This window comes from Saccostrea cucullata, unplaced genomic scaffold (genome assembly GCF_032062105.1).
Source record: "Saccostrea cucullata isolate Sc308-1 unplaced genomic scaffold, CSIRO_AGI_Scuc_v1 ctg10702, whole genome shotgun sequence".
In the NCBI taxonomy this organism is placed as follows: Eukaryota; Metazoa; Mollusca; class Bivalvia; order Ostreida; family Ostreidae; genus Saccostrea; species Saccostrea cuccullata.
In genome coordinates this window covers 1-67,500 of record NW_026939999.1, presented here as the reverse complement: position 1 = coordinate 67,500, position 67,500 = coordinate 1, and the positions used below count along the sequence as shown (strand labels likewise).

Sequence of the window (67,500 nt, the reverse complement as noted above, 5' to 3'; positions counted from 1 at the left end):
ACCCTATCTCTTCTTACATGAAAAAGCCAGGAAAACGTCGGATTTTTCGGAATAATAGAAATCAAATTTTAGTTGTATAATAAGGAGAACAAAAAAAGTACAATTTTTTTTTTAATCCTTGCTATTTTTTTTTAACATTGATTCAGAAGTGATCTTTTCTTTATTCCAAAATAAACAAAATAAGAAATTTTAATTTTACAGTGTAGCTGGTGTCTTGAAAGACCATTTTCAAGTAACCGTAAGTCCTGGAAGAAATACATTCCTGTGCTATCAGTGCACAAACCTTCTATCATCTCTCCTTGAGAAGAAGCAGGCCTACGCAGAGGCGGAGGAAAAGCTGAGGAAGGTGAGGGTGCCAGGGACGTACATAAGTAGAAAGATCTCTACCCCTGTGTCAGCTAAGAAAGTCGTTAAGAGACAGAGGGTGTCTCCAAAGATGGTGTCTCCAAAGAAGGTGCTTTTTTCACCACAGAAGATTCCCCATAAATCTTCTGCAGAGACGGTAATTTTAATTGATTTTAAAAGAAAAAAAAATGCATGAAAATGACAGATACAAAATTGAGAGCAACTGGTAAAGCAGACTAAATGTACTTGAGCCATGAAATTCTACCTCTTCATCTGTATATATATATATATATATATATATATATATATATGTATAAACATGTGTACATGATATTGGAAAAAGGTCCTAGACATAAGAAAGATCATATAGTTGACTTCGTAATAAATATCACTTCAAATTTTTTTCTTCTTTTGTTTTGCTCACAAACAGATTTCAGTAACAGTTAATAACACCCCTACTGGAAGAGTAGTGGTTTCTTTGTCAATAGGAAAATACAGGAGTGGATTCAGAAGTTTATTCAAGCATAGTAAAGCTGCGAGAAAGGCTGCATTTTCTCTGTTGTGTGACACGCCACGGTACGGAATGAGGTGATGACCTGTTCAAAGAAGCTGTGTAGATCCCAGCCTATTTCATTACAGGTAAACTTTAACTAGTGATTTCAAAATATCAATGTTAACTAACAATTATTCTTGACATTTTTAGCTCTACTGGTCAGAAACCATAAGAGCTTATGGGATAGTAATGCGTCAGTCGTTCGTCCGTCTGTCTGTCCCGTCTGTAAACAATTTTTTCAAAACGCTACTCCTACAGTACAGTTTTGGTCTGTTTTCAATATAACTTAGCACACAAGTAGACTACACTAAGATACATAATTCTGTGTTTCAGTTTTTGATTTGGATGAACGGTGTTGCCGTTGTTACTGAAAATAGAAATTTTTGTGAAAATCATTCAAAATGCTACTCCTCCTACAGCTTTGGTCAAATTTCAATATAACTTGACACACAAGTAGACTACACTAAGATACATAACTCTGTGTATCGGTTTTTGATTTGGATGAACGGTGTTGCCGTTGTTACTATAAATAGAATATTTTGTGAAAATCATTCAAAATGCTACTCCTCCTACAGTTTTGGTCTGATTTCAATATAACTTGGCACACAAGTAGACTACACAAAGATATATAATTCTATTATCGGTTTTTGATTTCGATGAAGGGTGTTGCCGTTACTAAAAATAGAAATTTTTGTGAAAATCATTCAAAATGCTACTCCTCCTACAGTTTAAATCTGATTTCAATATAACTTGGCACACAAGTAGACTACACCAAGATACATAATTCTATATATCGGTTTTTGTTTTCGATGAACGGTGTTGCCATAGTTACTAAAAATAGAATTTTAGTTACTAAAAATAGAATTTTAAAAAAATACTTTCAAAATGCTACTCCACCTACAGTTTTGGTCTAATTTTATTATAACTTGGCACACAAGTAGACTACACCAAGATACATAATTCTCAAAGAACGGTGTTGCCGTTGTTACTAAAAATAGAAATTTCTGTGATAAACATTCAAAATGCTACTCCTCCTACAGTTTTGGTCTGATTTCAATATAACTTGGTACACAAGTAGACTACACTATGATACATAATTCTATTATCGGTTTTTGATTTCGATGAAGGGTGTTGCCGTTACTAAAAATAGAAATTTTTGTGAAAATCATTCAAAATGCTACTCCTCCTACAGTTTAAATCTGATTTCAATATAACTTGGCACACAAGTAGACTACACTAAGATACATAATTCTGTGTATCGGTTTTTGTCATTATTCTATTTATTGCTTTTGTAAAGTTTTATATCCCAACTGCTACTTTTCTCTTTCTTTATTATAAGTACAAACCAGTAGAGCTTCAGTCTCGACAGAGACTTCTGGTTTATTTCCATATTTGTATTGATTATAGAACATTTGTTTGTGGTTTTTTTTCTTGCATACACACCCCTGCTAATGTGTTCGGAACCTTTTATTTTTCGGTGTTCTGCAAATTATAATACCCGATGAGTTCAGAGCAGCTCTGGCAGTAGGCTCTGGCGAGAGTTAGCGAGACTACAGTGAGATAGGGTAAATTATTCACGGAAATGTGGCTAGGAAGTGACTAACACGTGGAGACATGGTAAACAGAAAAGTTATGTTGCGTTTTAGATTTCACCACCCTATAATATCATTCTCTAGAAATGAACTTCAATTGATCTCTCTTGAATTCATTAAAATTTAATTTATAAGTATTCTCTATGATACAATTATCTGCTGTAATGAAATAAAAAATTTCTTTTTGGACAAATATTTTGCATGGAAACCGGGACTATATTTTGTGGCGTCAGATTAGCAAAGGATGCACCAATGTGACTTTAGCTGACAAATCAGCTGAATGAGAACTGCATTGTAGGTTACTACGAATAATCCAGGAATTTTACGGTTTATAAATTCCTTTATTCTACTATCGGTGAATACAATTGTCAGGTGGATTCCCTGGCCAGCACACGTGATCACGAGTGCAGTCATGTAAAAATTTTGTCCATTTAAATGCATACGAGAAGCTGCTCATCTTCCGTACCCTTGAAGTGCTGGTGTTCTGAACTTGACACTAACTAGTATACATTTTACTAATATTTCTTTTTCTAGTTTACAACAAATTAAAATATCTTTCATAGTTTCGAATGTTTGCATTTTGTTCATACGAACATTTTTTCTTATTTTGCACTCCATTGACATGATCATACAATATTCAATCAACAATAAAAATTATTGGTCAGTTGCTAGTGGTAAGATCCTCTGTGCGCATTGATAGCAATAGCCATATAAGGAAAAAAAAGTTTTGTCAGTGTAGATGATATTATAAATTTTTACCAGCGTATCGGTCGCTAGCGAGCTGTAATTTTTGCAGTAAAATACGGTTAGATATTTTAATTGTTACCGTATTTAACCCCCCCCCCCCCCTTTTAGCCACCCATTTCTGTTGAAAATCATGAAAGTCTTTCAGGAAGGTCTGGAAACACATTTTTCACAGGACATGTTTTCAAAAGAAACAAACTGTAACAATTCCCTGTTTACTGCCAATTTTATTTATAAAACCGGTTCTACCTTATCGCCTTCGAATAGGTAAAGCTAACCCACGTGTCTTGAATTTAAATCACAATAACATTAGTAGGGGTGTACAGATAATATGGGGATTTTTTTTCTGTTTTCTAAAGAGTACTGATACTTTTTGGGTAAAGTAAATATTATAATAATTTTTTACATTACTTTTATGATATTTTCTCTCAGAATGTGATGGGATTTTCTTGGGAGCAATATATGGATCAAATGAAAAGCATGTGCCCATCTCTGGTGGATATTGTCATCTCATCCCTAACTAGAAAGCGGTATCATAGCAGTGTGTCGAAAAAGCGAGGATCCACAACTGTATCCCTTGTCCCACTCGCAGGCACCATATTGAGCTTGATAATGCATAATAGAACAGGCAGAGGTGCTGTGATTCAGAAAATGAATTCGCCGTTCATGTGGCTGAGTGGTTGTAAGAGGAAGGTAGGCGGTGTCTAAGTACACATAATTTTTTTTATTGTCCCCCCTTTATGTAGGAAATTTGGAATTTTAATGTTCATCTACCTGTACGTCCATATGTCTGCGGGTTAGACTTGTGTTTCTAGACAATATGTATAAAAGACCTAAAGTTTTTTCACTAGAAAGTTGTATCATTACTCCTTATGGCTTAAAAAAATAGACTCCTACTGATATTTATAACTGTGTAGGTTTCTATTGTACAAATGTTTTTATTAAAGAAAGATAGTCTCAGTATTAATTTGAACTTGAGCTAAAATGACTCTCTCAGGCTGAATATTAAGCATGGCTCAAAGTCTGTATATGTATATCATTAGCTGTTTTTTTTTTTTTAAGAAACTACCTTTTTTTGCAGGTATTTGATGCATTTAGCAAATTTGGATGGTGTCTTGGAATTTCAGCCACACGCAATTCCATTGATACCTTCAGACAGAAGTATGACAACAAGGTCCTTGACTGGAGGAACAGGATCACTGCTTTACAGATAGGTGTGTAATATTGTCAATCTACAATTTAACTGGCATCTTGCCAAGAATAAGGAATATCAAGTAATTATGATAATATTTTGATGAAAAAAACATATCTTAATAAAGATGTTTTATTATGCAGATCAGCAAGTTCCAGCTGTAGGTGTTAATCAACCTGTTGGTACACCTGAGATTGATGCACCACAGGAAATTGAGGATGATTGGGAGGATGAGGAGGAGGATATAGAGATGGACTTGTCAGATGTAGATTCCCTTTCATCTGACAGTTATACTGACACGTCTGAAAGCACAGAATCAAGGTCCAATTCGTGTATGGCAGAATCACTTAGCAATAGTGATGAGAGCACAGGTGTAAAAAAAAAAAAGACGTTAAAAGAAACTATAGCCTGAGACTTGAATCTGTAAAGAAATTTATTTGTATAAATTTTTTCATGTCTTTGCAATATAGCTTGCTTCTTATATGGTTTTCATATAACATGTTTCTTATCCTGACAAATTTGTTTTCACTTCAGATTCCAGTTTTATGATGCCCAATCCAAATGTCACGAAGTCATTTTTCGTTGACATAACTTTTGATAACGTTAACCAGAAGGTTGGAGTGAGACACCATGTAAGGGGAAAACAGAATAAAATGTTTAACATGGTTCAGGCTTTTGCAACTAGGGACAGAATACCAGTTTATGAACTCAGTAACAAGACTCCTACAGCTGATGACATCATGAATATTCCAGACACAGCCTATCTCCGTAGCGATAGTGATGAGAAGGACATGAAGTTAGAGCTTTCATACATGGTGGCCAAAATTCTAGCTTCTCACATGGAATGTTTTGCTGAATTTAAAGAGTCTAGTCAGTGGAAAATCCAACATCCTTACATGAAAGAATCAAGTGTCAAAAGTGAAATTGTAAGTTTTACCTAATATAATTTATACAGAAAGGTGTGTTCACTACCGTACATTAGCAGAACAATGACAATGACAAAATTAAAAAAAAAAAAAGATCTTTTGAATTTGATATTTTAGGTTCCATTGGGGATTCTCCAGTTTGATGAGACCAAGACAGCTGAAATGATTCAGATACTTGACAATTATAGATAATATGCTCCACAAGATAAAAATGGGAGACCTTTACCATTTGTCCTGTACTGTGATGGATTTAGCTGTGAGCGGGCTGATGGAGCTCAAAGAGCCCGCATTAATGGAGGGGATCAATGGGCCAGATTAGAGATGTTTGAACCTGCCATTCAAGAATGGCACAGGAGATTAATGTTCATGCAGGTAAATCCAGTAAATTTTATGAATCATTTATGTTTGATCTTTTATTTTGAGAAATTTATTTTTAAAACATCAGTATTTAATGAAGACATACATATATAAAATCTCAAAAATATTGTATTTTAGGTGTAAGATTTCAGTAATTGAGTTCCATTTACACTGATCAGGATTTCTCATATTTTAGGAAACATATGACGAATTGTTTAAGTTTTAGAGCCATCGTGAGAAGGGAACATTGTACAACATCAAACAGTACTTTGACCATAAAGGAGTGTCAGGAAACATCATGGAGTGTTTTAATAAAGCGGCTGAGCTCCTCCACTTTGCTACCAAAGGTTTTACAGTAGTAGCAGCTATGGACCTCCTGGGTGTTGACTCAGTTGATGCGATCCCGGAAGCACTACCAAGCAGTGCTAGTGAACGGCAAGATTTCCTGTTGTCTTTGGCAGCTGACATTGTAAACATGGTTTATGAGAAACCGAACACGAAGGAGAAACTTGCCAGTGAACCAAGTCAAGAGGGCTTCCAATACTGCTCCTGTAAAACAGACATTGGAGGGGTGATGCTATTTTGTTCCTACACCAAGTGTAGAAATGGGCAATGGTTCCACATTTACTGTCTTGGCATGTCTGAAGAAGATGTCCCTGAAGGTGAGTTATTTCATCCTTTTAAGTTCAGTAACCCTATGTACTTATATATACATGCTTATTTAGTAGGGTCATTGTCAACATATACACTCTCTTACGATGACAGATCAAGTATTTTATGATTCATATTTACTAAAATTTGTACATTTGTGCTTGTTGTGTTGTTTTAAAAGTATGTAATGTTGGTAGATACAAGTATAGGTACTGATTTACATTGTACATTATGCACAGGAGACTGGTTTTGTTCTGAGGACTGTAGGAGATTGAAGAATTCAAGAAAGAACAAGAGTTCTGTTTCAGACAGATTCAGAGATCTGAAGAAGGAATACGCTCACAGACTTCTCTAGAGAGGACTGAATGATCTTGCAAGGGCTGATGCTGTATCAGAAAACGATGGTCTGAGGATGATCCGGCATTGGAAGTTTGATTTAATGGAATTCTATGAGAAACACCATCCGAAATATTTTGTATATGCCCATCGTCTTCTGTCCAATGTTGCGGGTGCTGTTTCTGAGAGGCTTCGACACCAGTTGATCTGGAACCGAACAGTCAATATCAGAGGTGGCAACAACAACATTCCCAAGGACTTGTATAATGAGTTCCTCAATATAGAGTACAAAGAAAATAGCAGAGATGCTGGGGGTCAACTTACCGATGCCACAATTGCAAGACATAGTCAAATGCTTGGAATAGGTATCAAACTTTATCTTTTAACAGAAAATTGAATAAATCACTGTATTTTTTTTTTATACATGTAACTGTTTTTGCAGCATTGTTAATTTACATGCACAGTATTATAACGAAAAAATAGACAACTGGGAATGAATGTTATTTATTATTACAGGAAAAGTTCTCTCAAAAATGTATCAGGATGCAATAGTCTGCTCATCTGTTCACTCCTACACCAGGAGGAGCTCAAGCCCTGATGACTCGGGAGACGTTCTAAAGTTGGTAGAGTTGCTGGCACCTATCTCTCTTTTTAAGGAGGAAAAAGGAAGATCATTCAAAGGTTTTGAATCCTTTCCAGCAACTTTTTCTGTTTCTCATCCCAAGGGTATGAGGGACAGAATCCAAAGACTAAGAAAGAAAATGGCTAACAACAGACGACTGCACATGATGCACTATTGAAGTAAGAGATAGTATACGATAATTCATTTTTCTAAAAGAACATTTAAAGAGTAGGCATTACTGAAATTACTTTATTACAGAAGAAGAAATTTTGTCAGAAAATTTTGTTTTGTTACTTTACTGGGGCATGAACATTTCCTCGAACAATTTGTGCAACATTTGCACAAGTTACAACAACACATACCAATACTTTTACAAGAAGTACATATGTTTTGTTTGCATCACTGATTGTATGACTATCAATGTTCTCTAACTTGAAGGGTTCCAGGCAGTGTGTCCGGTAACATCCCTGAGTGGTGGTTAACTCCCTGATATATTGCCCTGCCTCGCAGGAACATTTTCTGTGGTTGCTTTTCCGGCACTTCTGGCAGGGTAAAGAGATGCTTCTTGGAAAAGCATAACAGATGGCAAGACTATCTCTGCCATCACGCCCACATCTACCTATTTCCTGCCACATCTGCATCATGGACGGTGGCAGATCCCACAACACACACAAGGCAATGTCTGGAATGTCCATGCCCATTCCGCAGGCGACTGTTGCAATCAATACCCTGACAGTACCACCTGGCCTGCAAAAGGATTCTATTATCCTCCCTTTAGACTCTACATCAGTGCTGGCATGAAACATTTCTACCAGTCGGTTTTCTAAACAAACATGCCCACTGTATGCGTTCTTGCACAGAGCAGAATGCAGCCATATGTATATTCCCTCGCAAGCTGATATAGAGTTAACATAGATTATTATTTTCTTGCAAACTTTACCATATTTTCCAACTGCATCTTGTACCCACTGAAGCTCTTCTTCATAATTTTCAGTAGAGATGCAAATGTCAATCAATATGTTGGGTCTGGAATAAGTTTATTAAAAAAAATAAGACCATGACTGATGCACGAGTATTCTCAGTTGTTTTTGTTTAAAACCATGTACTGTAGAATCACCAATTTTTGTAGGGGTTTAAGGACATTGGCAACGTTTCTGACTTTCGTATAGAATTTTTCAAGATTTTTTGAACAGGTTTAATGGTACCAAACATGTTTAATTCAGGTCCTTTTTACCCATCAAGCCAGCCTTCCTTTATAGATTTTGTCAAATCTATGTTTTTACAATTTTCAATGCATTTCATATGTAAAATGTTGATAAAATGGGCCTATATAATTTTTAACCATACGTTTTCTCCAAAACCCATTTATTTCATAAGGTTTATACATAAAATACATTGTTGAAACCTAACTTCCGATGACATGCATTTAATTTGGCTGAAAATGCAAATATTGAAACAAAACACAGAAATACCAGCACTGTTCATTAATTCTGAGTTACTTCCCTTAACATCTAATCAATATTCATAATGATCAAGAGACTGGTTGTTTGTTTCTATTCTATTATTTACTTTATTGGAAACAAACTGTCATAAAGCATTTTTGCAAGGATTTTTAGTAAGTTTTAATGGTGTCTCGTTCACATAACCTATAGAATCGTTCTCATCTGGTCTCTCTAGCTATCACCACTTTCAGCATAATTATTTCACAACTTTGCACTTCCCAACATTCATGTACCTATTCTTAATGACGACCTGTTGACTGTCTGCCCCCTCCGCACAATGTAAACAAACCCATCGCTGCTTTTCTTTTATTACTGTAGAGTTGAATATATCCGATAAAAAAACACACATGCTTTTGTTTACCTCTCAGTCTGTAACAAATGCTTTATTTGTTTTCAGCGCCTAGAGAATTCCTTACGGGAGATCACTCTCAATGACTTTTGATAAGTGAAAAAACCTATGATTGAACCTTTTTTCTCCGGAAACTCTGCGTTGCCAATGACCTTAATTTTCGTTGTTTTCAAGGTATGATACCCAGGAATTTATGTCCACCACATAAAGCAATTTTTCACAGATAATATCACTGAACAATTCTTCAACCACTTAATCAAATTCACACGAACCAAAATATTTTCCTCAAACCACGAAAATTTGATCCCTTGAAAATATGTGAATTTACAGTTATGTAGGTACATGTGTATATCTCATATCTTGTGTGTGATGAAAATGTATGTATCATGTCTTAGCAAAATGTATGTGTGATGAAATTATACCTGTCAGGTAAAGTAGCAATTACTACAGTGTTACTGGAAAGCCCAAGTACATTGCCAATGTCTTTCTTTATTTCTTTTGTGACTGTTGCAGATAAAGCCAGAACTGGAGCCTCAATAATGCTCTGAAGTAAACCAATCTTGCAACAGTCCTCTCTGAAGTCCAATCCCCTGAATTTTAAATTTACTATGTTCATCTAAATGTCTTTGAAATTTATTGCAGTAGTTTTAAAGTACAATAATAAACTAAACAGATGCTACTATGAATCTCATTGCAATATGATAACAAGTTTGGCTTTCCAGAAAGCCTGAAATGTCATCTCTTTGGTATCAATAATGTCATAATGTCAATAAGAAATAAAACAGAAAGAGAAATATTTTAATGCAATGAATATATAGATTATTACACCTGAAGTTCCCAAATGACTTATTCAGCAAACTCCACAGTAAAGTACGCAGTTTCTTTTAGCCGCAGTACATATATGGAAAGCATGGACGTCTGCCAGAGCACCCAAGGCGATTTTTGGTGAAATTTCATTCTAGCGGTCTTTGTGCTTCTGGGTGTTTACAATTTACTTAAATTCAAATACTTTCCTTGAACTATATTTTCTTAACACAATACGGAATTATCAACAATAATTATCCTTCATTTAAAAGCAGCTAATCATTAAAGTTTGACAGGAATTAATTTAATAAATCCAATTACAGACTAAAAAAATAACATAAAATTAGCGTTGACCACTCTTCATACATTTTTTTGCAGAATCTAATTGTAAGCTTGTTCTTTTGTGCGAGAACCAGTTTTCCCTCTTCCCGTCAACAAATCTATATATAGAAATCACGTCATTGTCAATTCTCTTTGTGGCTTACCCATTTAATAAGGCATAGTATTGAGGATCAATACATACATGTATACGACACACCGAAACTATAGATATTTATGAGCATCGTACTTCTTTTCTAAATTTTCCTTGGCTTTCAAATAGGCCTAAACCGAAAGTAGATAGCACACTCCTAAGCTAGTTCTTCTAAAAGAAAACCAGTTTACAGGCTACTTGGAACTCTGTAAAACATCGAGGACTCCCGAAAGATTAATGGAGGCTTACGCTAGGACTTCACTTCCGGCATACAATCTTAATATGTCATCTCCCGAGGGAGATGACAAATAGGTTGAAGTAGATTTTTTTTATTAAGCTCTTCTAAGCTTAAGGCTCAAGTTAGCTTTCTAATGGAAATTTGTCTGCTGCTTCCCAGTTAATATCAGACACTAGCTCACGAGTATCACACAATGTTTCAAGTAATTTACTTTTTATTTATTTATTTTTTTTACAGTTTTGGATGGTGTTTAGATGTGGTATTTACCATTCAGATATGCAGTGGGCTTCATCATAAGCAACCATGCCGATATTTTGTCTCACATCCAAAATAATGGATCGCCACTGCTTGGACAAAACAGCCTCTGGGGTGGCCAGAACCACTACACTTTTACCTTCTTTAATCTCTATATGTGATAAAATTGTGCCTTAAAGTATGGTTTTAATATTTGGGATTTATTAACTCACTTGCGATTGAAAACCATGATTATTTATTGTATAGAGAGCTTATACATGTATTAATATGATTATACCAAGAATAGATCATTTGCATTTGAAATTTTAGTTTTGTTTCTTAATTGTAGAAAGAATTGATGAATGTCTGGCTGAGTCTATAATATTCATATACATACATATTTAAGTATAAATTAATCATGTGAATATTCATGAATAGAGGCAATAATTTGATTCTGAAGGGGGATGGGGATGCGGATTATAAAGAAAAAAACAAACAAACAGCTCTTGGTTCTTGGAAATATTCTGACCATAGGGCATAGGCACCAGAAGCAAATTGAGAGTGTGTTGGGGTGGGGTGGTGTTTAAGCCCCCCCCCCCCAACCTTGGGAACAGCCCCCATTTTCAATGTAACATTACTTACTGCAAAAAAGTGGGGGGGGGGGGGTGCTTTCCCTTATACTGGATCATCAAATATTAAAAATTTTTGGTAAAGTCTTGAACTAATCCAGTGCAAATTGAACTAGCCGACAACCACCCCCCCCACTCCTTCTCAGAATCAAATTGAAGCGCCACTTATAATGATCAATTATAAGATTTAGATAGACTGGTGAATAACTGGAGTGAATAAATGTAAAAATAGAAAGATGGAGATCGGTTGGTCATATTCTCTCTCTCTGTTTATTGAATTTATTTACGTTACCTCATTTAAAATGAGAGGTGGCAAGATATATGTCAAACTTTTCCCAAAACCTGTGGGAAATATAGCAAACGTGTCCTTCAACTCCAAAATACTTGATATTACTTTCATCTGATCTTCCCGAATACCAAAATTGTAACCTTTATCTCGCAAAATTTTATCTGCTGCTGTAGCAGCCATGACGTCTTATCTATTTTTAAATCTGCTTGGGGGAACACCATGTAGTCTCGCGAGATTTCAAAATGCACGAAATCAAAACAAATCTCGACAGTCCGATAAAAATTGTTCTACAAACTGTTTATTTGATGAACAGGTTTATAAAAGTGAAATAAGTGAGTACAAGAATAACTGTGTTATTGATTTATTATAAGTTAAACAGACAACTTGACTGTCAAGCATTTAAAACCGAGCCGATAACGCCGCCTCCAGTTGGAGGCGGCGATTTTCCAGTTTTCGTAATGGAGCCGGTTCTGACGTTTTCCTGGCATGTAAAATATAAAAATCGTAAAAAAGCCAGGAAAACGTCAGATTTTTCGGACTACTCCCCAGCATGGGAGATAAGAAAGCAAATCGTCATGATATCCGGATAATATTAAACATGAATAATGACGTGGTAAAAGTGCAAAGTGATTTAAAATTGAAAAGTTCAAACAGTTAAAAAATGTTTAGAATATACTTTAGCTGCTGAATTGACGACGGATTTATATCCCGATCATGACAACGAGCACACGGTGGGTGTGACCGGTCGGCAGGGGATGATCCCTGCTCCATGGCACCTGATCCCACCTCTGATGTTTTGGAGCTATGTTTGCTCTGTTCCTATTTTGTATTGTTTTATGGACTTTTGATGTTGAATTCTGTTCGTTACAGAGTGTATCTCCATATGTTTCATGGAGAGTCTGGAAGCTATAGGATATGCTTTTCATTATGCGTCATATGTATTAAATGATAAGCAATATCAACCAGTTGATAAAAGGACGCCTGAAAACAGGATCTTTGCTCAGTTCCACACTTACTACACCCAGGAAATGTAGCACTACATCATTTCAGAATTGAGGAAGGAAAATTACAAAATCCGACTGATTCTGACGACTTTAGCTTTTGGGTTTAGGTTTAGATACACCAAGTATCTCCAGTGTACATATAGTACATTGTCGACCATCCACCGCATTGGAAAAGTATCTATAGGAATTGAGTAGAGCCGAAAGGAATGGGAAACAAGCACAAGCCCTTATCTACAACAATGGTGACATTGCTGCAAACAGAAAAGGAATGTCCTAAGTGATGGTAGAATACTGCAAGAATAGAGATGGTTGCTTGCGTCTAGCCATTGTGAAACACGTCGGGTTTGATAGTGTCGTGTTCGCTGGGTCGCCCTTGGACTGTTGCGGCAACTGTGCAAGCTGGAATGACAATTTGTTATAGCAGGATAAAGCTTTGTCAAAATTTTGATGATTTGCTTAAAGAAAACTTACAAGACATAACATTGAAGCGGATCTAAAGAGTGTGATGACCAGTGTTTTCTACAAAGGTTACAATGTCTAAGTCCTTGGAAGAAGCTTTAAGCAGAACAAAACATTGAAAATATTCTCCAACATTTGGAAGAAACCTTTCACCTTTGACTCAGGAATATTTCTAGCAAGTTCTGAAAACAGCTTACAGACTCTTCAGAGATCTCCCTGGTGATGAATCAGATGAAGAAGAGTCAGACAAAGAGTAAGGGGTATCTAGTTTACATTACAGGTATACAATTGTAATATAATTTAAAAACATCATACCATTTAAATAGGACCTCTTTCATAACATTTATAGGAGAAATAAGAATTTCACTGTGGTGACTTACAGCTAAAGTTATAAAACATATATCAACTTTAAACCAGAAGTCTCTGTCGAGACTGTAGCTCTACTGGTTTTTATACTTAAAACAAAGGAAGAGAAAAGTAGCAGTTGGGACTTGAAACTTTAAAACAGCAATAAATAGAAAAATGATCCTTGCCGCTCATCAAAATAAACTCCGATCATAGAATTATGTATCTTAGTATAGTCTACTTGTGTGCCAAGTTATATTGAAATCAGAGCAAAACTGTAGCAAAACTGTAGGGGGAGTAGCATTTTCAATTGAAAGAATTTCACAAAAATTTCTATTTTTAGTAACCACGGCAACACCGTTCATCGAAATCAAAAATTGATGCACAGAATTATGTGTGTATCTTAGTGTAGTCTACTTGTGTACAAGTTATATTGAAATCGAACTAAAACTGTAGCATTTTGAAAGCATTTCACAAAAATTTCTATTTTAGTAGCCATGGCAACACCGTTATCGAAATTCAAAACCGATGCATAGAATTGTGTATTTTAGTGTAGTCTACTTGTGTGCCAACTTATATGGAAGTCGGACCAAAACTGTAGGAGGAGTAGCATTTTGAAAAATTGTTTACAGACAGACAGACGGACGGACGCATTACTATCGCATAAGCTCTTCTGGTCTCTGACCAGTAGTTAAAAGTATGCGAGAACATGCAATTCAAAAAAGCTTTTAAAACCTTGGAAGATAGCGACTTCATATTTGGTATGCATACTCCACTAATTTAGATCTTGCAAACGGCATCAAAGTCAATGACTTTGTGACCTTGACTGTGACTTACATGCTAAAATAGCTTTTTCGAACTTTGTTGTGGCCGGATGAATATTCTTTCTCATACACATCTTGTTTTAGGTTTGAATATCCTTTTATTCATTACTTTGCGCTATCACATAATGGCATCTTCCTGGACTGGGATGCAAAACATTCGGAAAGGTGCTTGGCAGGGACAACCTTCATGTTTTATTCCATGTACTACACATCCAAAGACAACAAAGCTGCAGATTTGTAGACTTTATTGTTTTCTATAATATATGTCTTTGACCATAACGCTACAGATCCCGTAATGCAAAAAATGTGTAATTTACGGCGCAAGATATTTTGCGCATTCTTAGAGATAGGAGAAATTCTCTACTTTCCGGCCTTATGGTCAAAGATTAAAAAATAAAACCATTAGCTACTGTTCTGCAGCAAAAGATAGAATAGTACCTGCCATCTCTTTTCGTAGGGCATAATTTCTCGATTTACGGAATGTCAGCACTGTAATGGGGACTGCTGAAAACGCTACCTTGTGACGAAGAGCGACAACTCTGAAAAACTTGTGAAATGGAATCGTGTACAAAGGAAAATATCAATTCGGATTAACTTCTGTCTCATTCGTTTCTATCTTTTATTGGGTCAACGATTGGGATGGAATCTTTTGTTTACAAAACGAAGAACAGTTGATAGTCCCTTTCGAGTATAAAACTTCAAGAAATCAATGTTCATGTAAAAAATGTGGCGAGAGATCTTACGAGGTCTTTATCAAGCATATTTATAATTATCTACCATTTTTAATTCCTTTCTCATTTTTCTTGATGTGAAAAATAAATTTTCAGCGTCTGAGATACGTATAATACTAAATAAGGTGTTTTTTTAAAACTGAAAATCACATTAAGACAGAATTCAGAGATAAAAACAGAACATCATTCCCAAATGACAAAATGCATTTATGAATTTTTCTTAGATTTATGCCCTCTACAGATACGTATCATTTTAATTAATTTTAATTTGATATCAATCACTGTTTGTAATTTCACGTTTTCCATAGTATTTTGAAAATGAAAAAAATTACCAGGCTCCAGGATCATGAAACAGACTTAGGCTTAAGGCAAATTTTCGATCGCCTGTAAAATGTTTTTGAATTATTTATTTTATCTCAAAATTTGCAAAACACAGCACCTTTGTGAATTAATATAGAAACTTTATTTTAATTTTGATCCGCTTGACTTCCAATTTCAATTCAATTTCCGGGATTTTCTTCTGTCATAGTCAGCAACACCCGTGTATCTGTTGTATAGTGAAAGGGGTTATAATACGTAAGGGTGTCTGTTTGGATAAATTCTGTCACCTAGCAAAACGCAAACATCAGGGAACGGTAGTTCAGCTCTACCCATTTCCGGAAGATGGGCAGATTGTTTGGCATCGTTGAGGTGACCTTGGAATCCACATTCGATAAATCGAATAGAACCACTATAATCTATTATTAATAATTATCTGAGCATGGATTTCATGGTACCGACAAGGATTGGGGACGATTCAGGGTATTGATTATGAATGACAAGGTTCGTTTTTTTTCGATTCGGTTCGATTAAACCTAAAATAACCTTAACAAGTCTAAATATTCCTCATCATAAATGAAAAACAATAATCCCTACGTTGAACTCCTTTACTTAAAGATAACAAATATAAAATTCATAAAAAAAATAAAATATTCTATAAAGTGTTTGTGCAATAAAAAAAGAATTGGCACAATTATTATAAAATATTTACATTTCCAATGTCTTTGTCCGAGATAAAATTACCAATTGTAAATGTAATTTATTTCCTCATGAATGTCTTGGCGCGGTTCCAAAAAAAAAAAAACCACGTGCAGGGCGGGACAACACCTAGAGAGAAGCAGGCTTGGAGCCCGTGGATTGGCGGAATCAAAGCATGTAAATATAAGGAATAACTGTCAGATTTTTCGAATTCATGAAGATGATCAATGGATTGGCTTGTGTGATAATTTTATGCATAAACGCCTTCGGCGTTTATGCAAATTATCACACAAGCCAATCCATTGATCACTTCATGAATTCGAAAAATAAGACAGTTATTCCTTAAATGTATGGAAATCATGAAAATAAATGTCAAAGTGACTGCGTCTGCTGAACACATCTGGGACTAGATAACAGGTTACACAACAGTTCAACAGCTATGGACACTTATGGTTCTTTTTTAAGAAGATCAGTTTATCCTCTTGCTCCACTGAAAGGCAGGGTCTCTGGGCAGTCACCTGCAGTTGAAAAGATTCGCTCACTGGCAACTGAAGTTGTCGGTACACACAGGCAGAGATGCCAACCCTTACGATTTTTGCGCAATTTTACGAAATTACCATCCTAAAATACGCCTTACGATTTCTCTCGATATTCTTCCGATTTCGGTTTTTCTCGATCAAAGTTTAATACCGGCTGTCTACAGTTTCTAAAATTATTGCAAGCGCTCTCGAGCGCTAGCAAATACATGTACGTTAGTCCAAATTCCTTGAAAAAGCATGCTCGGCTTTACGGTCGTGCATTCTGGGAAAACTGTGAAAACTACTATAGACAGACGGCACGATAACAATTTCGGTGTATCATGTAGCATTAAATAACCATGCTTATTTATTGGAAGCTAACACTTAAAAGATAAGTATATATTTGTAATACTTCAAATTTTCCGGGGTTTATTTCCGATGGAAAAGCCCGGGTCATTATCTGATTGTTCTAAACAAATCAGATAAGAAATATGCCTTGTATACTGTTGATGTCAATTGTTGCGATGGAAACAAAACTTCCCACTGACTGAATATGACGTCACAATAGAGAGGTGTGAATATTCAAGATTACGACACTTTTTGTGATCAAGCAGCCACGGGGAGAAGAGAGCTTTATGCGGACTCCAGGCCACACCGCCATAAAAATTTCTCAACTCAAGTCTTGAGAATTTCTCATCTAAAAATATTCTTAAATTCGCTGCCATAAAACGATTTGAGACTATTCTCTGCAGAGTAAATCTCAAGACTTGAGTTGAGAAATTTCTCATGAACTTTTTCTCACGCGATGTTTTCGCAGATTGTTTTCGCTGATTGAAGCGGCCTAGAGGAGCTTTTTTTTTTGTCAAAAGGTAAGAAACCACATTGGTTGCATGTAAATAACCCCTATCGTCATAAATCGTCTGTTTTTTAAGATCAATTTTGGAGGGGATTAAACGTCAAGAGAAACGCTCACAAAACTGTGGGGATGACGAGGAAGTTTATACCTTAATCGAAGAAGTGAAATCGAGATCAGATGCTTTGTAGTCTGGTCCTGATTTTTAAAAAGAAGGCTAGAAAATAACTTCTAACGGCAAATAATTATTATTTGGTACAGCATAGGTTTTTAACCTATTTCGAGTATGCTGAGTCCGAAAAAGTATGCTGGTCTTCATGAAAATGGCGTTAAATAGGTCAAAATGGCGATTCAAAATGGCGGACATCCAATTTTTCTAATTTTCTCTAAATTTCGTTCAAAAAGGGGAAATAATGTGTGAATATCTCACTTAGTGTAATGCAACTATAAAAATGATAATAGAATGCTAACATTATTACTTTAACTCAGAAAATTTAGTCTTTCCTACATTAATTCGAATTTTCTCTGTCTTTTGCTTGTATATTCTGCTTTGTTCAGGATTTTACATTTGCAAATATCCATATACTGCAGATTTGTATTTTTCCTATGCATATCACTATTCTACAACTGAATGATGGTGCAGTTGTAAGTTATAAGTCAAAAATGGCGATTCAAAATGGCGGATATTCATTTTTTCAAATTATTTCTTAATGTTTAAATAGGAGAAAGGATTTGTGAATATCTTACTGAGCGTAGTACAACTATGAAAATGACAACAGAGCACTGATATTATCACTTTAATTAGGAAAAATTGATCATTTTAATTTGAAATGTGTTAATTAGCTAAAAATGGCGATTCAAAATGACGAACACTCGAATTTCGTAAAATATTCCCACTGCTTAAGTTGAGTTGTTTTGCACAAAATATATTTATTACAGTTTGTTTTTTTTAAATTAAAGAAATAATGAATTAATGTTCTGTTAAAGTTGGAGGAAACTGTTGTTAATGACATGATTTTTATGACACGGTCTTAATTACTTTTTTTTTTTTAATTAAGATAAACTTTTGACAAATTTTTTCCTCTGCATTTCACTATTCTACAACTGAATGATGGTCTAGCTGTAACTTACCATTCAAATTTATTTTTGGATAAATCTCCGCAATGGCCCATTCACAAGTTTGCAGAAAACAACCAAGCAGATCCATCCCATCGGTTTGGTCTTAGTAAAGTGAGGCTACCACTACTTATGCCGTATCTTAATACTGCCTGGCATTGTGCTCGCTTTGCATGGATATATAAAAAGAATGGGAAGCGTAATTTCTAAATAATTTTTTATGCACGTAAGCGGACACTGTGTATTTGTTACGCAGCTTAAAGACGAGGTTTTCTTTTGGGATTGGTTAATTTTCGCTCTTCTCAATCTTCTATTGACATGTACTACAATGAGTGAACTATATTCAATATATATTATTTTCTGAAGCTATGGAAAAGACAGATTTATCACCGAAACAATTTAAAAGGAATAATTGCAGGCCTTAGAAAGGTTCCATTTGCATTCTACAGGTGTCTATCTCTAGAAAGAATAAGCAATGGCACATCGATATATGTTATGCTAGTATGATAGCTAGAGGTGCAAGAGAGTACTCAGAAACAGTATTAGAGCACTGCTTGGAGAACTAAAGACTAATTCTTCACTCATCGAAGAATGACTTAACCAATATCATCACATTCCAGTCCATCTTCAACCATCCAATCATCCCTTCCCCTCCCTCCCTTCCACACACAGCGAGCAGTAACAATGTCTTTCATAATGGTTGATGGGAGGAGACAGGGTAGGCTATTGTTTTTTTCCAAGATAAAGCAAAATTAATAGGCAGAGGAATTTCTCTTGGTGTTCTTTTCTTCTGAGTTTAGCCGATTATATTGATAAGTTCATTTTATCAACAACAACAAAATACTGGCAAAGTTTTATTTAATCTGGAAATAGTTAAAACAAACTAGACTTAAGAGTTTCCAAATGTTTTCCTCATATTTGACCGTGTTCCAAACCCCTTTCCACCTCAAAGCACTCCTGAATCGCTGTCATTATCAATTCGCACTTTCACTTCAACATCCCACATCACACCATCGAACATAACCGATTTCATCGAACCCTTTGTATTAGTTTTTGAAATTAGCACTTGTAAGAGCTAAGTAATACCCCCAACATCTTCTATTAAAGCTTTAAATGCTATATGTTTCAGTCTGTCTTCGGAATTTTTGTCTTGTCAACACTCAAGGTACTACACCTTTATGTTCAAATGTTAAATGTTTATTCTCTGTGTGAATATCTCACTGAGATTTAAATTCTGATTTTAAAGACATTTCTATTTCGTGTCCATATAGATTTGTTGTCTTTTTTGGTAGAAAGGTCATTCTATTAGCAAGAAAATTCTCAAACTTTATCATCTGGAATCACATTGTGTGCATATTTTGATGAGAAAATGTGAATGGTTTTGCAATTTAAGAGCACCTGCAGATTCCTCGTGATTTCTATCACGTACAAGCTTTCGTACCAATAGGCCTAAACCATTAATTCTTGACTTCGATCTAGTCAACACTTCTTTTGACAACTCCCGTGGGGATCCGGGTTAGAATAGGTCCTCAGTACCCCCTTGCTTGTCGTAAAAGGCGACTAAATGGGGCGGTCCTTCGGATGAGACCATATAAACCGAGGCCCCGTGTCACAGCAGATAAAGATCCCTCCCAGCTCAAAGGCCGTAAGTGCCGAGCATAGGCCTAAATTTGCAGCCCTTCACCGGCAATGGTGACGTCTCCATATCAGTGAAATATTCTGGAGAGGGACGTTAAACAGTATACAATCAATCAATCAATCTTTTGACAACAAAATTTTCTTGAACACTCCAAGAACTTTACAAGGCAACTTGAGCCACACTTCTTTGTTAGGATAGTGAAAGGTTGTATCAAGAATCGAAGGGGTGTGTGAACAAATTTTCCTCTTTCCGATTTTGTATATTTTAAAATTTAAATACAATGTTCAATACATGATTATCTGTTGACAACATGAAATATTTGAGAATACAGTTGAATGTTTTGATGGAGAATAACAAAATGCAAATGCAGGGACACAGAGTCAGAGCTGCACAATCAAGAACATTTATAGTTTATATATATTATACTGGTTATATTATATTATACTGGTATAAACCTTTATGCTCGGGGAATACTGCTCTTGGGATAGCTTGATTGGTATATTGTCCTCTAAACATCAATTATTGTAACTATGATGTTATTAACTTTTTACATGAAGAAGCAAGGTGAGACATGTAATAGGTAAAATGTCTTCGAAACTGTGGTCAAAAGTTTATCTTAGTACTAGAAGTAAAAACAAAGTCCCGTGTCATAAAAATCATAAGTCATTAAAAACAATTTCATCCAACTTTAATGGAACATTTGAACATTATCTTATTAATTTAAAAAAGCAGTAATAAATTTATTTTGTGCAAAACGACTAAGAATTAAGCAGTGTGAGTATTTTACGAAATTTGAGTGTTCGTCATTTTGAATCGCCATTTTTAGCTAATTAACACATTTCAAATTTAAATGATCAATGTTTCCGAATTAAAGTGATAATATTAGTGCTCTATTGTCATTTTCATAGTTGTACTACGCTCAGTAAGATATTCACAAATCCTTTCTCCTATTTAAACATTAAGAAATAATTTGAAAAAATGAATATCCGCCATTTTGAATCGCCAATTTTGACTTATAACTTACAGCTGCACCACCATTCAATTGTAGAATAGTGATATGCAAAGGAAAAAATACAAATCTGCAGTATATGGATATTTGCAAATGTAAAATCCTGAATAAAGCAGAATATAGAAGCAAAAGACAAATAAATCAGAGGAAATTCGAATTAAATGTGGAAACGACTAAATTTTCTTGAGTCAAAGTAAAAATGTTAGCATTCTATTATCATTTTTATTGTTGCAATACACTCAGTGAGATATTCACTCATTTATTTCCCCTTTGAACATTAAGAGAAAATTAGAAAATTGGACTTTGAATCGCCATTTTGACCTATTTAACGCCAATTTCATGAAAGCCAGCATATTTTTTTCGGATTCAGCATACTCGAAATAGGTGGAAAAAACTATGCTGGATCAAATAATAATTATTTGCCGTTAGAAGTATTTTTTTTCTATAAATCTGACCAGACTATTGTTTGGGTTGATGAGAGGGAGCGGGGCTAAAAGAAGACTTCGTGAAAAGGAATGGCAAATGATTGCTGATAAACTCAATTCGTTAGTACAGACTTAATATTATGCTTTTTTGAAATTCAGTTGTAACATTATATTCAAAGAGATATCATTTTGGAAGTACAGTTAAGTGCATGTTGCCTGTATCTATCGCAACATCGCTCATGTTTTTGTAGATAGCCTAAACAATGCTACGTACCTGCTATTCTGCGAAACCCTTCCATGACTTTTGCGGCCCTTTCTCCTGCTGGAAAGTTTATCAAATTTCTGAATATCTGGACAATTGCCCCTGCCACGTCTTTAACAATGCGCCCAACGGATGACTCGGAGATGTTGAGGCTGTCCCCCACACGTCTTAAATGTGCCCCCGTGGTAATAAAACGAAGAAATACGAGCACTTGCAATAGAGGGGGATTGCTTGGTTCCTCTGTGTTTCTCTGCTCAGTGTGTTACTCAAGGCGTTCGTGATGAAAATGATGGATGCAGGCCGAAATCTATACCGTTGATAGACCTCATCTTCTTCAAGACTTTCTAGAGGATTAAGTCTGTATCGAAATACCCGTGGGCGAGGCAGAATGAAGCGTCTTCTATTTCTACGCAGAACTCTATGTGCAGTAGCCATATTGTTCCTTGAGAATATTCTTAAGTAACCTTTTTGTGTACTCAAATAAATGACAATAATATGAATAAAACTAAATTTGAGATTTTTTTTTATTACTCAAATGTTTTATGGCGGTGGCTGAGTCTTAGAATTGGGGAGTTGAGAAAATTCTCAGACTTGAGAATGTTTTATGGCGGTGGGACCTGGCCGTGGCTTGAGACGATGAAGGAATATATGATCATGTTTTTCATTGTCACTGATGTATGTCATGGTCTTGAATCGAGGATCAAGAAAGGAACTTTCCAGAAGAAACTGGAGTGTCTCTGACTATTTGTACCTTAAATTAATTAATGTACAAGTATAATAATTTTTAAGTTTAAAAAGTTTTTAATTAGTATTTAAACAGTTTTATATTTGTGATTTTTAAAAAAATAGTGTTACTTTGTAAGTAAGGTTAATATCTATTTATGTAATATTTACCTTGGTTCCAAGTTGCAAGTAATTGCTGCTCTGACAGAATTAATCAAACAACTGTCATCATCCTTTACTTTTAGTTGCCTCAACAACATTTCTTTCAGTGGATGGATGAGTGACGTTGTACGAGACTTCTCATTACAGAGCAGAGTTGTTACAGTTTTGATGGGTTCGAAGATTCTAAGAACACAAACAGCAATAGCAATTAGAACTAGAAAGTCTGCTGTTGCAAGTAATAGCGTATGTCGCCCCGAACTGGACAAGACTTTCATTTTTTGTATCACTAAGACAATACTCATTAGCTAAGCTTGGATAACCATCTCTTCGTATCAGTCCTTTATTTTAAAAATCAAAGTTCAAGAATTTTCACTTTCCCCTGGTTTCTATGACAATAATCGATAGTTTGAAAATTTAAAATGCGAATCGCACAACTATAGTTACTTATCACTAGAATAAAAAAAAAGCTTCAAGACGAATGCTCAAGGCACCAGAGAGAACACTCGCAGACAAAGTTCGTCGCTTTTTGCAGGTTTCCATGGCAATGGTAGCCATTTTGAAACTGAATGACCACACAACACAACTACAACTGGTGGTCGTCCTTTGAGGAAAGTTTCAGGAAGATTGTCCCAGCCATCTCTGAGAAACAGCCTGGATAACAAAAACATGCGTACAAACGCAATATGTCGCCCGACTTCGTTCGCGGGCGACATAATAATTTGCACCCTTTTTGAATGAACAAGCTAATTTAGAGAACTTGTGTCCCCCGCTTAGGGAAAATGTAAACCATGCGCAGTTCGGGGGAGGGGAGGGGGTGGGGGGTCGGATCCCCTTGACTGAATTTGTAGAACTATTAAATGAATACAGGTATACTGAAGCAAATAAAATATGCCAGTGTGGATATAAAGGTTTGATTGCTTATTCTTTATTATGTGTATAGAAAATTCTGGAATATGTATCACACTGTAATGATGATCTTATGAGTTTGTACAAGCCAGACCTCATAAATTTTTCATTTCACATACTGAATACTATAATTTAGTAAAAACAAGTAGTATTTCGAAAAAAATGAAAATGGATCGTCCTGGAGCCGAACCCTGGCCCTCTCACATGTGAAGCGAGAGACATTTTTTTTTTATCTTTTATTGATAATCATCATTATTTACATTTCATTTGTTTAAAAACATTCAGGACAGAGATACTAGAAAAACAAAAACAAAAAAATTATAAAATAAATAATAACACCCCCTCTGTTTCTTTTACTAGAGGGTTCTTGTATAAAAATAATTTAGAGAATACATCCTTTCTATTTTCCTTGACACACAATTGATAATAATTATATGAAATAAACTGTCTCAATGTGTATTTGCAAAATTTTGTTACATCCAACTTTTGTTGATTGTTAATGAACATTTGTCTTCTTTTATAAATACTTAATCTACACACAGACAAAAAGAAATTAACAAAAAAAGTATTAACATTCTTTACGCCCTTTGACAATGAAGAAAAAAATATTTTATCAAATTCTAAAGTATTGAATATTCTAACATCTACATCTTTCATTAAAGTTTCTAAATGATAAACAACAAAATTGTTTTTAAAATCCTGCAATTCCGTACAGCCGATAAACAAGTGTATTATATCTTCAACTTCTGACAAACAAATAGGACAAAGACTTGAATCAGTTTTACCAATTTTAAACAATTTTTCATATGTAAATATCACATTGTGATATAACTTAAAATCTAATTCAATAATTTCAGGTTGTTTGTAAGACTCCCATAAGACAATCCATCTATTGACAAAAACATCAGATTCATGTAAATTAAATTTTTCTCTCCAAAACGTATTTGAAACAGGATATTGAAACAGTTTTTTGATCAACAATTTATAAAATATTTTTGTTGAACAAGTACTAAAAACTATATTTTGATTTTCATAATTAATACAAAAATCTGCCATAAAACTGACATTCTTGAATTCTTTTTCTTTTACATATTTTGTCCATTCTGTTGGCATACTTTGTAAAAGGATATTGTAATTTTCCTTGATTTTCAAAACATTTGCATCAGGAATTTTCTCTAGAATGATATCAACAACATAAGAACTAGGTAAAAAACCCGGTATAACTTCATAAAAATATCTTTAACATGTGTAATCCCTGCATTTATAAAATCATTCCATTTTACCATTTGATTGAACTTTGGAATTACAGAATAAACCAGAAGTCTTGTAACAAGCTCTACTGGTTTGAACTTATAGCAAAGGAAGAGAAGAGTACTTAAGCAGCTGGGATTTGAAACTTTACAACAGCAATATATAGAATAATGATCCTTTATGTTCTTAGTGTAGTCTATTTAAGTTATATTGAAATCATGTCATTTTGAAACATTTTAAGACATTTCAATTTTTACCACGGCAACACAGTTTCAAAATTAAAATTTGATAAACAGAATTATGTATCTTAGTGTATTCTACTTGTGTGCCAAGTTATATTGAAATCAGACCAAAACTGTAGGAGGAGTAGCATTTTGAAACAATTTTAAACAATGTAACCACGGCAACACCGTTCATCTAAATCAAAAACCGATACATAGATTTATGTATCTTAGTGTATTCTACTTGTGTGCCAAATTATACTGAAATCAGACCAAAACTGTAGGAGGAGTAGCATTTTGAAAGAATTTCACAGAAATTTCATTTTTAGTAACCACGGCAACTTTCTCGAAATCAAAAACCGATACACAGAATTATGTATCTTAGTGTATTCTACTTGTGTGCCATTATACTGAAATAAGACCAAAACTGTAGGAACAATATTTCACAGAAATTTCTAGGCAACACCGTTCAAAATCAAAAACCGATATACAGAATTATGTATAATTTTACTTGTGTGCCATTAAGAAATATCTTAGGAGGAGTAGCATTTTGAAAGAATTTCACAGAAATTTCTATTTTTACCACGGCAACACCGTTGTAATCAGAATTATGTATCTTAGTGTAGTGTTATACTGAAATCAGACCAAAACTGTAGGAGGAGTAGCATTTTGATTTCACAAAATTTCTATTTTTAATAAAATACATTCATCAAATCAAAAACCGATACACAGAATTATGTAACTCTTAGTGTAGTCTACTTGTGTGCCAAGTTATATTGAAATTACCATTTTGAAAAATTGTTTACAGAAACTTTGGAATTACTATAAGAATCTTCTGGTCTCTGACCAGTAGAGCTAACAAAAATTATACACATCATCTTCTTGTTCTTTATATACAATATTATTTTCTAGAGCATACCATGCACTAAAAAGTTCTTTGTAATGCTGAGGTAAAAATGCTAATTCTTTATTAAATAATTTAAGCATTAATATTTCCGAATTTGCTCTTAAATTGCATACTTTAGACAAAAAATATTTGAAAATATATTTCCACACAAAGTCTTTAGAAGTACATAAATATTTAGCTAAGAATTTAAGTCTAAATGACAACATTTTAAGATATATATCATTTACCATCAAACCGCCATTATGTTTATCACCAACGATGGTTTTGTAAGACACTAAATGTGCACCATAATTCCAAATGAAATTTATACATTCTTTTTGTATAGTATCTCTTGCCCATTTAGGCATGGATATAACAGACAATGCATACCACAATTTTGACATCAACAAAGTGTTTATTACAACTACTCTTCCCTGAACTGTTAATTTTCTTTGTCTCCATAAATTTAGTATTTGTATTATTTTTTGTACTTTGTCTTTCCAATTCAAAGTCTCACATTCTTTTTCATTTTTGCCGAAATAAATACCAAGTATTTTCATAATATTTGTCTCAGAAATTTCAATGTTCTTTTTTACATCATTTGATAAACAACCAGAACCTATACACATTATTTCAGACTTTTGAACATTAATTTTAGCACCTGATGCATTTCCGTACAATTCAAAAACTTTTAAAACTTCTATAACAGAATTTGTATCTGATACCGCCATAGTTGTATCATCAGCATGTTGAAACATTAAAGCGACCTTATCTGACATAGGAATTGGTATCCCTTTTATAATCGTATTACATTTCATGGCATGATACAAAGGTTCTGCCGATAAAACATATAACAATGCAGAAATAGGACAACCCTGTCTTACCGAATTTTTTATAGGAAAATAATTTGTCAAAAACCCATTACATTTAACACTACTAAAAATATCATGATAAAAAATCTTTATCCACTTCTTGAAAGAAGGTCCAAAACCAAATGTATCTAAAACATCACATAAGTATTCATGACTAACTCTATCAAAAGCCTTCTCTTGATCAATTTTAACAACATATCCCTCTAAATTATCCATTTCTACTAAATCAATAATGTCACGAATACTAACAAGTGTATCTGCTATATCTTTTCCTATAATGCAACATGTTTGACTCTCTGATATAATATTTGGTAAAACAAGTTTTAATCTATTAGCCATAACTCTTGCAATAATCTTATAATCAACATTAAGTAAACTTATAGGTCTCCAATTCTTTAAATGTTTTTTGTCTCCCTTTTTCTTATACAGCAGAGTTATAATACCCATTTTCATTGTGTGCGACAATGTTTCTTTTGCTTCTATTTCTTTATACAATTTAAATAATATATCCCTTAAATATGGTAAAAACGTTTTGTAAAATTCGACCGTTAATCCATCAGAACCTGGACTCTTATTATTTGACATTTCTTTAATAGCTTTTATAATTTCTTCATTGTTAATACTTCTATCACACATTTCAACATCGTTTTCATCTATTTTTGTATTAACAAATGATAAAAAATGATTTTTACTGTCTTCTTCAATACTAACAGATGCATATAGTTTTGAATAAAAGTTGTATTGAATTTCTAATAATTCTTCTGTATTTTTCCTGAGAACTTCATTTTCATCTACTAATTCCTTGATTGAGTTTGATTTTTGTCTAACTTTTTCTAAATTCAAGAAATATTTTGTGCATTTGTCAGACTCGTTTGCCCACTGGGCCTTTGATCTCAAAATTGCCCCTTTACATTTTTCTATTTCAAACTCAGACAATTCACCTTTTAATGCCTCATATCTATCAATATCTATTTTTTCTCCATTTGCTATTCTCTCTGATAACCTTTTGATTTTATTTTGTAATGTAAAATATTCCTTATTTCTCTCTCTGGCTCTATTTTTACTATAACACTGAGAAAACTTTTTGATCTTATACTTTAAATTGTCCCACCATAGTAATAAAGAACTATTATATAACAAACAATCTTTTTCTCTTTCTATTAACTGTATAATTTTGTCTTTGTAACTCTCTTCATAAAGTAATGTATTATTAAGAATCCATAAACCAGGACCCCTTTCAACATCTTCATTATTAAAATAGAGAACAACCATTGAATGATCACTTAATGTAGTTTCAACATAATAAATATTTCGAACGTACTTGCCAAGTTCTTTAGATATTAATATATAGTCTATTCTACTTTGAACAAGAGTATTTTCAATAACAATTTTTCTCGAAAAAACTTTTTCTGACACATTTCTATTTCTCCATATATCAGTTACACAATGTTTATTCATTAATTCAAACAATGCTTTATAACTCTTATCATACACATGAGTTGTTTTCCCACATCGATCTATTTCACCAAGTGTATTATTAAAATCTCCCAATATCATAAGATTTTTTGACCTTGGAATTAATTCAGAAATTTCATTAAAAAATGATGATCTATCTGCGACCTTGTTTGGTGCATATAAATTTACTATATCAAAAATTTCTTCGTTTTCTGTATACCTAATATGCAAAAATCTTCCATCTAAACCTTTAACAAATTCAACGTTTTCTTTCAGATCATTTCTTATTAAATATGCTACACCTCTTGCAGATCTATCATAATTATTGTAAATAATTTCACCATTCCATAAATGTTTATACCTTTCAATAAATTCATTCTTCCAGTGTGTTTCTTGCAGACCGATTATGTCGTATCTTTTTTCTACAAACAAACTAAATATATTTTTCATTTTATCAAGATCACATAAGCCATTACAATTCCATGAAGTAACTAACATAATACAGGTAAGTAATGAATTAAGAATAATTTTATTAATTTTATCTATTCTTTTTGGCCTTTCCTTTCTTCACTTTCTTCTTCCTCTTTGTCTTCCCTTTGACTATGATCTCATCATCCGGTTCGGAAGACTCGGAACTCTCGGATTTTGCATCCATTGCCTCGTTTTCTACCTGTTCCTGTTTTTCATGATCACTTGCGGCACCTGCAATACTAGAGGGTTCATTCGCGTTGTCCACATTTTCCTTCACATTAGAACATGTTTCTAATTCTTCTCTCGTATCGCCTTCATTTGTTTGTCCGCGCTCCTCTCGAACACTCTCGTTTCCTTGTGTTTCTGTTATTTCTATTTCTGATTCCCTCTCTTGTGCCTCCTCGTCTCTAATCTCGCGATCGTCCTCCTTATTCACCTCTTCTGACGGCCTATCGTCTGCGTCTGATTCGTGATCACTCAACCCGCACGAACACTCGTCACCCCATTCAAGACAATCATGACACCATTTCACTGTGCAGGCTCTAGCGTAATGCCCTTGTTTTTTTACACCGAAAACAAACGAATTTTGGACACTCTCTGAATAAATGATCACTTGAATAGCATAAACTACACACTTTCATCTGTCCATTATGAATAACTCTGTAGTATTCTTTTCTGAATTTTATTGTATATGGAAAAGAAGGCATATTTGGTGGTAATTTTACTTTCACGTACCTGGTCCCATCTGCTATGTTTGTTCCCGGATAGTATCGCCTTTTGATTGGAGATAAAATTTCTACTTTCATAGACGCTAGTGTGTCTTCTATTTCTTGATCCTCAATGTATGCAGGAAGATGAAGAAAACTCACCATTACGGAATTTTGCACTATTTCTCTGCACTGAAATATTTTATCCCCAATTTTAATACCTTCCAAGAGATATTGTATAGGAGCCCTTCCGTCCAGTGTGATTTCATACAAGTTCCCAGATCTAGGAACACAAGCGAACATTGACCCCACTCCACAATGCTCATGCACAAATTTGATAATATTATCAGGTTTAACCTGTCCATTATCTAAAACATCTACAGTTATTGTGTTTTCACGACAGTAAAATCTTTTCACTTTGTTTGTGTTATTTTGGGATCCGCCCTCATGGCCGCCACTCGACGTGGCAGCCATCCTGCCGTTTATTGACTCAAAGTCAAAGAAACGGGTAGAAACCGCTTACAATGTCTTATATGTACAGTAAATTATATACAACAAATCAACTGAGCTCCTTTTTAGAAGCTAACTACTTACATTTAAACAAAAACCAACTAACTATCAGCTCCACGAAATCAATCCGTGCACTCTCGGCTGACAGCAAACCGGAAGTCCCTACCACTAGACCACGGAGCCGCTGCAATCTGGGATAATTTATATGCAAACATGAAGTCACATACATGTATATATTCACGTTCGATATTGTCAAAATTTTACACAATGCATGGTGTCTAATTATTTAACCTTTATTAAACAATTCTAATAGATGTAATAAGAATGTAAAGTCCATCGAGAACCTGTTTTATACGTAATAACTCTCCTCATGCCCCTGTGCTAAAAATAGCGACATGTAATACAAAAAATACTAATAAAACAAACGGGGCGGGACACTTGGAGACGGGCGAGAGAGGTCCTAGGGAGTTTTGGTATAAAATTACATTGCAAAAGCTCAAAATCTTCTCGAAATATCGCCCGGAAATGATAGTGTTTCATACAGACAGAATGTATAAATTTACGACCATGAACTTTGACCTTAAAATCAATAGGGGTCTTCCTTAGGCCACAGGGAGTTGTTATCTAAAATTTCATTGCAAAAACTCAAAGGGTTCTCGAGACATCGCGCGGAAACGAAAGTGTTAAAACAGACAGAATATGCGAATTTTATGACCTTTGACCTTTTGACCTCAAAATCAATAGGGTTCTTCTTTAGTCCATAGGGAGTTGCTATGCAAAATTTCAATTCGAAGGGTTCTCGAGATATCGTGTGGAAACGAAAGCGTTAGAGACAGACAGAAAGACGGACGGACGGACAGACCCAAATTAATATCCCCAAATTTTCAAGCGGGGGACAATTAAAATAACTATAATCAACCGTTTCGTAGATAGATTAAAGGTTGTAAGCACTAAAGAAACTTTGCCAGCCAGGCTACCTAAACCTGGATATCTTTCGTTTTATGATAAAAAGGTGTATTGGGTCTAAAGATGCATATGGATTGATTGCATTAAAGGCAAATAAACATCACCTCCCAGAAGCTGGCCAGACAACGATAGAAAGTTTTTGCTTCCAACAACTGAAAAACCGCTAATCAAATAAATTAGCCAAACTACATATATTAGCAACTACTGAGTAGGCAACAAAAAAGGAATTGATCCAGTAATGACATATTGTAAATTTATATCATTAAATTGCCTCCCACACATTATATTTTTAAACATTTATTCATGGTTTTTAATTACAAAAAGGAGATACAAAAAAATAGAGGAGAATGAGAAAAGACTAATTAAGGAGTCTCAGAAATATACTTCACACACTTTCAAGCGATGATGGCGGTGATCAACAATCCACCAGCGCAGGCGCCACCCAAGAGAAAAAAACCATAAATCAAAGCAACGTCAAGGAACACCACTATCCGACTTAGTGAGGGCAAACCAAGAAGCAAACAATTTTATAACTAAAAAGGTGCCGAAGCTTTCGAGAACTTAAGATAAAGAGATTTTATTACAATGACAGCCAAAATGCTGAGAAAAGAATGTCCATGTCTTCACATTCGTGCATTATCGTTGTCATCTCAAAAACACACTTTATAAAATTGATAATTTTATCAAGTACATGATGATCATTTCTTAATAAAAATGTAATTGTTTGGTTTTAAATTAAAAATTTTTTTTAATTACTTTTTATTCTGTGAAAAAACTTTAAAATTTAATACATAATCCTTAGAATCTATGAGTATATTAATTACGAAAAGAAATCTATATATAAACTTGGAAATGGTAGCAATCCCAATGGAAAACAATTTTGAATATTTAAATGTTAAATGTCTGACATGTTTATTTCTGTCAAATCTTAAGTGAACCGTTACTTTAAACTAACATTATAACTTTAGGATTTACAACACATTTTTTTCTTTGAAAGTGTCAGATTTGATAGAACCCTATTTAATAGTACCCTTTCTTTTCCCTGTGCTTATGGTGACATAACCTTTAAAATTTTATATTCATGAATTTTATCCAAATAGACTAGAAGATAATACCTAATGGGAAACCTATTGTGATTTCAACAGTGCCTTATGGTTAATGTCCAATACTTCCAAAGGTTCTTGAGCTAATGGAAAATCAACGTTATATAATGCGCATCGTGGTCTCAAATCGTGTCATTAGACAGTGGTTTAGGAAGTTTGGGCAGACGAATTCATAACCATCCCTTTGTGACGCTAATAATATCATCCATACATTTTAAAACAGTGAAGAGCTTTCCTATGTTAACTGGTTGAAGTGATTTTTTTTTACATGACAAAAAAGTCGGTGAGTAGATTTTACACACATGTTAAAAAATAATTAATTGCTATTTTTACTACCACGTATTTAATTGTTGTTCATTTAAAAAAAATGAAATGAATTTTAAAGATTCAATCTATGAATTAGATTAAGAAAAACTAGATTTTTTCGGGTTAAAATATTTATGATTTGTTTAATTATTTAGTTCAGAATTTTTTTAACATCAAATATTTCAAAATTTATGGGGAAAATTTAATATTTGGATAAAAAAGTTCTTGGGTTCTAACAAAATGAAATTCAAAGTTCCTAGATAATAATATAATGATAATAAAATATAAAAATTATTATAAAACTAATTAAAATTTAAAATAAATTTTTAAGTGCATTGTATATAGCTCAGGTAATCAATAACAGGTAACGTATTTTTTCTGAAAAAAAAGACAAATCATACCGAAAAGGGGGGATGCAATGTACCAGACAGGATAAATTTATTATTTATTACATGTAATTTAATTTGCATTTTTTCACTTACGATTTTTTTAATCCCCCCATTAAATCCTTCAGAACCAAATGGTCCTCCACTTACTGATTTATCATAATCTAATTAGACTAAACGGATAGTCGATCAAAAATAAAGCCAATTTTATTCATAAAGAAATCTTTTAGAAATGATACGATATATTTTAATGCAGATATACTCAACTACCAAAGTAATACATAATTTAAAATCAAGCAATTTGTACACAATGTCAAGTTTTAAAGTAATAAATCTTAAGTCTTTTTAAAGTACACATATCTTCGATATCATAGTTAACTTGATACTAGATAAACACGTTACATTTTCCTTTGAGTACAACTTGTATGAAAATTCAACGCACTATAAATAAAAAAAATCGAAATTTCTCATAAACCGAGAATGACTTCTTTAGAAATAAGTTTTCTTTCTAAGATGACCCCAACATATTTTTTAACTTCGTTTTCATTCATGTAATGATATGGTTTATCCATTAGTCATTTTCGGATTTTATTGAGTCAAAAGACATTGTGAAGATAAGCAAAATTACACTACAAACAATAACGAGTTAGGTAACTCTTAAAAAAAAACTTAAGAACATATTAATTAAACCTCTTTGATGCAAATTTTAGACCTTTTTTTAAAAGACACTCGGGGCCGTTAAACACTAAACAGTGAGGATCTCTGCACAGTCACTTTTTTGGGGAATATCACCCGTCGTTAAGCAATGTTGGTTATTGCTACGCTGAAGGGCGTGGCTTCATTATTTAGCGGGTAAAACTGATCCTTCACAACCGTTTCTCGACAAATCAGATTCAACTAATTTTTCCTGAAAGTATAATATTAAGGGACAAGTTCATAACTACCATTAAGTATGTTGGCCAAATACCTCACAAAAATTTTAGAATATTCTGAATAGTGAAAAATAGATTTTCTTTGAACTTGGATAAGTTGTGTGTTTAAGTACATGTTCTACATTAATTCGTAAATTAATACTTTCAACTTATGTTTCAATTTCTGTAAATCGGTCATATTACCACGTGCTTCTTTATCGTTTAGAAAACGTTTAAATATTAATTTAAAACATTTGGGTTTTTTTTTTTTTACGTCCCAAATCCGAGAATTTTCACTCATATTCATTGAGACTACTTGGCAGTGGTGGGCTGCAATTTTGAGAGCTAGGCACTCCGGGTAATTTAGCAGTGAGGAACCTTTTTCTGGGAGCTCCACACTGTGAATTAGCACTGAGGGACCTTTATCGTTCCAGCACACCTTTAGTATCAGACTGCGACAAGGGGTCTCATCCGAAGAACGGTCCCTACACTCCGCGGTGGTATATGAATCTGCGACCTGAGGATCAATTCCTAAATCTGAAGTCCTGCAGTGGGTTTTGAACCTACGACGTAAGAGCAGGCACTCTTACTGTTGTGCCACGCGGTCTTGAAAATCACGGTAAAAAATAATTGAAAACACTTTAAGATAGTAAAAATGTTTATTCACCAAAACCTTTGTGTTAGTTTTAGCTAATGATAAGACTGTTCGCCACTGAGAGCATCATGGCAACAAACCCGGAGTACATGTAATATAGTAGTAAACTTGATCAACAATTAAATATGACATTGTTCAACTATACTTGTAACTAAAGCTGTTAAAATTGTGCTTAATTCTTTCTTCAGATTTTTTTTTAAAGTGTCTTTTATAACAAATACTAGTCATCAAATAAGCTTTTTAAAGTTTTGTTTACCAATAAATGTACTGACAAATTCTTTATGGGTAAAATTTCCACATAGGATTTATCCTCAAAAGAAATCGAATAACAGCACCCATGGAAGTACAATATTTCTTACGTAGCAGTACATGTATCGAAATATTTAAATATTTGTTGACGAAAAAAGAAAGGATGCGTATAACATTCTACGTTTGCTCCAAAAATGCTGGATTTCGGATTGATTTTTAGTAGAAATCATTATATGTACATGTATTAATAGAATTGTTGTCAGAAGTGATAAAAAAATAAATTATCTGCGCTTACGAGGAATTTCATTGAGTAATTTATTATAATAGCTTATTAAGAAGTACATGGTTATTGGTTTTCATTTAATAAATATATTGTCAAATTTATAACATGTTTTATTTTGATATTCAAAGATCACAGAAATTATTAATTTGCATTTATTTATTTAGATAATGTCATTTGTTAACTTTCATGGCGAATTGTTACAATGTCAATATCAGTGCCGTTTTCAAGTACATGGCAAGGTACTCCTTGCTAAATCTTGTCATATCAATTCTGGAAAAACCTTGATTTTATTTTACAGTTGTGATTCATGAAGACATTAAAATGATAACCTGCAGTTGATAACTGAAATTCTTTCATTATTTCAAAAAATACATACAATCTAAAAAGATTTTAGTATATCGATGCCACGGAGGGTACTATACTTTACTATATACTGAACAAAAAGGATAAGGGTTCAACAAATTGAAAGTATTTAACACATACCTTATCAAAGCAAAAAAGAATTTTTTATTTAAGTTTCACGTATTATATGCAAAGTTTGAAAATAAAACATTGTATGTGATAAGTTTGATGGAACAAACGTCACAAATAGTTCCTTGCGGTCACTCTAAAATTCGCCTTTTTATGTGTAGACCTGCAAATAAGAAATCCTCCAAAAAGTCAACAAAAGAGTCAAATCATATCAGTATTTAGCGGGTAAAATTGTTTTTATAAAGATTGATGTCCCTGCGAGGCAATGACGTTTATATAGCGCCGACTTGTCCTGCCCTTCAGCCTGCAAGACCTGCCTAGGGAGAGGGCTAAAATAGGTTGCGCCTGCTGCCCAATCCTATTCACGATTACATCAGTGAATAAAATATTGTTTAAATTAAAGGTCTCATCCGAATGACCGGTCTCTACGTCCGAAAGTGGGATTCGAACCCGTGACGTATGGATTGACTCCTTACTTCGCGACTCTAGAGCAGACACTCTAACCATTGCGACACGCGGTTATTATAAATATAACATAATACTGAAGTACAAAGCTTAAATCAAGAATCTTACGATTAAACCCAAGTGCATGGTCAGTCATCTTAATATACATGTATAATTATTGTCAAATTACATGACTTGAGACAAGCATGCCTTTAAATTTACCTGAAGTATATTGTAACATGAAACAGATTTTTGTGTACATGTTAGCAGTACATTGCCGAATAACATTGTATTTTGTCATTAAATATAAAAGTGGACTTATGAAAGTTAGTTAATAAGCCAAACAGTAAGAAAGAAGTTGTTTTGTGGGAACATTTCAGAGCATAACTTAAATGAAATGAACAAGATTTTTTTTTTAGTGTTGGTTCCTTATCATAGTTATGTATATTCTGCATGTAAATTAAAGTAAATATAGTAAGAAAATGTCATTTAAATTACATTGAAAATATTGCAATACATATCGCAATACAGTTAAAAAATATCGCAATATATCGCAATACAAAATCTCGGGTCAATACCCAGCCCAACAAAGTACAAAGAAATTAATTTGCATTTATTTATTTAGATATCGTCATTTGCTTTATTTCATGGAGATGTGTAACGTCGTACATGTAATTATCAGAGCTCTGTCAAAGTACATGGCAGGGTACAAATGTTCTAGCTTAATCCCTTAATAGCACGTTCTGGAAAAAACGTTAATTAACAGTACATTCATGACCCATGAAACGTGATGAGTACTTATTATAGACCTTTGTGGTACCTCCTTTTTGTGAACAAAATGAAGCTTTTCAAGGGTCATTATTTGACCTTATCACATGGTGCAATAATATCTACATAAAGAAGACTTGATCTACTTCATCAATATTTTTCTTATGTATGAAAATGTTCAAAATACGCAAACTTGTATAATTATAGTTGTTTCATTATCTATGTAAATAAATAAGTATTAACTTTTACGATTGATTTTACACAAAGAATAATAACGATAAATACGATTTTTAGTTTCATGTCAGTGTACATCCTTTTTTTTTTAAATTAAAGTTATTTTCTGACAGACCTTTTGTTAAATCCTCCTCATAAATTGTGAATACTATTCAATGTTTTTCTTCATTCATAACTTAACATATAATAAACTAAATTCAACTTTTTTTATGTTTTGCTTAGATTTTGTAGAAGTCCGGAATTTGAATATATTTTTTTTTCAATATTGCTTTACGGGTCCTTCGGATGAGACCTTAAAAACCGAGGCCCCGTGTCAGCGGCAGGCGTTGGCACGATAAAGATCCCTCACTGCTCAATGGCCCTGAGTGCCGAGTAAAGGTCAAAATTTGAAGCCCTTCACCGGCATACGGTGACGTCTCCAGATGAGTGAAAAATTCTCGCGAGGGACGTTAAACAATATATAACCAATCAATATTGCTTTACAGAAGTTTTTATTTTTTTGCAAATTTAGAGATTTATTTAATAATTAATAAGCATTTTACAGGCGATTAAAATTTGACGGAAGTCTATGTCTGTTTCATGATCCTGGGGCCAGAAAAGCTTATCTAATAGGTTTCCGTCGTCGGTTCGTCTGCCTGTCTAGCTATCTATCCGTCTGGAGACAGTTTTTCAAAAATGCTACTCCTGAAGTGTTCGTAGATTTCAGTGTAGATGGCACATAGTAAGACAACTATAAGATACAAAATTCTGTGTGTCTGATTTAAGGAGGATCTCTACACCTGTAAAGTATAACTGATTTTTGTTGCATGCATTTGTTTCTAATAATAGGCCCCATATCCGATAAAATAAGGTTCCAAAGTATTAAAATTTATTTTTTAGAAATATTTGAAATATTTTGTTAAAATCCCTCATATCAAATTTTTTAAATGCCCATTGCTTTAAAGAACTTTATTCGGTAATAACCAATATTTGCCCCCCAAATTAAACTTTGATGGAGATATATTTAATTAAGTTCTTAAACAGGGGAGTATATGCTGACTTCAAAGCACTGAATATTTTCATAAGTAATGACGCCATATGTACGTAATGACGTCACAAACATGACGTAAATTTCAGTTTTTTATGAATTTTACAGAAAAATGTACATATTATGTCGATATTTTGAGTAAAAGTCACCGAGCGCATGTGTGTTCAGGATCAATATTTTGATATAAGGTGTAGAATGATAATATCAATGAAATATGTCAATATTGTTCCTGAACAAACTTGCGCTCTATAAATTTTAAAGCTAAAATTGTTGAAATTTTGTCCATTTTGTCCTCTTTCTAAAAAAGAATATAAAATCGGACTAGTTTATGACGTCATAAAAACAAAAATTGTGAATACACTGCTTTGACACTATATTTTCTGTTAATTTATATTTCTCATACAATTTATTGAATTCAGCACATTTCAGGAAGTTTTCAAAATTTGACTTTAGTGGGGGCAAGTGCATGCAATATACCGCATATAGTTCTTTCTCTTTAAAGTTTAGTGTTATAAAATTTTGAAATAATAACCAACAAAGTTAAAAATAAAATCAACATCAAAAGAAAAACTAAAACAGCATTTTTTTGAGAATAGCTGGTTGGATCCTCTTTAATATCTGAAAAGATATATAATATCAGAGGGTAAAACAATGAAAAAAGGAAATTGAAAAAAATTAAAAAACTGTCAAAAATTTATAAACATCACAAAAATTCAGGTGTGAGAGATCCGCTTTAAGAATGGACTCAGATATCTTGGTACTGTTTTTTTTAATATAAACTTCAAATAAACTCTACTTGCACAAGTATTAACAAATGTCACGCAAGGACATTGAAAGAAGTTCGTATTGCAGATGTATTGTTTTTCAATTAGTTTAAGCGAAAATCATCGCGTTTCCAGTCAATGACAAAGACATGTATTTAGTGAATTCATGGTATTGAGAAAGGTAGATTTACTTACCGTTTATATCCAACTTGCATGTGTTATCCAGTGCTATATATAACAAAACAAGTTAAGATGGTAAATGGCCCATGTGGCCAGAAGCAGTAAAAGAAATTCCTGTAACCAAATGCACACTTCGTCTAAAACCTACACGTTTCCCATACTTGTAAACAGCTGACAATGTTGATCAAACGTTTGGGTCATGCGAAATTTCACCGGGTATAACCATTCATTCTGGTGTATACAATCGTGAACAGAGTATCCTCTAGTCGATAGGAAGATAATACATATGTCTTATCTGATCAGATTTGCATTTTGGGGGGATATGCATATATGCTTATTGAAGAAAGAAATATCTGAGTGTATGGCGTTTTGACACGTAATAATGAATTAGCATATGGACAAGCCATGTTTTATATCATTTTTTTTGTCACCTAAAAATCTTATTCTAATAATTTGTAAATGTATTATTTAATAATTAAATAAGTAGAAATGGAATAAATTGACAAACAATTCATTTTTAAAGAAAGGATACATATTGGGCAATGCACTACATATTGATGATGTGATATAATGTATATTTCATCCACAATATCGCATGTTGTGTTATACTCAGTGATTTATCGATGTTAGGTGAATTTGAATCTGATCATTTAGGATCAAAATGGCGTTTTTACGGAAGTACGCCATGTTGTGACGTTGTAGAGAGCCCCCTTAACTTTAATGAACCGCACTATTCCCTAAACGCTTGCATAGGCGTCGGAACCCCCACTTTTTTGCAAGGATAGACATCATATAGGCAATGAAAATTGGAGTTTATCTTTTTCTGTTGGTTAGCCCCCCCCCCCTTTCAATTAGACACTTCCACTTTTTTGCTTCCGACGCCCATGCGCTCGTAAATATTGAGGTACATATCTAGACTAAATCCGCTTCAATGACTTTTTAGGGAAATACGGCCTTTTTCATAGGAACCAGATAACCGATACAGGATTTTTATTGCCAATGCAATATACTCTTAGACTATTTATTTCATGGTGAATTATAATGTATTGTTTGGAAATTTAAAAGCAATAAATAAATAAATTCAACCCATCCTAAGAGCTTACATAAGTTTGCTATAATCATATGGACGCTAGGAACTACTTTGTCAATGTATTTAAAATAATTCTAACCTCGTATTTTCTTCGGTATAACGTTTTAATTTTGCCTTACTTGGCTTATATATTAGGTATAACCGATAGAAGCCTTGGTTAGGAATTCCATTCGAGGTAATTACATTGATTTAGAAACTATTGCAACACCGTTCATCGAAATCAAATACCAATAACTGGAATTTAATCGCTTTTTTTTTACATTCAATATATTTCAATCCAAATTTTAAATTAGAACTTGAAAATGATGCAGAATGTTAGAAATCATCGTCCAGACAAAAATCTGCTCAAAAGCTCAGTATCGAACCATCTTAAGGATGACGTTTACTCAGGTTTCGGAAAACAGACAGGAAATTTTCTAAAGTATTATATGTTAAATCAAAAATTGATCTTAATGTATAAAATAACCAATTTTTAACTCAATATCAATTTAAAAATCTCATATTTTATTATTTGAAGAAAATATACAAGAACAAGTCAATGTATGGTAATGCAGAGGAAATTCGGACTAAATTTTCAATTTTTCATTTAATCACAATATAAAGATTAAATGTATTTTTATACATCATTTTGCAAATAATATATGTGTTAAAGCTCATAAATTATTTCAAATAATTGAATGCCACGAAAGAAAGAAATTCAAAAATATGAACAAAAACCATTCCAGACAACATTTCTCAATAATTTGATCATTGACCCAATATAATATTAATACCATGAAAGTTAGGGCACCAGGAATAACCTAAGGTTATAAATAATTTAGAGTTCTTATCAGTCAGATTTTTGTAATATTCAATATGCAAGTTTCGAGATTATCTCCCTTGGCGCGCTCTTTCGTCGAGGAGGGGAATTTCGTTGGTGTGTAAACAGACAGGTGGGACAGTTATTAGTATATATGATACACTGCATCGTCGATATACTGGTTTATCATAACTACATGATTGTAAGGATGTACTTAACAACTCGAGAATAACCAAATTAATGTAAAGGCGTAATTTTTTAAAGCAAAGAAATTGTAACAAAAAAGAAAATATCAGTGGGTGCGAGACTTTTCAGACGAGGGAACAGATATGGACCTCTAATAAATACGGTACAAATCATCTGATCATTACACGTCGGCAATCTAAATGACACATTGATTCTTTTCCTCATTATAACTCCAAAACACCCATCAACTTTTAAGAAAATGTTTGTACAATCAAGAAAATCGGTTGCTTTTGATAAAGACTACGACGTTTCTTTCGTTTTCAAGTACCCTATAATTGAAAGTAGATTTGTAAATATACATAGTTGAGATTGATAAAATCATCAAATGCATCACTGCTAAACATTACAATCTTTCTATAACATTTAGTAAATTTTAAAAGCCATAAATATCGTTCATTTATTTATGCACATATGTATACAGAAACAACCTGTCCCACCTCCATGCTGAAATGGATACTTTTTGCGCCTCTATCGTAGGAGAGTTACAATCTCGAAACTCGCGTATTAAACATGGGGGGGGGGGAAATATAAATATGACAGAGGAAATTCGGACTGTAATAATTATCAAGTTTATGGCCCAAACTCTAACCGTTTCTTTAGATGAAGCAACGCTGACCCATTATTTTTCAATATTTCTTTATTAAAAGAGTTCTGTTGCTTATAATATTTTGTGAGTGGAGAAAAAATTGGTCATAGTGTACTTCCCGAGAAATACTTAGGGGCCACTACATGAAAAGTAGGTCATTGACCTAGTTATTTGAAAATGAAATTTAACACAAGGATCATAAGTGTAAAATGTGCAATAGGTGGGATTTTGTTCTTATCAGTGGAACTTTTAGTCATCTGAGTAAAGGTATACCTTAAAATAGATTGTATTCGTTTGTTCGACCGATTTCTATGATGATCGGTATGATATAAATCATGCGACTTTTGATTATAGTCACAATTTGAATAAACACGTAAATTTAAAGATATGTATGCCGTGTTAAACAGTATTTTTGCACAGCTGAAACCAAATAAAAATTTCTGAAGTATGATAAGCTATCAAATATAAAGCATTCTTGCAAATTCGACGAAATATTATTCGGTATTAACAAAGTACTGGTCGGGAAAAGAACACGATATTCTAATGCATATTTATGAAGAATTGACGTTTATGCTGGATCTGCGCATGTGCGCAGGAAAAGAAGCGCGAGAATCATGTGGTCGAGGAAACTCTGTTCAGTGAAGAAACAATGTGATTGACAAATTGACCAATCAGATCAATGAGTTGCATTGAATGGGTTACTACAAAAAATACTACATGTGTTTTTCGAAAAAGCTAGTCTTTTTTTAATCGCTCTCGGACAGACGTAATGCATTTTCCCACGACTTTTACACGCTTAATGCATTATGTACATTATTATCTACTAATCCCATGCTTACATTTACATACAAATGATTACAATGATAAAAATTACAGTTTTTCCCACTCCATTGTACAGGTCCGTTTGTTTAGTTTCCCCGTGCTGTACTGTCTGTGAAAAGTCTATTTCACGTGACTATTCCTCGGTACAAAAAACAACCAACTCTGTGGTGTGCTCACGTATTGACAATGTTTACAACGTGTACAACTTCGAAACATAAAATATGCTACTCAATGCACGTTCTACAATCAATGCACATGAGAATTATTATAGCGGTAATTAAAATAAAACGTACAACTTAAGTCTTTTTTTCTTGTTTGTTTTTTTTTTTATAAATGCATGAACATTAAATTTTTAGTAACAAATAACTGAGCAACAACTAATTCAACCAGTTACATTGCAAATTTACAAATATATCGAGTTTAAATACTGGAGTCTTGTTTGCTTTTCGGCTCATTCACGAGGTTGGACCATTGTTTGCTGTGAGCATGCGAGATCATGTGATCATGAATATTTCAATGAGAGGCGGTTTAACATCCGACTAGGAGAGAAAATAATTTTTACCAAATAATATTTCATAATTTTTAAAGTGATGGAGTGGAATTGTCTTACTTGCAGAAAGTATATAACATATATGACTTGATGAGACACCATATATACATGTATTTATTTCTTTAAAAATAAAACACCAATACGGCATACATATCTTTAAAAGAAAGTCTATATAAAATTTACACTGTATGTATGTAGTTAAAATCATGTTCAACCAATTGCAAAGAGCAATTATAGTCTTATTAATGACAGACTTCCGTGACAGTATATGAATTCGTCTGTATATAATTTTTTTTTCAAAGAAAAATTAGAGCGCTGACATTTTCTTATAAATTGCATCTCATATACAAGATTAACCGCCCACAAGCAACAACGTTTAATTGGCTTTTGTACTTATAATTATGTAAGTATTACGCAAGATGTAATTACACACATACGTAAAACATAAAATATCAAAATTAATTTATTTCTTGTTCTCTTTAGGGTATACCTGTAAGTTTGCATTTCGTAACAAAGGATTAAAATATTATTTTGCAAACTTGTAAATTATACAGGAATACTTAAAATTTTGAATGTCTTCAGGATTCAGTAATTTGACATGGAAAGTCACAGAGCGAAACAAGGCACTGGTGCCCCCGTATGGCCGCTTATGGCGAAGATTGAATTCTCTCAAATGAATGTCCAACTCCCAAGGGTCATGATCAAAAGTGTTGCTCTGGTTTCAACAACTAAGATCCGCTTAATATAGCTTCATGTATTAACACATTCGCAAAAAAAGGCCATCTGTGTTAAAAATGTTTGTATTCTCACTCTTCATAAATAAATGGTAAGGAAGGTAGAATATTTCTTTTTACCAAAAAACACTTGTGGATTTGAAGTTTACATATTTATCGACCGGATGAGATAACATCCCATGAAAAAATAATTTGGAGGTTATAGTCCTATCCCAGCTATACGTAAACAGACATAGAGTCACCGAAGTGAAAATAATCTACATTACCTCTTTAGCTTCCACATTATTATGATACATCACGGATCTGCTCTTTAGTGTATTCTAAGATTTGATTTTCTCTCTATATAAGAATCCCTACTTACCGCCCCGGGCGCTTAGAAAATTGCAAAAAAAAGGGGGGGGGGTCGGAGAACGACTAAAAATTGTATAACTTTGCTATGTAAGTAATACATAATGATTAGGTCGTTCTAAAAATCTTTCCCTCTCAGGAAAACTTTACATACGAGTTACACAATAACAAGCTTAATTTCAATTCACTCTCTTCAACAGTGTACAGGGGGCCCTTATTTCACAACAATAGGAAAAGACCAAGGGGGTGCTTATAGGGGCAGGGGCGGTAAATAGGGATAATACGGTACTTATTATTGCCCCGTCTGATATATATGCACAGGGTCATAGTTTAAACAAGCTACAATAACTAGCCCATCTCAGGAAGCTTCGATATTAGTTTAAGCTTAAATTATAAAGTCCTGTGGTTCCTGAGAAGATTTTCAGATATATTTCTTATATGTCTATTTTAAAGTGAAACTTTAAGTCCCTACTGTCTCTCGCCCCCAACCTACATTCTCACGGGGGCCATGACTTGAACAATAAAGAATAATCGAATCCGCACTACACCAGGATGCTTCTTTGTTTCATGTATTATACGTCCAGCGACTCTTGGGGAGACCCCCCCCCAAAAAAAACGATATATTTTAATGTAAAACCTGAATTCCATAGTGTGGCCTTGCCCCGGGGGCCAAGAGTTGAATACTTTTGAATCTATACCTTTTAGTTTTCAGCTTTTGTCGTCCATATGCAGTAATTCATAAAAATATATAGTAATCTAACAATCAAACTTGCTGCTTAATGGGAAGATTTTAACTTTCAATCGTCATATTTCCTTGCTTATGTTGGACCATGCTTGCTCTGCTAAACTTGTATTGTTTCAAATGGCTTTCAAGTTTGAATACCGTTTGTTTATTATCCAAGAACATTTGAATCTGTCATCAATTATTATTGCATTGAAATTGAAATTACTGAATTCATTTGATGACTTTCCTTTCTCATCTTTCGTCACGAAATAGACTTGGAGTGAACATTATAGTCTAAGCCTAGTTGCTCACATTGATTCATAGAGTATTTAATTTCGATATCATCAGTATTTGACCATTTTTTGTCTAGACGAATTATTGATAATGTTATACAAATCTTAAGAATGATTTTGCGCGATTTGAATAAACTCATTCCGCTAAGCTTATTATTTCGGATAATATTTACTGTGATATATATCTTTTCCTCTTTAGATAGAGGTTATACCAATTGAAATACAATGCAAATAAAATACATATAAAGTGGAAAATGAAATACAAAAAAATACATCGTTTTCTCCATTTCTTTTCCACATCTTAGAAATAAAAAGAATGCATGCCCACGGTATAACTTGAACAAGGGCACTGCAAAGCGGAGTATCCTTTCGCAAAGGGCAACATTCAAAATCGAAGCAAATTCAAATTAGGTCACTTCCGTTTTGCAAGTGACAGTGCAAGTGGGGCCACATATTTCAAAATTTTGGAAATTTTTATCATAATTTTTTTTTCATAATAAATGGTTGGTTAATACCACAGAGCAGATTTCAAAGCATTACTCTATCTTCAGACTATGTACTGTGAACCCCATCCCCTCCCCCTCCCGATACCCTTGACCCAGGGAACATAAAATTGACCATTTTACTAAATGCACCTTTCTTCATCATAAATATATATACTAAGATCATGGCATAATACTAAGGAGCAATGGAAAAGGTTTTCAAAGAATTCATGGTTAAAATTGGTTCAGTGGCTCCAGAGAAGAAAAATGTTCAAAAGTTTACGAACGACATACGACGACAGACGAAAACAGATAGCTAAATTAAAAATTAGTTCAACAGATAGATAAAAATTAGATAAAACTAGTGCTAATTGTAACGGGGACCGTTACAGATGTTCCCCAAACTCTCCCCAACTCCCTTTTGGTTTCCATTTTCCCTGTTATCTCTATTAAATAAGAAATACTTTATGGAATTTAGACTTAATCAAGGTCTTCCAAGAAAAATACAAAATATATTTTAAAAAATAGGCATTGCACGCGTGTTCATGTGCGTAACGACCATATTATCTTGTCTACACTATCTAAAATTTTAATAATATCATAGCATTTAATCCAAAAGTATTAAAAAATGCACTCATTCGAATGTACTTTTTATTTTACTCATTTCACGTGCAAGCACGTGCATAATGACTACACCTTCTTGTAGGAGTCCCTTATATTTATCCAAGTTCTAAATCCCATCCTGTTTGGTTGAAAAACAAGAGAGTTATAGCCATTTGAAGTTTCAGCCAATCAGATTGCAGCACACGTGCATGCGCGTGATTTCATGAATATATTCTATATCATATTTTAGGATATCGTAATGCATGACTATGTTTTAAATTTCAAAGGAGATATAGCCATTTAAAGTTTTAGCCAATCAGATTACAGCACGCGCGCATGCGCATGCTTTTATTAAAATTTTAATATATCATGCTGTAGATCTTCATAATGTAGGACCATGTTCAAAATTTCAAAAGATTATGACAAGAAACAAGAAAGATATTGAGACTTTAGTTTCAGCCAATCAGAGCGAAGCGCACGTGCATGCGCGTGAGATCTTGCTATTTTGACCATGCCATCTTGTCTATACTACTAATGTATCCTTACATTATGAGTTTCAAAGCATTTTATCAAAAAATAGAAAAGTTCCAACTATATCTATTATATTGGTTATTTCAAGTGTTGCATGTGCGCGCTCTTGCAAGCACGAGCACGTAAAATGACCTTGATTCCGCAAATCTGCATAACATGTCTACTTACCCTAAAAAGGTTTTACCTACCTCGGACGAACAGTTTACAAGATCATTCCCGACAAAAAAGTACCCAGGAAGAAGAAGAAGAAAAATAATAATAACTAGAAACTCTTGTTGCTACAGCAACAAAGAAGGTCTTCCGTTCTCCTCTATTTATCTGTATGCAGGATGTTTTTTTTTCTATTTTAAAAAAGACAGACATATAATAAACTAGTAGCCTAATTGTTCAGTGAACAATTATCGGCCTTTCCACCTTTTTAAGTATTTCAATATCATTTGGGCTGAAAAAAGTAGAAAAAAAGCAAGAAAATAAATAAAACAGCAAAATTCTCATTTCTCTACTAGGATTTTAGATCGGGCTCGCAGTTGGTATAAATATACTCTAAATAGACTTCCTGGATTATACGAGTCGACTCGGGGACAACCCCGATTTCATTGATCACGCAAAGAGAGCACGTTCAAAACATTGTAACACGCTCCTAGGTGTATATATGAGCTTGAATGAGATTGTTTTCGAGTTAATACGTAAGGGGTAGGGTCTGATTAAAATTACGATATACCTAATAATATGAATAACATGCATTTGATCTGCGCATCAAGACGGAAGCGTAAGTGGAAACCTTGTGAAATGTCCCATGTGTACCTGCATCATATGTGCATTATACATGTATTAAAGAGATGTTTGAAAATATCCGATTTGAGTTGTTTTATGTTTGAAATGAATGGCGATAAATTATTTAAGAGCATGTGAGAAACATGAGCGAGAGATGCAAGGCAGTTTGTAATTATGGAAAAGGAAAACAGAATCGGGTTCGGGTTTTAACATTCCTGACCGAAATAGGCATGAAATTCAATGTAAGTAGTATAAATAAAATTCCAAACATGTAATTCTAGATGGGAAACACAGGGAAGAAACGTGTAATTCTTTTTACTATGCTGAAAGTCGCTATTTCGTGGGATTGTGTTATTCTAGAAAAAGAAAATCAAATTTCAAATGAAATCAAGATTCATTCTATTAATATTAAATCCAAATAAAATTGAAATAAATTCCATACACTAAAGAAAGCAAGAGTACTTGGTATTAAAATGTCGTAATAGAGCAGGAGAATCGAATGATATTAACAAAAATTGCAGAAATAGCCAGTACTGGCTTTAATTAATTTTTATGCTCAGCAATACAAAATTTCAGACAGAAAAAAAAAATGCAGATTTTGCCGATTTTCACTAGAATTTCATTATATTTTAGAGACTCACCTTAAAACTCTCAGGACACTTTCTTTAAGGTCTTTTCTTGCTTTTACTCCAAATCTTATGTCGATATATCGTGTCGTTTGACTTGTAGACATTTTCTCTATACTGCTGTTGATTTTTTTTTTTAAGAAAGGAGGGGGGTGGGGGATATAAGCATTTGTTAGAGGAAGAGTTGCAAATAATTCAACGACATTAAACTTGATTGTGACCTTTGGATCAATAGGGGGTCATTTATCAAGGTCAAGGTCATCCAAAAAAGAGAGAGAGATATACTTGAGATTAACACTTGAAGCTGAATCTAGATAAAGGTAATGAATATTTCTTTATTACTTTATGAGTAAGGGGTCAAGGTCAAAGGTCAAGGTCATTTGGATTTTAGGCTTAAATCGACAATTTCTCTAGTTTTCCAATGACCTTGACCTACTCTTCAAGGTCATAGGTCAAAACATCTCATACAGTTGTGAGTCATGGACATTTTCTCTACACCACGCTGTTCAAAGCGAGGTAACTGCACTTTATCTAAGCTATCTAAATTGCGTAGAAATTGATTTGGTAGGGAAAAATCGCTATTTCCTAGATTCATTCAATTAATATTCAATGTAAATAAAATTGAAATAAACTCTACATACAAAGAAGATCAAGAATACTTGGTATTAAAATTTCGTATTTGAGCAGGAGAATCGAATGTTATTGACAACAAGTGAAGAAATACCCAATACAAGCTTTAATTAATTTTCATGCTCATCAGCACCTAAATTTCAGACAGAAAAAAATGTAGTTGTTGCCGATACTCAGTAGAATTTCATTATATACTTCAGAGACTCACTGTTAAAAACTCAGGACACTTTCTTTGATGTGTCTTCTACTGCAGTCCTTAAATTTCATGTCGATCTGTGGCGTCGTTTGAACTGTACTACTGATTTAAAAAAAAAGAAGAAAAAAGGGGGGGGTATGTAAGCATTTGTTAAAGTGAGAGATGTAAACATCCCCACGGACTCAAGCTTGATTGTGACCTTTGGGTCAATGCGGTCAAAGGTCAAGGTCATTTTTCGAGGTCAAAGGTCTTTCAAAAACCTTTTAAACTCGACTTTTACACTTGAAGCTGTGTCAAGCTAAATATAAAAAAATAACTCTTGGGTAAGGGTCAAGGTCAAACATCAAACTCAAAGGTCAAGCTTATGTGGCATATGTAAGCAATACTTTTCCAATGACCTTGACCTTTTGACCTTTGGTGTTGTTTTATTTCTTATAAGTGGAAGTTTTCGTTGTTTTTATTTTTTTTTTTTTTGGTGAAGCTGACATATTTCAAAACTACTAATTAGATGCAATAAAGAAATGAAAAAAAAAATTGGAAAGAAAAAAGTTGGAATTTTCGATTTTTCAAATCACATCCTGTGACGACCGGAAGTGACGGCGGAGACATTTATCCCTATATCTGTTGTTCACTCTTCAAGGTTTATTATTCATATAAGTTAAGTGTCTTGATGTGTTACCATAACCAAGATCTGGCTATGTTAACTACTCAGTTTGAGGATAGGAAATCATGAGATCGGAAATCAATTTTTAACAGATATTTGTAGTTACTCTAGACATTTGCAGTCTGAATTACATGTTCTAAAATCATTTCAAATACTCTTTCTATAAAAGATATTTATGGGATAGTATGATACTCAATTTATGCAGTTTCTCTCTCATAACCGGAAGTTGCCGTTTTTGTTTCTGGTGGGACGGACATATATCAGAACAACCAATAAGATGCAAAAATGTGATGCCCAGAAGTATTCGAAAAAGAAAAGCTGAAATTTTTGATTTCTTTGATCACTTCCTGTGACGACCGGAAATGACGGCGAACAATCTTAACCCTTATGAGTTTCTTTACTTATCAAGATCTATTACTCATTCAAGTTTGGCGTGTCCATCTATTACCGTTTCCGAGATCTCTTTGTGATAACTTCTCATATTGAAGACAAAAAATCACGCGACCGGAAGTGAATTTTACAAAGATATTTGAGGTTACTGTAAACATAAGCAGTCTATATAACATATCTAAAAATCACTACAAATACTTTATGTATGAAAAATATTTATGGGAAAGAAAAATTATGAAGTTTTTATCTTATAACCGGAAGTTGTCATTTTAGTTTCCGGTGGGACTGATATATTTCAAAAATACAAATAAGATGTTATAATGTGATGCAAAAAATGTTTCACGCAAGAAAAGTTAAAAAATTTGATTTTTGGATCACTTCCTGTGACGACCGGAAGTGACGGCGGACGATATTATCCCAACAGAATTTGCCTACTTATCAAGATCTACCACTAATATAAGTTTGGTGTCTTTATCTCTTATCGTTTACGAGATCTAGCTATGATAACTTCTCATTTTGAGGACAGGAAATCACGCAACCGGAAGTGAATTTTACAAAGATATTTGCCGTAACTGTAGTCATTTGCAGTTTAAATAACATATCCAAAAATCATTACAAATACTTTATCTATAAAAAATATTTATGGGAAAGAAAAATACTGATAATATGCAGGTTTTCTCTCATAACCGGAAGTTGTCGTTTTTGTTTCCGGTGGGACTGATATATTTCGAAACTACAAATAAGATGCTATAATGTGATGCAAAAAAAGTTTCATAAAAGAAAAGTTGAAATTTTCGATTTCTTTGATCACTTCCTGTGACGACCGGAAGTGACGGCGGACTGTGTTAACCCAAATGGTTTTGCCTACTTATCAAGATCTATTACTCATATAAGTCTGGTGTCTTCATCTCTGACCGTTTCTGAGATATGACTGGGACAAATTTTTTTTGAAAAAGCGGAAATCGGACATAGCTGACGACCGGAAGTGAATTTTGAAAAACTGAAAACTGCATTTGAGAGATATTTTTACTCTCTATCATCCCTGAAAATTTCATGAGAATCCATCCAGTCATCTCTGAGAAATCGTCAAAAAAAGAAAAGGGGAAAAAAATAATAATAACTAGAAACTCTTGTTGCTACAGCAACAAATAAGGTCTTCCGTTCTTCTCTATTTATCTGTAAGAAGGATATTTTTCTATTTAAAAAAAAAAAAAAAAAATGAAAAAAAAAAAAAAAAAAAAAAAAAAAAAAAATTCCTCCATCTAGGCTCAATCCGAAAACCATTAATATGAGAGTCGGACATGCTAACCACTGAACCACCAAATTCCACAACATTTAAGGTATTTTGTAAGCTTATTATTTTAAGGTTGAAGGAAATAGTTTCGAAGTGAAAGAAATAGTTTCCGGTCAAATTTCTTAAAAAACTAAGGTATTGGCTGTTTGATGTGATATTGTATGTAGGAAAATGATTAGAATAATTATGGGACACATTTGCAGTGAAGCAATGACACCTAGCATATACAGAGTTGTAAAAGCGAAAGTAATACACGTGGTCAGTTGCAGAGGAAATTGAAAATCCCGGAAAAACAGTGAGTGAGTCATGGGCATTTTTTCAACACCATATCGTATCAAGCGGGGTAACTGCAATTGATTTAACCTATCTAAATTGCGTGGAAATTTAATTGATATGAAAAATCGCCATTTCCAAGATTCGGTCGATTCATATTTAAATCTAAATAAAATTGAAATAAATTCAATACACCTAAGAAAGCAAGAATACTTGGTATTAAAATGTCGTAATAGAGCAGAAGAATCGAATGATATTAACAACAATGGTAGCAATAGCCGATGCGAGCTTTAATTAATGTTTATGCTCAGCAAAAACTAAATTTCAGACAGAAAAAAAAAATGCAGATTTTGCCGATATTCACTACAATTTCATTATAGTTTAGAGACTCACCTTAAAACTCTCAGGACAATTTCTTTCGGGTCTCTTCTTGCTTTTATTCTGAATCTCATGTCAATATTTCGTGCCGTTTGGCTTGAAGACATTTTCTCTACGTTGCTGCTGATTGTTTTGTTGTTTTTTTTTTTAGAGAAGGGCGGGGATATTTTATAAGCATTTGTTAGAGTAAGAGTTGCAAATACCTCCACGACCGTAAGCTTGATCGTGACCTTTGGGGCCAAAGTACAATTTCATTTATCAAGGTCAAGGTCATCAGAGAGAGAGAGAGAGAGAGAGAGAGAGAGAGAGAGAGAGAGAGAGAGAGAGGTAAACTTGAGATAATCACCTTGAAGCTGAATCTAGATAAAGGTAATGAATATTTCTTTATTACTTTTTGAGTAAGGGTCAAAGGGTTCATTTTGAGGTTTCTCTAGACATTTGCAGTCTGAATAACATGTCCCAAAATCATTTCAAATAGTCTTTTTATAAAAGATATTTATGGGATAGTAAGAAACTCAATTTATGCAGTTTTTCTCTCATGACCGGAAGTTGTCGTTTTTGTTTCCAATGGGACCGACATATTTCGAAACTACTAGTAAGATGCTATAAGGTAATACTAAGAAAGATTCCATAAAGAAAAGTCTAAAATTTTGATTTATTTGATCACTTCCTGGGACAACCGGAAGTGACGGCGGACGATCTTAAACTCAAAGGATTTGTCTACTCATCAAAGTCTACCATCCCTATTAGTTAAGTGTCTTAATCTCTTACCGTTAACGAGATCTACAGTGTAGCAATGATAACTTCTGATTTTGAGGAGAGGAAGTCACGCGACCGGAAGTGAATTTTACTGAGATATTAGACATTACTGTAGACATTTGCAGTCTGAATAACATTTAACTATAAGAAATATTTATGGGAAAGAAAAATACTCAAATTATGTAGTTTTTCTCTTTTAACCGGAAGTTGACATTTTTGTTTCCGTTGGGACTGATACATTTCGAAACTACAAATAAGATGCTAAAATGTGATGCAAAAAAAAGTTTCATTAAAGAAAAGTTGAAATTTTCGATTTCTTCGATCACTTCCTGTGACGACCGGAAGTGACGGCGGACGATCTTTGTCTAACGGGTTTTGCCTACTCATCACGATATATCACTTGATTAAGTTTGGTGTCTTAATCTCTCACCATTTACGACATCTAGCTATGATAACTTCTCATTTTGGGGACAGGAAATCACGCGGCCGGAAGTGAATTTTACAAAGATGTTTGACGTTACTGTAGACATTTGCAGTCTCAATAACATATCCATAAATCATAACAAATACCTCATGTATAAAAAATATTTAAGGGAGAGAAAAATACTGAAAATATGCAGTTTTTCTCTTAAAACCGGAAGTTGTCGTTTTTGTTTCCGGTGGGACTGACATATTTCGAAACTACAAATAAAATGCTATAACGTGATGCAAAAGACTTTCAAAAAAGAAAAATTTCAAATTTTCGATTTCTTTGATCACTTCCTGTGATGATTGGAAGTGACGGCGGACGATCTTAACCCGATTGGTTTTGCCTACTTATCAAGATCTATTATTCATATAAGTTTGGTGTCATAATCTCTTACCGATTCTGAGATATGACTCGGACAAAACTTTTATTGAAAAAAGCGGAAATCGGAAATATCTGACGACCGGAAGTGAATTTTGAAAAACTGAAAACTGCATTTGAAAGATATTTTTACTCTCTCTCACCTCTGAAAATTTCACGAGAATCTATCCCGGCATCTCTGAGAAATCGTTAAAAACAAAAAGGGAAAAAAAAAATAAGAAGAAAAAGAAAAAGAAAAAGAAGAAACAGTAGAATCACTATAAGGTCTTCCGTCTGAAACGGAAGACCTTAAAAAGAAAAAACAGTAGAATCACTATAAGGTCTTCCGTCTGAAACGGAAGACCTTAATAACTAGGAGACTTATTGTTCAAAGAACAATAAGAGGTCTTTCCACCTTCTTTGAATTTCAATTCTGTTTTATATCTGACTCCTTAAAATTAAATTCAATGAATAAGAAAACAAAATTTTTCTTAAAAGGATAAATAAAGAAGAAATAAAAAATTTAAAAAAAAAATGAAGTGACCTTGACCTTTGACCTTAAAAATCTTCAAGGTCAAAGGTCAAGGGTCAAAATGCAATTGACCCCATGCCTCTACGACTTATACTTTTCAAGTAATAAGGTTTAATAGTAAGTACAAAGATGTTAAAGGGCAATAATTCATATAAGGAGTCATCAGATCCTTTCGCACTTATACGATGAATTTAGGCCTAAAGACCCTTAAGACATTTGTGAAAATTTGATGCTTATAGTGTCTATGGTTTCGGAGGAGTAGCGATAACAAGGTTTTTCACACAAGGGGCAATAACTTTTAAAAGGGTCAATCTTAGGGGACAAGAATGGAATCTTCAAAAGAGTATGAAGAGTGCATATTACAGACAGGAGATAGATATTATATGTTTAAGGATATAGGAGCTATTAAAAGAAATTTATTCCTCATATTTGGAATGACCTTGACCTTTGACCTTGAAATGAATTTAAAGGCCAAAGGTCAATGAAACTGATGCAGTTGGTTTCATGTCTCTACGACTTCTCGTTTTGAAAATTTTTAGTTTTTTATAAAATTTATAAACTTTCAGGGGCAGTTACTCATTGAAGGGGTCAAAGAAAACTTTCGCAATGAATAGATTGAAAATCCTCCTAAATTAGTTGAAGACAATGGTGAAGGTTTTAAATCTCTACGGTTTACGGTTTCGGAGGAGTAGCGATAACAAGCTTAACGGTGAAAGGGGCAATAACTGCATAAGGGGTCCAAGTTAAAACATGGGGGGTCATTTTTCGGAATAACTTTAAATATCCAGTATCATGAACTATAAAGTTTTTCGATAAGTCTAACGGTGTCAAAACATAAGGTGAGAAATAGAATAATAAAAAACAGAAGCATTTCAAGAGGTCTTTCCACAGAAAGGTGGAAAGACCTAATAATAATAAGAAACAGAGTAAAAACAATATGTTCCCCAACTTCGTTTGGGGAACATAACTACAAGAAGTCCATGTCCCTTTAAACCAATTTTTCGTCCACACCGTGCACTTTATGTTATATGAACTATAGCTATGAAATGAAAACCTTCTCCTGTTCAACTTTTTCTTTTAATTACCTCTTAACATGGGTGTAAACACCTGATATCATTTTATGCAGTTAATAACTAAACGTTGTGTACTCTTGGTGTCAGTAAATGTGATACATCTGCTACAATTTATTTTACTGATTGACATTTTGTTTTTCAGGGATGTACCCTAGTATCCACGTGTGTTTTGTTTTCTTTCTCCTTTTCGTCAGAATTCATACTGCATGGATCCCTAGGTATTCAAGAATTTTTATTCTCAATTTTAAAAAAAATCAACCATTATATTCATAGTTAAGGAATTTAAAAACCGTATAATGATATGTAATCATCAAAACTGTTCAGGAATAACGCAGTTTTTAATCATTTTTTTTTCTTGTTTTAAGATATGATAAAAGATATGTAGCAGACTTAACATTACCTGCTTTACTGGCCAAGGCAGGGAATACATGTGCTCATATAAATTGTCGATACAAGGATCTCATTCTGTAAGTAAAAAAATATATGAATATATACCATATAATGCAATAAATGATGGGATCGTTAGTTGAACTTAGAAACATTTTAAAAAAATTAGTATCCCCCGAAATAAAAAAGGGTAAATTTAATAACGGATAAGAAATTGAAAAGAAGTCAATCAGAAAAGGATTTTTATTTCTTGTCGAATATATATGCTCATTTTTTCTTCCTTCCATTAAGAATTTTAAAACATCATTACAGATATGGAAAGCGGCGCAAACGAAATGCTTTGTTAAGGTCATACAATGCATGCTGTCGATGAAGATAGATCCATGAATGTTTACTGTGAATCAAATGTGTATTATAATAAACATCATTTTTAATCCTGTCTTACAAAGTTATATTTTCGAGAAAAGTTAATGTTATATCCAAGATGCATTTAAATATGCGATTTCGGTATTACGGTTCAGATGTATAACCTATTTTCAAAGCACCATCATTGTATTTGCGATTAATGTTGGGGATAAACAATGATAAATGCTATTAAACGTTGGAGTAGCTTATCCTTATATATACACTATTTTGGTAGATAACTTCATCTTATCCGACTCTTTCTTATTCTGTTAAAACCATTTCTTTCTGAAAATTAATCTAATATTAATTAAACATTCAGAATACTGTAAATCACTTTTTATTCGCGAAAACTGTATTTTCGCGTAATTACGCGAGACAGTGTGCTCGCGAAAATTTGATTCTCGCGTATAATAGTATTCCTTAAGATTATATAGAGCAAAATCCACAATTCGTGAAAATTTTGTCTCGCTAATCAAGAGTTAAGGACTTTCTCGCTAAAATACGGTGTCGCGAAAATTTAGTGATCTACAGTAAGATAAACTTGTTTCTGAGGTATAACCCTCGGGGATAATAATTCAATTTATATTTTGGGCGATTGTTCGCATTAATTGATTGTCATTAATGAAACAATCTACCACGTTGACTTTCAGCAGACTCTCACCAAAGGGCGTATATCGCTTCGCTAAAGTACAATACATATAATGTCAAAATGTCGATAGCGAGATTCTTGGGAAAACCTACGTTTACCTACTGCATCAAAAATTATATAAAGAAGATGGGCGTATTTAGCGTCTGATCGGCAGGAATCATTTGTACGAAACATTTATGGTTTAAGGTCATTGGCAACGCAGGGTTTGCGGAGAAAAAAGGTTTATACATATGGCTGACCATAACTTGTAAGATTTTACAAACACAGCCATAGGATTTTTTTTTTCATTTAGTTTGAAAAATTTGTCAGATTGTAACATTATGTCCGTTTCTATTAGGAGATTCAATAATATAGCAATGCTTCACAAGAAATTTAACACCTATAAGATCAGAAGGCTTAGATGATTAGTGTACATGTACATCAAAGCTTAGGTAGAATAGAGTATTGAAATTAATTTCGCTCTCAATGCACATGCCCCTTGCAAGGCTCAAACAAAAACTTTTTTCACTTCTACCGCACAGAACAGGTACATGTAACTCATCTTACTGAGCTATCACCGCTATACAAACAGTACATTTTAAAAGGACAAAGAAGCACCACATTTACACAATTGGATTTTTTTGGGAAAAAATTCATTTGTTATGGTCTCTTGGTCTTCTCTCCATTTTTTACTAATGTATATTCGTTTCTTTGAATTAAAATGCACACAGATATTGTTTCAAAATTATGGAGAGAAGATCCAGAGATAGAATAGTTTTAGAAAAACGTATTTAAAAATGTACCATTTTGTACCAAATGTCTCATCTAGCCAATTTTCAAATTTTTTTAGCAAATCAAAACTCACTTTCGGGAAAATATTTTCCTTTCCCATTTCACAGGAGTCAAGTAAATAAAAAGAAAAGTTTTAAAATTTCATGTGAGAAGTCGATAAAATTTTCACTTTCCAAGTACGCCCGATTCCTGCGAATGCTAATCAAAAGCGCCCTCGTTCTTTAATATTCTTGGCTTTAATCTTAAACTAAACTTTATTGATTAATATTTGTAATTAAATAAAAACTATCTTTTTCACCATATATTACGAGGGATTATTTCTCAGCAAAACATTGAGTTCATCATCAGTTTAGGAAAATTTAAAATACAGTGCCACATGCATGCACCTATACATGTGTCAACATGGTTTAGTTAATTCTTATAGATAAACAACTTACAGCCTTAACACACACAAAATTGTAAAGGTGTTAATCTTCTTAGCGGGTCATTCTGAACAAACTTTGAAAAAAATCACTTATCTACGCTTTCTGTACTATCTTTTAGACATTGGCATAGGTATCAGTGGAACGATAACTTTGGGTAGAGATCGCTTAACCAGAATACGATGTAAGTTAGATAACCACGAATTATTTTGATTTTTATTCACATGGCTTTTCATTATTAAGATACAAGAGGCAAAAGGGCCCAAATGATTACCCAAAATAATAAAACACTGTATAGATCCAAAGTTGTATATGATTGTACAAATCTTGTATTCAACTGGGAAGAGATAGAATGATCATTCAGTGTCAATCAAAATATATTTATGTGAATTGACCTACTCACATACATGCTTATTATTTCAAGTAAGGAATGGGAGAAGGGGATAACATCTCAGTTTTTACAGATACTATTTCTGGACTGTTACTTTACAAAACAAGAGGCCCAGGGGCCACATCGCTCACCTGAGCAAATCGGCTAGGAAAAAACAAATCAGATCAGAACTGAAAAGTTTATTGAAGGGGGGGGGGGGGCTTGAATTTAATACTACTTTAGAATGCCTTCATATTAATACAGCATATGACTTTGCTGTTCTTGATAAAAAGATTTTTTAAAAACATTTTCTTCCTATACTATCACTAATCATTGCTTTGAAGTACTTGAGAAGACGATTTTCCTATAAATTCCTATGTAAAACTTTTATCGACCACTGTGGCCCCACCCTACCCCCCGCGGGTCATGATTTGAACAAACTTGAATCTACACTACCTGAGGATGCTTCCACATGAGTTTCATCTTTCCTGGCCCAGTGGTTCTTGAGAAGAAGATTTTTAAAGATTTTCCCTATATACTCCTAAGTAAAAATTTGAACGGCCATTGTGGCCCCACCCTACCCCCGGGGGTCATGATTTGAAGAAACTTGAATCTACACTACCTGAGGATGCCTCCACATGAGTTTCATCTTTCCTGTCCCAGTGGTTCTTGAGAAGAAGATTTTTCCTATATACTCTTATGTAAAACTTTGATCGGCCAGTATGGCCCCACCTTACCCCGGGAGTCATGATTTGAACAAACTTGAATCTACACTACCTGAGGATGCTTCCACATGAGTTTCATCTTTCCTGGCCCAGTGGTTCTTAAGAAGAAGATTTTTAAAGATTTTCCCTATATACTCCTATGTAAAAATTTGATCGGCCATTGTGGCCCCACCCTACCCCCGGGGGTCATGATTTGAACAAACTTGAATCTACATTACCTGAGGATGCTTCCACATGAGTTTCATCTTTCTTGGCCCAGTGGTTCTTGAGAAGAAGATTTTTTAAAAATGTCATTAATTTTTCACTAATTCATAATTATCTCCCCTTAGAAAAGGACATGGCCCTTCATTTGAACAAACTTGAATTCCCTTCACCTAAGGATACTTTGTGGTAAGTTTGGTTGAAATTGGCTCAGTGGTTCTTGAGAAGAAGATGAAAATGTGAAAAGTTTACGACGACAACGACGGCAACGACAGACAACGGACAAATTTTGATCAGAAAAGCTCACTTGAGCCTTCGGCTCATGTAAGCTAAAAAGTAGGAAAAGGAAGCAATTGGATATGAAACTGTGAAAAAAAAATAACATAAAAGGCGGTGTGGGTATCAGTTTATTGATTGTTTATAAAATTATGTTGTTTTTAATCCATTCGAGAAATTTTCATTCTATCCTATAGAGATTCCACCATATACTGGTTTTCAAATTTAAACACTTATTTGGCACTCGGGACCAATTGTTATCGTAACGGCTGTCACGACACGGGGCCTAAATCCCAGACTAATTAAGATCTCAACCGACGAACCCGAGACTTTCACTTCAGTTTCCAGAGCGCTTAGCAAGAAACTGTTGTTAGAGTACCTTTTTTTTTATAGACTTAGTTCAAAGAACAGACTTTTGGATCCCTTTAAATAATCCGACTAAAAGATCGGGATGTATAAAAAGGATAAAAGTATGGAACTACGTACATTGAGTACCTATTTTCGCTAATAAAATACTTTTTATTCAAAAGATCTAGATTGCTAATTTCTACTTAAATCCATTCATATGTAAACTATCTTTATTACTACCAAGATCATTCCAGAATTTTACATACTTCCCCGAGATATCCCGACAATCGCAGCTTTGCTGTCCTTGAAATTAAAGAAGAATTTAAAATATTGTTTCTTTGTAATTCTTCTTTAAACTTTGATCACCCATTATGGCCACACATTTTCCCTAGGAGTCATAATTTGAATAAACATAAATCTACACTACATGAGGATGCTTCAATATAACTATGACCAGTCAGGAGATTTTAAAATTTTTCCTAATAGATGCGTTTCTATGTTAAACCTTGATCCCCTATTTTGGCCTCACCCTACCCCTAGGCCCGTGGGTCATGATTTGACCAAACTTGAATCTACACTACCAGAGGATGCTTCAATATAACTATGACAAATTTTTTGTTCTTCACTAGAAGGTTTTAAACGATTTTTCTTATGTACATGTATTTCTATGTTGAAGTTCGATACTCCACTGCGACCTTTCCCTATACCCCGTGGTTCTTGATTTGAAGAAACTTGCATCTATACTATACCTAAGGATGCTTCCACATGAGTTTCATCTTTCCTGGCCCACGTGTTCTTGAGAAGATTTTTTCCCCTTCGTATTCCTAGGTTAAACTTTGATCTCCATTGTGGCCCCACCCTACGATCTGGGGGGGGGGGGGGAGGTCATGATTTGAACAAACTTGAATCTTCACTACCTGAGGATGTTTCAACATGAGTTTCATCTTTCCTGGCCCAGTGGTTGTTGAGAATATTTAAAAGATGCCATTAATTTTTCACCAATTCATTAATCTCCCCTAGCTTGGAACAGGGCTTGGCCCTTCATCTGAACAAACGTGAATCCCCTTCACCCAAGGATACTTTGTGGTAAGTTTGGCTGAAATTAGCCGAGTGGTTCTTGAGAAGCTTAAAATGTGAAAAGTTAACGACAAGTATACAATAACAACGACGACGACAACAGACAGATTTTGATCAGAAAAGCCTACTTGATCCTTCGGCTCAGGTGAGCTAAAAATAGATATGTCCAAATGCTTCTTTCATGATAACTCAAGAGATAATTAAATACGGATTATTGCTTCAAGCAAAATTAACCAGACATGTCCATTTAAGCTACATAAAGTTACCCAAACAAGACTTGTTGAATGAAACTAAAATATTTAGAACTTTTAATGTTCAGAAGTTCTTGTCACAAGGAATACATCTATGAAATAACAAAAAAAGTCCTATTTCTCACTGTTCGAAAGATATTGCCACGGTTCAAGTATTTTTTAAAGTGGGTCGAAATTTCGAAGTATAGAAAAAAAGGGACACACTTGTTATGGGCTTTATTTGCTATGAGTTTTATTTCAGCTTTACTTATTCAATGTCTTTTCACAACCGAGAACATTGTCGATTTGCAGAAAATGAAGCATGCATGTACAAGGTATATAGAATCTTATGTTTTTTAAAAAAAAATGGAGTACTGGACGCATGGAGAGTATGTGACAAATACTCAGTATATGTTCCCATCTAAACATTTTGTGCAAAACTTCTTATTGAATGATTGTCATATACCATTTACTTATTCGATTATTTACTTGTTTGAAAAGTCAATGTACATTTCTTAAAACTTGATAACCTTGTTTACTTGCCGGTCTTCCTGTGGGAGTAGTAGTTCATAATATTGATAAACGGAAGTAATCACTATCTGTATCAAAATACAGAATGAACAATGATCGATTTAAGAAAAAAAGCTGATTCCTGAAAGTTCAAGAGGTGGGATCCGGTGCCTAGAAGAAGTAAGCACCCCCGTTGACAGGTTACACCAGCAGTGAGCCTACGCAACTGAAGCTCTCTGAAATCAATTCATTTACAAAGTCTTTGCTCAGCCATCCTTTTTTTCTTTGACTGGCCAGCTAATTTAAGATCTACACTACTCCAAATCCATTAATCTAAAGAATTTGACTTGTCATTTTTTTTCTTTTTGAGTTGTTTGCTATAGCAGAGTAAATAGAGCATGAAAAACAATTAAATTTTCAATATCAACATAATTGTTTTCATCTAGAGCACGTTTGGACGCCGTAAAGAAAGATTTTTTTTTAAAATTGCACTTCCTGTCTTTCAAACTGAAGAAATCCCATGTTTAAATTTTGAAACATGCGTCTCAACCTGATTAAAATTTAGTTAGATGTTCCAAATCTGCTACTGCTAAAACATCTAACATCCCATTCGGGATCACGTCAGAGCAACCTTTCGATTATGGATAGACACAAACATTTTGGCCAAGTAGATTCAAGCCTCGGGAAACAATTCTAAAATAAGTTCCACGGCTTCATATCGTTATTATTGATACTGTCTTACATTGACGTAATTTTGGTATAAATTTAATGTATAGTCTGCAGTCTGGCATCTTTACGTGAATAATGCAAACGAAAAAGCACAAACCATACAAAAATATCCCACACGTCATATATAACACAGCTTTATATTTTGTTTACTACGAAACTCCTCTGGTGTTTAGGTTCGGTGGTGAAAAGAAGAAACCCATCTGAGCTATAAGCCAGATTTCGGAGGAACCATTTTCTTTGGCTAATCAAAAAGTCGCTCTGATGTGACCCCGAATGGGATGATATAAGATGTTTGAGATGCAGTACGTACCGGATTCGGAACATCTAATTTTAATTAAGGTTGCATGCATCTCAGTTTGGAATGTTATTGGTTAGTTTTACTATTAAGTCAAGTATTATAAAAAACAGAATGTCTGTTTCTCTACATATAATTTCATGCACTTTTATGGTACATATTAGATGAAAGCATGCTTACCGCTTTTCAGTACTTTGATTATTCAGTGGTATATGAGGAGTTGTGGATAAGGGATGGGTTATCTTCAATATAACAAAAATGGTAGAATCCATGTATATTTTGCTCTGGGAAACCTGAAATACATCTCAGATCATAAAGTACAATGTAAAATAGGAGGTGCACTATAATACTATGTAACAAAGACTCGGTGAAAGTCTCAATATATTAAAAGACGTTAATTTTAATCTAACAAACAAGCTCTATGATAAAGTTGGCGAGTTTCACTTTCCCTTACTTATGCATCAATATAACTTCATCAACTGCATACGGAGTTTATATTTCTAAGTAGATTCGATACGCAAGAGCATGCTCTACGTATGTCCAATTTGTATAAAGAGGAAATTATTGACGAAAAGTGGATGAAGTCATCGTTTCGTAAGTTATGGCAGATACAATGACCTTGTCAGCAAATACAATTTATCATTGAGTAAGATGCTGATTGACATTTTTAATACTAATTGTTAGTCCTTATTTATACACTGATTTTTTTTTACTCATTTACTCATGTATGCCGGTTAAGGATTTTAAATTTAAACCTCTACTCGGCACTCGGGGCCACTGAGCAGTGAAGGTTCTTTATCGTGCCAACGCCTACCGAGACACGAGACCTACGTTTTTAAGGTCATGTCCGAAAGACCCGTGACTTTCACTTCTAATGCCGAGCCCTTGGAGAGGTAACATTACCCCACCTCTGTGGATTTTTTCGTGAAATTCTGGCTTACGATTGGTTGAAGTCTGTCGCGTGAAGGCGGTGGACCCGGTCAGTTGTAAATCTATACCCGGTCGATGTATTACGTCACAAACACAAACGTGACGTCATAATATGCATAGTATAAGCGTGAAAAAGCATTTAGCAGAGAAAACCATTTATAAACTACAGGTAAAACGTAAATGTTTCATCGATTGGGTAAATTCGTTACATAGACTTTTAGTGACAGGGTATGGGATGATACCTGGAGCGGGATTCATGAAGACTTTTAGATTTTTCTTAAAAGTTGTACTTAAGCATTAAAAAATTTCTTAAGGCCTAAAAAAAAAATGTTTGTTTCCTGTAACCGGACCGACCCATTCAAATTACCCCCGGGTGGATTTTTTTCCCCTGACAAATGGCAAAACTTCGTTTGATCAATCAGCTGATTCCATTTATTTAAAAAATTGGCTTGTAGCTTTACTTGAGACATAAAATATGTCAACCTAGTTTACATTCCGTCCGTCCGTCTGTCTGTAAACCATTTTTCAAAACGCTACTCCTCCTACAGTTTTGATCTGATTTCAATATAACTTGGCACATAAGTAGACTTAACTAAGATACATAAAACAGTGCATCGGTTTTTGATTTCGATGAACGGTGTTGCCATGGTTACTAAAAATAGAATTTTCTGTGAAATTCATTTAAAATCCTACTCCTCCTCCAGTTTTGATCTGATTTCAGTATAACTTGGCACAAAAGTAGACTACACTAAGATACATAAAACAGTGCATCGGTTTTTGATTTTGATGAACGGTATTGCCATGGTTACTAAAAATAGAATTTTCTGTGAAATACCTGTAAAACACTACTCCTACAGTTTTGGTCTGATTTTAGTATAACTTGGTACACAAGTAGACAACACTAAGATACATAGAATAGTCCATCGGTTTTGATTTCGATGAACGGTATTGCCATGGTTACTAAAAATAGAATTTTCTGTGAAATTCCTTTAAAACGCTTTTCCTTCTACAGTTTTGGTCTGATTTCAATATTACTTGACACACAAGTAGACTACACTAAGATACATAAGTTTTTGCATCGGTATTTGATTTCAAAGAACGGTGTTGCCATTGTAACTAAAAATAGAATTTTCTTTGAAATTCCTTAAAAACGCTACTCCTTCTACAGTTTTGATCTGATTTCAATATTACTTGGCACACAAGTAGACTACACTAAGATACATAAAACAGTGCATCGGTTTTTGAACGGTGTTGCCATGGTTACTAAAACTAGAATTTTCTGAGTACTTCCTTTAAAACGCTACTCGTTCTACAGTTTTGGTCTGATTTCAATATAACGTAGCACACAAGTAGACTACATTAAGATACAAAAAACAGTGCATCGCTTTTTGATTTCGGTGAACGGTGTTGCCATGGTTATTAAAAATAGAATTTTCTGTAAAATTCCTTTAAAACGCTACTCCTCCTACAGTTTTAGTCTGATTCCAATATTAACCCGGTACTTGGCACACAAGTAGACTATACTAAGATACATAAGTTTGTGCATCAGATTTTGATTTCGATGAACGGTGTTGCCGTGGTTACTAAAAATAGAATATTCTGTGACATTTCTTTAAAACACTACTCCTCCTACAATTTTGGTCTAATTTCAATATTACTTGGCACACAAGTAGACTTTACTAAGATACATAAAATAGTGCATCTGTTTTTGATTTCAATGAACGGTGTTGCCATTGTTACTAAAAATAGAAATGTCTGAAATTCCTCTAAAACGCTACTCCTTCTACAGTTTTGGTTTAATGGCATTGGCTTTTCTCATCCTTTGTTATAAGTACAAACCAGTAGAGCTACAGTCTCGACAGAGACTTCTGGTTTGGGAATGTTACAGGAAACAAACAATTTTTTTAAAGCCTAACTAAGAAAAATTCTTAAGTTTTAATTCATAAAGATTCTAAGCACAATTCTTAACTTAATTTTATTTTAAGAAAAACAACATACTTAAGTCAAAGCACTATGACAACACTAGTGATTTGCCGTACTTTTTGCAACAACAAACGCGCTCTCTTGTGAAGGAGATAATAAATTCAACTGACGTGACGTAATATTAGCAGACGGGATAAATGGAATCGCAGACTTTTAAAAAGGAAGCCAAATTGGAATGCCGATGAAACCCTTGCTTTGACTACTTTGGTTGACGAAAATAAGCATATTCTTCGAGGGAAGTTAGGACCAACACTGACCTCGGACGTGGAAAAGCATTGCACAAAGACTGGCTACAATGGGTGTTGGTCCAGCTAGAACAGCTGCAGAGGTAGAAAAAAAGTGGTACAACATTTTTAGCTCTACTGGTCAGAGACCAGAAGAGCTTATGCGATAGTAAGGTGTCCGTCGTCCGTCCGTCTGTCTGTCTGTCCGTCTGTCGGTAAACAATTTTTCAAAACGCTACTCCTCCTACAGTTTTGGCCTGATTTCAGTATAACTTGGCACACAAGTAGACTATACTAAGATACATAAAATAGTGCATCGGTTTTTGATTTCAATGAACGGTGTTGCCATGGTTACTAAAAATAGAATTTTCTGTGAAATTCCTTTAAAATGCTACTCCTTCTACAGTTTTGGCCTGATTTCAGTATTACTTGGCACACAAATAGACTACACTGAGATACATAAAATAGTGCATCGGTTTTTGATTTCAATGAACGGTGTTGCCATGGTTACTAAAAATAGAATTTTCTGTGAATTACTTTAAAATGCTACTCCTCCTACAGTTTTAATCTGATTTCAATATAACTTGGCACACAAGTAGACTACACTAAGGTACATAAAATAGTGCATCGGTTTTTGATTTTGATGAATAGCGTTGCCATGGTTACTAAAAATAGAATTTTCTGTGAAATTCCTTTAAAATGCTACTCTTCCTACAATTTTGGTCTGATTTCAATATATAACTTGGCACACAAATAGACTACACTAAGATCCATAAAATAGTGCATCAGTTTTTGATTTCGATGAACAGTGTTGCCATTGTTACTAAAAATAGAAATGTCTTTGTGAAATTCCTTTTAAACGCTACTCCTTCTACAGTTTTGGTCTTATGGCAATGGCCTCTTTTCTCATCCTTTGTTATAAGTACAAACCAGTAGAGCTACAGTCTCGACAGAGACCTGGTTTCGAAATCGAAATCAGAAAATCGAAATCAGAAAAATCTGATCATAGGAGCTACTTCTGGGACAGGTTGGTCGTTACACACACTTTCACTTGATCCGCCAGGGCCGTAACTAGGGGTAAAAGATAGAGGTGGCGGGGGTTTGGGGGCCGCCGATTGAGGCCCCCATAAGATCGGGGGTGCTTCAAACGGCTCAATTTTGGACCATTTCCTTGATTTTGAGAATGCTTACCACTTTATTATTTTACCTATTTATGTACTATTTTGGATAGATATGATCAAATAAATTTCAATCGTAATTCCCATTTTCAATATTGTCTGAAGGCTTAACGGTGATCGTCTAGCTTTGATCACCAGAGAACGCAAGATGGATCTTTCTGCTTCCTCCCATGTCCCACCGTCTTAACACGGACTCTGCGTTTACCTGGCCGATCTGATCGTTCCGGTGGACATGGAGCATAGGCAAACCACAGAGCCGATCCTCTGTCACTGTGGCTCTACACCATGTCTTTAACCGCCGAAGTGCCGAGAACGATCTCTCGCAAGAACATGAACCTACTGGCAGAGTTAAGAGCAGCTTGAGGATGACGTGAATGTTTGGATACAAATCTGTATCTGCATGCTGTAACGCACCTGTAAGAGTTGGATTGCAGATTGCTCAGGCAAGTTAGACCTGTTACACCTGCTTGTGTTGTGTTTCTTATTTCCAAAAAAAAAAAAAAATGAAAATCTAGAGGAGGCAATTGCCTCCGTTGCCTCAATGGTAGTTACGGCCCTGTCCGCGATCTGTGTTCAACTCAATCATGTCTGTGTATTAGACTTTGAGCATACATGTATC

General features: G+C 34.0%; 1 protein-coding gene, 1 long non-coding RNA gene and 1 pseudogene across 2 annotated transcripts; 2 read left to right on the top strand and 1 right to left on the bottom strand.

Annotated features, from left to right (window-relative positions):
- The first annotated feature begins 3,846 nt into the window (after positions 1–3,846).
- Positions 3,847–7,862, top strand: LOC134254437 (uncharacterized; annotated as a pseudogene).
- On the bottom strand, positions 7,609–12,015 carry LOC134254436 (ATP-dependent DNA helicase RecQ-like). The gene is made up of 4 exons (XM_062736953.1): positions 11,889–12,015; positions 10,951–11,089; positions 9,592–9,759; positions 7,609–8,344 (listed from the first exon to the last, which is right to left on the bottom strand). The coding sequence occupies exons 1-4, from the start codon at positions 12,013–12,015 to the stop codon at positions 7,609–7,611; spliced, it is 1,170 nt and encodes a 389-aa protein (XP_062592937.1).
- Positions 12,016–32,441: 20,426 nt separating this feature from the next.
- Positions 32,442–55,993, top strand: LOC134254440 (uncharacterized). The gene is made up of 4 exons (XR_009989318.1): positions 32,442–32,553; positions 55,314–55,389; positions 55,537–55,638; positions 55,871–55,993. It is a non-coding gene; the product is annotated as an uncharacterized LOC134254440 (long non-coding RNA).
- Positions 55,994–67,500: the final 11,507 nt, after the last annotated feature.

Bases quoted from the DNA above. Each gene is read 5' to 3' on its own strand.
- LOC134254436 (XM_062736953.1), bottom strand. From the start codon at position 12,015: ATGGCTGCTACAGCAGCAGATAAAATTTTGCGAGATAAAGGTTACAAT. The intron at 11,090-11,888 runs GTTTTGGGAAAA...TATCACATATAG, and splicing joins GTTTGCTATATTTCCCACAG to AGATTAAAGAAGGTAAAAGT. The intron at 9,760-10,950 runs GTAAATACCACA...TTTAAAATTCAG, and splicing joins GCCCACTGCATATCTGAATG to GGGATTGGACTTCAGAGAGG.